The sequence below is a fragment of the Phytophthora cinnamomi genome (genome assembly GCF_018691715.1).
Source record: "Phytophthora cinnamomi strain GKB4 chromosome Unknown Contig44, whole genome shotgun sequence".
Classification (NCBI taxonomy): Eukaryota; Oomycota; class Peronosporomycetes; order Peronosporales; family Peronosporaceae; genus Phytophthora; species Phytophthora cinnamomi.
This window is the reverse complement of record NW_027150977.1, coordinates 527266-595113: the sequence shown is the minus strand read 5'-3', so window position 1 is coordinate 595113 and position 67848 is coordinate 527266. Positions and strand designations below refer to the sequence as shown.

General features: G+C 52.8%; 18 protein-coding genes across 18 annotated transcripts; 7 read left to right on the top strand and 11 right to left on the bottom strand.

The window, feature by feature from the left end:
- Positions 1-14731: 14731 nt before the first annotated feature.
- Positions 14732-18154, bottom strand: IUM83_13725 (Hydroxyacylglutathione hydrolase; the record flags this gene model as incomplete). The annotated part of the gene is made up of 2 exons (XM_067938419.1): positions 14732-14742; positions 17755-18154. 2 exons carry the CDS (start codon positions 18152-18154, stop codon positions 14732-14734), a joined length of 411 nt encoding a protein of 136 aa, XP_067790790.1.
- A 2461-nt stretch (positions 18155-20615) lies between these two features.
- IUM83_13724 (Ornithine decarboxylase) lies at positions 20616-21830 on the bottom strand (the record flags this gene model as incomplete). The annotated part of the gene is made up of 1 exon (XM_067938418.1): positions 20616-21830. The coding sequence occupies one exon, from the start codon at positions 21828-21830 to the stop codon at positions 20616-20618; it is 1215 nt and encodes a 404-aa protein (XP_067790704.1).
- Positions 21831-22843: 1013 nt separating this feature from the next.
- On the top strand, positions 22844-24521 carry IUM83_13723 (DNA/RNA-binding protein; the record flags this gene model as incomplete). The annotated part of the gene is made up of 2 exons (XM_067938417.1): positions 22844-24379; positions 24456-24521. The coding sequence occupies 2 exons, from the start codon at positions 22844-22846 to the stop codon at positions 24519-24521; spliced, it is 1602 nt and encodes a 533-aa protein (XP_067790701.1).
- Positions 24522-26081: 1560 nt separating this feature from the next.
- On the bottom strand, positions 26082-27136 carry IUM83_13722 (zinc finger protein; the record flags this gene model as incomplete). Its single annotated transcript, XM_067938416.1, has 3 exons — positions 26082-26165; positions 26250-26767; positions 26854-27136. 3 exons carry the CDS (start codon positions 27134-27136, stop codon positions 26082-26084), a joined length of 885 nt encoding a protein of 294 aa, XP_067790702.1.
- A 136-nt stretch (positions 27137-27272) lies between these two features.
- On the top strand, positions 27273-27806 carry IUM83_13721 (Phosphotyrosine protein phosphatase; the record flags this gene model as incomplete). Its single annotated transcript, XM_067938415.1, has 1 exon — positions 27273-27806. One exon carries the CDS (start codon positions 27273-27275, stop codon positions 27804-27806), a length of 534 nt encoding a protein of 177 aa, XP_067790703.1.
- A 216-nt stretch (positions 27807-28022) lies between these two features.
- IUM83_13720 (KRR1 small subunit processome component) lies at positions 28023-29901 on the bottom strand (the record flags this gene model as incomplete). Its single annotated transcript, XM_067938414.1, has 6 exons — positions 28023-28415; positions 28482-28535; positions 28624-28661; positions 29166-29589; positions 29678-29732; positions 29801-29901. 6 exons carry the CDS (start codon positions 29899-29901, stop codon positions 28023-28025), a joined length of 1065 nt encoding a protein of 354 aa, XP_067790844.1.
- Positions 29902-30563: 662 nt separating this feature from the next.
- On the bottom strand, positions 30564-31850 carry IUM83_13719 (Ribosomal RNA assembly protein mis3; the record flags this gene model as incomplete). Its single annotated transcript, XM_067938413.1, has 2 exons — positions 30564-30650; positions 30747-31850. The coding sequence occupies 2 exons, from the start codon at positions 31848-31850 to the stop codon at positions 30564-30566; spliced, it is 1191 nt and encodes a 396-aa protein (XP_067790786.1).
- Positions 31851-32780: 930 nt separating this feature from the next.
- Positions 32781-33646, top strand: IUM83_13718 (TRM112 protein; the record flags this gene model as incomplete). Its single annotated transcript, XM_067938412.1, has 2 exons — positions 32781-33349; positions 33448-33646. The coding sequence occupies 2 exons, from the start codon at positions 32781-32783 to the stop codon at positions 33644-33646; spliced, it is 768 nt and encodes a 255-aa protein (XP_067790785.1).
- A 513-nt stretch (positions 33647-34159) lies between these two features.
- Positions 34160-35224, bottom strand: IUM83_13717 (putative EndonucleaseReverse transcriptase; the record flags this gene model as incomplete). The annotated part of the gene is made up of 1 exon (XM_067938411.1): positions 34160-35224. One exon carries the CDS (start codon positions 35222-35224, stop codon positions 34160-34162), a length of 1065 nt encoding a protein of 354 aa, XP_067790782.1.
- A 1381-nt stretch (positions 35225-36605) lies between these two features.
- On the top strand, positions 36606-36983 carry IUM83_13716 (uncharacterized protein; the record flags this gene model as incomplete). The annotated part of the gene is made up of 1 exon (XM_067938410.1): positions 36606-36983. One exon carries the CDS (start codon positions 36606-36608, stop codon positions 36981-36983), a length of 378 nt encoding a protein of 125 aa, XP_067790781.1.
- Positions 36984-37191: 208 nt separating this feature from the next.
- On the bottom strand, positions 37192-38546 carry IUM83_13715 (Complex I intermediate-associated protein 30, mitochondrial precursor; the record flags this gene model as incomplete). The annotated part of the gene is made up of 8 exons (XM_067938409.1): positions 37192-37252; positions 37323-37450; positions 37527-37613; positions 37688-37729; positions 37801-38006; positions 38074-38193; positions 38296-38400; positions 38486-38546. The coding sequence occupies 8 exons, from the start codon at positions 38544-38546 to the stop codon at positions 37192-37194; spliced, it is 810 nt and encodes a 269-aa protein (XP_067790784.1).
- Positions 38547-38736: 190 nt separating this feature from the next.
- On the top strand, positions 38737-40399 carry IUM83_13714 (CMGC/CDK/CRK7 protein Kinase; the record flags this gene model as incomplete). Its single annotated transcript, XM_067938408.1, has 6 exons — positions 38737-38825; positions 38908-38989; positions 39066-39174; positions 39253-39361; positions 39428-39511; positions 39586-40399. 6 exons carry the CDS (start codon positions 38737-38739, stop codon positions 40397-40399), a joined length of 1287 nt encoding a protein of 428 aa, XP_067790783.1.
- Positions 40400-40573: 174 nt separating this feature from the next.
- Positions 40574-41662, bottom strand: IUM83_13713 (Spindle assembly protein; the record flags this gene model as incomplete). The annotated part of the gene is made up of 6 exons (XM_067938407.1): positions 40574-40630; positions 40711-40758; positions 40843-41229; positions 41291-41356; positions 41430-41485; positions 41554-41662. The coding sequence occupies 6 exons, from the start codon at positions 41660-41662 to the stop codon at positions 40574-40576; spliced, it is 723 nt and encodes a 240-aa protein (XP_067790778.1).
- A 291-nt stretch (positions 41663-41953) lies between these two features.
- IUM83_13712 (Reticulocyte-binding protein 2 a) lies at positions 41954-44306 on the top strand (the record flags this gene model as incomplete). Its single annotated transcript, XM_067938406.1, has 4 exons — positions 41954-42124; positions 42200-42311; positions 42516-42992; positions 43084-44306. 4 exons carry the CDS (start codon positions 41954-41956, stop codon positions 44304-44306), a joined length of 1983 nt encoding a protein of 660 aa, XP_067790777.1.
- Positions 44307-44554: 248 nt separating this feature from the next.
- IUM83_13711 (uncharacterized protein) lies at positions 44555-46222 on the top strand (the record flags this gene model as incomplete). Its single annotated transcript, XM_067938405.1, has 1 exon — positions 44555-46222. The coding sequence occupies one exon, from the start codon at positions 44555-44557 to the stop codon at positions 46220-46222; it is 1668 nt and encodes a 555-aa protein (XP_067790780.1).
- A 102-nt stretch (positions 46223-46324) lies between these two features.
- IUM83_13710 (cysteine protease family) lies at positions 46325-47660 on the bottom strand (the record flags this gene model as incomplete). The annotated part of the gene is made up of 6 exons (XM_067938404.1): positions 46325-46448; positions 46520-46701; positions 46779-46903; positions 46966-47086; positions 47163-47388; positions 47458-47660. 6 exons carry the CDS (start codon positions 47658-47660, stop codon positions 46325-46327), a joined length of 981 nt encoding a protein of 326 aa, XP_067790779.1.
- A 4605-nt stretch (positions 47661-52265) lies between these two features.
- Positions 52266-54602, bottom strand: IUM83_13709 (uncharacterized protein; the record flags this gene model as incomplete). The annotated part of the gene is made up of 8 exons (XM_067938403.1): positions 52266-52400; positions 52462-52876; positions 52943-53055; positions 53121-53224; positions 53293-53432; positions 53507-53970; positions 54413-54457; positions 54567-54602. The coding sequence occupies 8 exons, from the start codon at positions 54600-54602 to the stop codon at positions 52266-52268; spliced, it is 1452 nt and encodes a 483-aa protein (XP_067790706.1).
- Positions 54603-55324: 722 nt separating this feature from the next.
- On the bottom strand, positions 55325-58664 carry IUM83_13708 (Integrase catalytic core protein; the record flags this gene model as incomplete). The annotated part of the gene is made up of 4 exons (XM_067938402.1): positions 55325-55626; positions 55805-56300; positions 57616-58118; positions 58235-58664. The coding sequence occupies 4 exons, from the start codon at positions 58662-58664 to the stop codon at positions 55325-55327; spliced, it is 1731 nt and encodes a 576-aa protein (XP_067790707.1).
- Positions 58665-67848: the final 9184 nt, after the last annotated feature.

Here is a 67848-nt window from a genome sequence, read left to right as displayed (position 1 = left end):
TTGCTCCATGAATGCATACAAGTGTAGCATGGGTGCGTCTGAAAGCCATAGCTCCCGGATCTTTAACATTCCTGAGTTGCCCGGCTCTCGTCATAATCTTCGCGTTTTAGCGAGTATTAATTTGCAGCAGCGTAATCAATGGAACTGTCAGCTCGGTACATTTCTCGCAAAATTGTAGCATGTAACTAGTCGCACCAAGAATACTGTGGAGAGGTTCCTGTGTTTGTGGCACTGGTCAATACGGAATTGTTCTCACTATGGTTAGGTCGATACGAACGCTGTCCGCCCGGTCAAATCTCCAAGACAGGGGAACCATTTGGTGTAAACCACACACTGGTACAACCCGATGTACAATTTGCCCTAGCTCAGGATATCAAACACGTCGCGAGCACGTAAATATTTTCATAGAAGGCACGCGTATGTGGGAGATCATTAATAAGTGAAGATTTTCAGTCGATACATGAATACCAGTGCATTACTTACTTCCATCAGCACCACTAAGGTCTCGTACAACCTACTTGGGAATTGCCCCGATCCATAATCATTCTCCCTTTGTAGTACGCTGAGACCATACACGTGAAGTAATAGGAACCAGCCATGCTATCGAAGACATCCTCCTCTCGTGGCATCGGCACGCATTGCCGGATCGTGTCGCTGTTCAGGTACTGGTCGATACGCCCGTCGACAGGTTTAGGTACACAATAGCCTAATCCACTGATAGGTTAACCTAGTGATGCTATGTGTACACAATCATTAGGCAATAGAGAGGTTTCGTGTGAGGCATTCATCACCTTTATCCTCAAAGCGATGTTTAACTCTTTTGTTCCAAAACGCTGCATAATGCATCGTTTAGCGAAATTTGACCAATCAAGTTGGGGGCATTAAATTTAAGCCAATCAGTAGCGCCATCCAAAACAGCGTAAAATGAAGCATTATGCAGCGTTTTACAAAAAAACTAAAGTGGCATACTGTTTACATCTAGATAGCCATACATGGGTTACCGGGAAATCTCCTAAAACGTAGCGGAATGCCGTGTGTTGCGAAATATCTTGAATAAAGTATACACAATTTGCAATAGGAAATGTATCGCTAACGTAAGGGTTAAAATATGAAATTACCCTATCCGCCGTGTTGAATATCTGGTGGAAGTCGCAATTATAGTGTACCCTCACAAAGCATCCACGCACTGCCAACCCGCTGTCGATATCCTTGTGATTGCCGCGGCCATGTCGCTTTTGCTTAGCCAATCGCAGAACTAACCGAGCGCAAGTGCTTAACCGAAGAGGAAGTTGTCATGCTTCTAAAGCAGTCAATCGCGGATGAGTCCTACCAGCAGGAGCACGACAAGGTCATGGGGCACTGGGAGTAGTTGGTACGGCTCGTACCGACTTGTCGCCTAAGCATTTCACTGCGAAAATGGCTCCGAACCCACATAACGCGCTCATCAGTAAGCTGATTGTTTTATAACATATACTGCTACGAATTGGGAACGTCTTTATTATGTCATGTAGCTGCTGCTGACAAGAAGACGACTACCAAGAGCATTTCGGGCGTTGCAGAGTTACACAGCGAGTAGGACGAGCTCCTCGATAATCTAGTTCTAAGGTTGAATGAGTGCAAAGCAGAGAAGTACGCTAAGAGGCAGTTGAAGGTCGACAAGGATGCAGCGGATGAGAATGCAGGAGAAACTATCTGGCGTCGTGTTGTCGTGAGTCTGAAACGTTCTCGGGACGGTGGTAAAGGGGACGCAAGCAAGAGTCCTTCTAGAACGGGCAAATTCGCAAAGCTTGCGAACGTACTGCAAGGTCAAAAAGAACTGGAACTCGCGATGCGTAGAGATCAATGGGAGCAAGAGCTCCTAGATCGACGCGATCGTGAGAAACGCCGCATTCTTCTGCTTGAGCATTTCGTTAACACGAAGCAAATATAACTGCGGTTGGTTCAATAGACTAGTGCTCAGTCGTTGGTACACAAAGTAGTGAGCTCTTTCAACCATCATTGCATAAACAGGTGTGCCGACAGGAGGGAACACCCCTGTTGGGATTCTGATTGGCTAGTTATAAGACCAATCCGTACAAATAGACAGATCACAGGTAAATTAGCATGTACTAACCTGCGCTATTGTATCGGCCAATAGCGTTTGTACCGGAGACTCTAACATCTCCATATTTTTGCCTGTTACGTATCTAATAGTATGCGTACGAGATCATGTAGACCCTCAAAATAAGCCTGAAACTGTTCGCGAGATTGTACATACAGCCAGCTAGCGCCGTTGTCATTTCAGCAATGGCGAGAAGACGGAGGCTAAGTGATGCTCTGAGGGCCATGATAGTGAAGGCCTACGAATTCTTCCTCTAAGGGCGCGAAAAGTGCCCTGAGATCCAGGGACGCACGGGTGAGTTGGTCAACAAGTGCATTTGAGACTCCAGCAAGCACGGTCGCAGTCGTCTGGAAGGCCTACAACCAGAGCAAGAGCTCTCGTAGTACCGAGTTATGTGCTTCAGAGCCTTTAACGATATATATCAGGTACATGTCATATATAATACGGCTGTATTGCAGCCCTGCCCAGCGTCGAGGAGCGTCGAGACCGCCCCGGTAGCTACGAGGACGAAGCCGTCTCGCCTAGTGTCTCTGCATTGCGTTCATCAACAAGCCCAATAAAGCATGTCAGCCGATCACAGTCTAAATGATCAGCGACGAAGTGTGAAGGTGCACTTCGATTCCAATATATCGTCGAGCTATGGCCCGCCTCCTCCGCCGATTGGGTTACAGATACATCAAAGGTGAAAACCGTCATTATCTGTCCGACGCTGTTCAGAATGCAGCATGTTGAGCTAGTTACCTAAAGCAGAAGTATCCGACCGCAACAACAATCCCAACAAGCATGAAGTTTACCTGGACGAGGCGTCGAGGAAAATCTTGGCTAGGATCTGACCGAAACTGCTATACAGCCATTGCCTAGGGGGCATGGCAATAAAAAAATGCTATTTATTTTGGGGCGCTACTAAATAACTAACTGTATACCTGATTCTACAGAATTTGTAGGATTGCTACTGGAGTTCTGTACAGACAGGTAAACGCACTGCAAGGACACGTTGTGGAGTTGGCATGTAAATATTGGGTGACTTACCGAAAAGGCTGCGAAGGTGACTACCACTGTAATTTGGATGCCCCCCCCCTCCAGTTTGAGATGTGGTTTACCATAATTGTGCCAACAGCTCAGCACTTTGCATGGTCCTTGCCTAACATACATGGATGGAGCCGCTTACCATATGCGTGATATCATGCCGGCTCCTACTACTCGCACAAAGAAAGCTGAAATTGTGCAGTGGCTTCAGCATAATAGTATACTGTTAATTTTTGTATTAACCTCCATCCTTATCGGATGCGTGCAGGTGTGCCGCACAACTAAAGACGTTATGAAGCATAGTTGCTTGACATCAAACGCTCACACAGGCCTCTTTTTTTGACATGACTGTGGCAATTACCACAACATTCGGACGCCGTGTCCACTACACGCCTCCCTACCACCCTGAACTCCAGCCAATTGAGCTGATTTGGATAAATACGAAAGGGTGTATAGGGAGGAATCATGCACATATAAAGAGGTACAGAAAGACGAGAGTCAGTGCTTTCGAACCTTGGAAGCTGACGCGATCGAGTGCACAAACGCAAAAGAAACGGAAGTCCACAGTGAGGCTAGTGACAGCCAAGATGAGGGTCTTTAAAATATAATTCTGGTGCTTTTGCGTTGATTTGCAAGTTTGCAACCGACATTTGACCTGTGGCGGTACCTGCAAGCGGCCAACCAAAACACCATATGTTTTGACATGTTGAGCCAATCAAAACCTCCGATGACTGAACGTACAACCCTATTTAAGACCTTTCCCCAAAGTTTTGTCTAGCTGAGAGCGTTTTTTTCTAGCAGCTATATGTCAAAAACACGCGGAATTGGTCAAATCTGACCTCAAAATCGGAATTTACGGGCGTAGCTTGCCCTTATATCTAAATAACGCGCATGGAGGAAAGTCATCATCTTTTATGCGTAAGATGATCCGTCTACGCGGCACAAGCTTTATTGGCCGGTACAATACTGTTTACATCACTGCTTGTTCTACGCTATCAGCGAGCCCCACTGGGCAAGGTGGCTTGTACAGCTCGACACGGCGTACCGGGTTAGCTCAACCAAAGATAGATGTCGCCAATTTATCCACTTCAGACTGTAACATCAATTACTCCGGATTCTTCGCGACCCGTAAGCATACGCCACGATTGCGGGATGACCATGTGTGGAAGCCAGAGAGTACGTCCTCCGTCTTGCGACATTTAGTTACAAGAAATGAACGGAAAAAAGATCTTGTTGCGTTCTTTTAAAGGGGTACGTGAGCAGCCGTGATGGCAGCTGTCAGGTAAAGACGAAACATTTGATTACACGGTGCCCCCCGAAAATGGTTCACGTGGAGCTCAGTGCCCAAAAACCGCGCACTGCACACACAGCCACAGCACACAGCTGGGACGCACGGAGTTCGAAGGCACTTATCTCCATAGCAAGCGACCCAACAGAGCGCAGCAGTGCGCGGAACAGACCCCACGCTGCTCGGCCTCTCCACGTCCTTATGCGCGACCATAAGGCATTCTTTGCGTGGGTATCGCTGTTGCTACGGGGAGATGCGTCCTCCCAAGCAAGATTGTTCGCACAAGACAAACTGATTGGCATCATGGATACCACAACCACAGCATCTTTGCTGAAGAAACGCACCACCAAACGGCTGCTGCTACGCTGGCAAGCACTAGATGATAATAAGCGTAATAAACCTATCCGCAATAACCCAGGTGAGGGTTCCTCTCTGCCAGAAGCTCCTAGAGGCATTTTAGACGGGCGAAAGGGCCATTCAAACTACACTAAGGGTGGGGGCAGTGTAGATACACCTACAGTCATTCAGAGTAGAGAGTGCTCGCCAGCAGATGACGCAGCCGAGCAGCGTGGAGGGGTTTCTCAAAATGGATCGACTATACCAGCGGCAAGGGGGACGGATGTGAAACCCTGCAATATTGCTATCGAAGCGTGCTGTCCTCTGCAAGGGCGTGATCAGTTTTGCTCTGATCACAGAGCTAATAGCAATGAGTGCAGCTGTTCGGGATGGCAAAGCACAGCGAGCGAGAGAGCGAGAGAGAGAGAGTAGCTCTGCAAGCCGTTGCCGTCGTTTATTGTCTGCGCGCACGTGTGGCAAGCATGCTTGAAAGTGGCACGAGCCGAGATATTGTGGGAAATATCTGCGATACTGACGAGTATATCGCAGCTACCAGCACTCCGTTTAACTATATTCAGAGGCTGGGGTCAGGGACACTGTAACCGCCATTCATGTTGTTGTTACGGAGAGCAACGTCGTCCTAAGTTATATGATAGCGCATTGGAGTATAGTGAGCGATTGAAAGGGTTGTTTGGAGCCATGTGGAAATTTCGGGCAACGACTACTAAGTTTTTGGCAAATATTTCGGGGCCTGACTATGCAGGTATTTCTGCTGTGGTGAACGCGGGTTCGATTGGCAATGCTGATGATGCCGAAGCGGGGGTTACTACAAGTGGATCTACTGAGGCAGCAGATGAATTCGCTTCGACATTAATGGAATGTGTAGCTTTCGCTTTTCCCGCTACCAAGCAAAATAGGACTGAATCGATTACCGCTACTGTTGAACGACTACGAGAGCTAACTGACGGGGCCGAAAATATCAAGCCAAAGGTTTCCAGCTCAAAGAATACGGCTGGGATTGTCAAGGAAAAACCTCGCATCTGTGTGCAAATGTTTGGGGACCGACACTACTATTTCGGATGAGAGTCGGACAGTCTGCATTTATGCTTGAGATTTAGTCAACATTTTGCTAATACTTCGATATACTTCAAATGACCTAGTACATACTTCTAAGCAAATTTGCAATAAACTACCAAATTGCACTAGAAATTGGTAGGATTGCTACAATATCTTGCTAGCAATATTAAGTATGATTTGATATATTATTCTACCCTTTTCCTGCTTTGCCTGTTCAGGAGATATGAGTTTGATATGGCAAAGTTAAACATTTTTAGAATGTAAAGAAGCGTAAATCCGCGTTGTGCACTATATGAAACGTCTTTATACTATAAATGTGCATCATGCCCGCTGCTGTAACACCTCTGCCCAATGCAAAAGTGAAATATGCTGCGCCTTCTAAACACGTAATACATCTGCACTCTTCCGAATTGTAATATACTGGGGGAGCAACACCTCCGCGTATTGCAGAAGTGAAGTATGGCGCGCGCACTAAACAAATAACACATCTTCACATTGGGGAAGTGTAATATACTGGGGGAGTAACATCTTTGCATATTGTAGCATTAGTTGGCACAGCTGGAAGGATTCCCTACTTGATGTAGTGCGGTTCAAAAAGCAGAAATCTGCTGCCGGACGGAACGGAACCTACGAAAGTCACTAAATAGAAGACGTAATGTAACGGTTTAAAAGAATTCTTCAACGATGTATTCAATCTATCATGGATCAGCTGGACTCCACATCAATGAGGTTATCGCTGAGGAACTTCTATCTAAAAAATATACATAGCTTCATGAACCCGCCCGCTGACACAGTTAGCTGTAGCTCGAGCAAATATTATCTCGAAAAACGACCCCCCCCAGTTTTAGTTGTCCCACTGTGAAAGGTACTGAAACCTGTGTAATGATATTGTAATATTGTTATTCTGTCGTCACCCTGATCAGTCAGGACACTAGTCGTTTCATCCCTTGCTTCTGCCAAGCATGCGCTCCATAACATGCATTTCCTGATTCTTGCTTAAGATACTTTACCACGCGAAAGTGGCAAAGTAGAATGGTAACGCCGTCAAATGCTTCCTCTAGCTCAGGAAGTTCTGTGAAGTCTTTATCGATGAAGACGCAAGCCAGAGATGTCCAATTCGGACATGCATGTTTGAATTGGTAGTATGCTACAGACAAAGTCTCCTTCATCTCGTTTTCAACCAGGCAATGTCACGGATGCTGTTAATTTGCACCGGAAGTAATAAGCGTAACGTAACAGGGAACCTGGCGGAGTGAATTTTGGTTGTGTACCTGCACATGCTGCCCGTTATCCACGCAACATGAATCATAAAGCCGAATAACTTGGAATTTGATCTGTCGGCGCCATGAGAAGCGTCCACTAGAAGCATTTCACGAACGCGGACGGACATTACTCTCATAAGAGCTATCTGAATCGTTATTACTTGATAAACTTTCTACATCAATTCAACATAACACTGGTAAGTTACAGCACACTAATAAATACAGCCCACTTGATCACCCTCTTCCTGAGACAATACCCGAGCTACATTTCCCTTCGTAGCGCTGAAACCATGCAAGTACGCCTGAATTCTCTCTCTTGGATGGACTCGAAGTCGTAGCTCTGTGCATCTAGCATTGCCATAATATTGCGCACGTCTACAGACTCGGTTCCGAACTGGTGTGCTCCGATATGTATTCTAGAATGCGTTTGGGGTTCGCTCCTGCTCGACGGGAAGTATCCAGTTGCTGAAGCACCTCTGGTTCTTTTACCTTTCTTCGTTCATGATAAGTCTGGTAGAAGGCAGCACCTACCGCGTGGTTGTGATCTTGAACGCGTTCGTCACAAGTATCTCCCAAACGTTGGTGAACTTGAAACAGGCAGAAACAAAAACAAATTGTCAGTGTTGTTAATAGTTAACGAATTAAAACTCGTCGTACGCACGCGTGCATCACATCATATGCGGCGTGTGTGGTGAAACGGCCTTGCCCCTGTGTTGTCGCCTTGGACACGGCGTTTTCTGGCGTGTGTGCATCGGTAGGTTTTGTTGTAATACAGCAGCTCGTCGGGAAGAAGAGCTGATCGGATGCCAGCAAGTTGCAAACTTCATTGATTTCACAATTCTACTGTAGTCGACGACCGTACTGTGAAAGGCTACAAGTATCCGAAAACAATACAAATTTGAGGTCAACAATATTCTTCGCGAGATCCCCTTCATCGCTAGGGGATGGTGCTGGTTGCATGCAATCGTTCATCAACTGATTACGATTGTGAGGGGTATTCCACAGGCGTACATAATAACTACCTGGATCGCTGGAAGCGACGTCACAGTGCCGCACTTGGGCTAGGAGACCCAGTCTGGAACGCTTCCGCGCGTACTTCCGATCGTCTGCGTGCTCGCCGTTCGATGAAGCCCCTAGTGAAACGTGAAGGCTCCAAACAGGTGGTTCGACGTCCCGCGAGAAGTGAGCGCTTTCTAAAATGGGCTCTTGCGAACACATGAGTGACCGTGGGAATTTAGAGACACTAGTTCCAGCACCTCTGCCCTGTCTAAGACGGAGGACACAGCCATTCTCATGTGGGGAGTGATGTTCGCGAAATCATAGTCGATTACAGCTGCACTAACCTAACCTCTAGTTTGGCCTTGCTGCTCTGACTGGAATAGAAACGGCAGCGACAGGTAATTTTGACCTGCATAGTCGTAACGTAATGTCCATTCAGCTTAGTTCTACGTATCGCGTTTTGATCGTTGCCGTATGATCTTCGGAGGCAGAAGACGCTGAACCAGAGCGTGGACACTTACTAGACAACAGACTTAATACGAAGCTGGCAACATCGCAGTCCCGTGTTGTACCATTCGGCTCCGGCCAAGATGCCTCTGCTCGGTACAAGATTCACAGAAACTATCTGATCCGCTCGACCCGGCGGCAACTGCGTGCACGACGGCAACATGTCCATTAGTCTCTACATTCACAACCGCTGGTACGGTATCAATGTCATTGTTCTCGTAGCGAGAATAAACTATTTCGTAACTTCCACAAGTTCCAGCTTCCACAGTATCACAACGAACGACTGTATAACGGGGAACACGCTTACCAGCTCGATTTCGTCACATAATAGCATCACATGCGCTGGCGTGGTGGCCAGCGCGCTCACGGGCACCATAATATGTGGTAACAATAGCAGCATCTACACATTCATCGTGAAAGGATGTTCCACCAGTACCCAGAGCGACGCGTTTGCCACGTCCATGAGCGGGAGCTACTTCACCATTGTGATATCGAACTCCTCTTTTACCTCCACGTACGACGATGTTACCACGTTGCTGCGTACGTGCACGATCTTGTTCTCCTCTTGCACCACGACTTTCCTGCAGCGACCTCGGGTACAGTGGTGTTACGTCGCGCTGAAGCGCGTTCACATCTTTATGGCTAGTCTCGAGGAGGCAGCAGTCAGGAGACGCACATCCCGCGAAACAGCCATGGCTACGCTTATGACGCATTAGGAAAGGCCGCTGCCAAAATAGTCTGTTATTTGGTCGATGAGGTAGTCCACCGCGAATCGCCATGCACCTCGCTGAAGAGGTAAAAGCGGCGATAAAAAACCAGGGCCACAACGACCGCCACGATTATGCCACCAACGGGTGAGGATGAGGAAGAGGCGCACCTGTGTTGCAACCAACAACGAGGCTGGGTTGCAGCCTCGAGCTGCTTGAATGCTCGGCAACCACCACCGCCCGAGACGATCCTCGAGTCCGGAGCAACGCATCACTTGTGTATCGACAGGAAGCTCCAATTCGGCACAGAACCCTCATCTTCGGCACACAACCTACCCAATTGACTACCAGGGTCGCCAACTCCGATACCGTCGTCTCTTTCCTCAAGGATATATGCTTGCTCCAAACCACATTCGGCCGGACTAAACGGATCATTATACTAACCGGAATACATTGGTGGGAATTTTAATCCGTTTGTGTGAACAACTCGGCCGAACCTGCTCTCAGTTTCCCAGCTTCGTGATCTCCGCGGTTCGCGTTATCGGAGAGGTGCATATTCTACTCGCGAGACGGGACTGTCGTCGGTGAAGCCCTCGAACATGGCGGGTTGTGAGTTGTCAGTGCGACAGCGATGGGCGCAACAGGCTATGGCGCTCAAGCTCTGTTTGTCAACGTGAAAAATAGCCCACTACAATAATAGCACGAAAGGTTCGGTCATGTTAACTTCCAGGTCTTGCTTGGGTTGGTAAACGGCAATTTAGCGAATGGTGTTGTTGCTAGCCAATAAGAATAGCACCTTCAGAATAGGCTACGCAGAAGGCAAGCTGTCGCGCGACGCGCAACCCGCTCAAGACACCTCAGGAACGGCTCCCAACGATGAGCACGGCGTAGTGATATGCATGGATTAAAGACGGGTCTGAAGACCGATCGAAATGGGCATCGTCGTGTGTTTACAATTGCGGATCACTCCTCCAACTATAGCCAGAATTGCCTCCTCCATACAAAGGACGAGGCATTCGACAATACTTGTGTACTCAAGTAGCCTAAGCGAGTCTCTGTCGACGACGTGGCCGCCATTTCACAAACGCTTTTTACGCACCCCACACGCACCACACGCACCTGTGCACGCCACCACGACTACCAACCTGAACCATACGCCAGTCCAGTCTCTAGGAGGCCACTCGCCGGTAGAGCTTTTCATAGGGCTTCCAGCTTCATCGCCACTGGACACGGTCGTCAGTCACCGCGCAGATGCAGATCCACTGCTGGTTGTTGACTTCGCTTGCGTGGGTGACCAGCTTGAGTCGCTACGCAACTCGTTGCATGAGATGCACAAAGAAGTTTTGGACACCAAGGAGCGCAAGCGGCTTCAGGACATGGCGGCTCATAAGGGATCAGTGGTGAATTTCGATGTTGGAGATTTTGTGCTGTGGTCACGGATCGATCAACGCCTGCCCAATAACAAGCTGCTTGGGCAATGGGTTGGCTGGAGTTATATATCCGGTTCGTTTCACTGGACGTGTCCTGCTTGACCAAGAGCTCAAATATCCCCCGCTGAGAAGGAGGTGGTGGTACTGATCAGAGTTTTCAGTTTTCTATACCGTGCTGGCTGGGACGAATGCGCCTCAAGCACTGAGTAGAGATTGCACTGAAGCTCAGGAGCATAGCGTACTCCCCGCAATGTCAGCGAGCACCTCCCACCAGAGGTCTTAAGAATAGTTCTGACACAAACTCAACGGCATACAATGGTATCGCTGCTATATGCACTAGTAGCAATGTGACGGACCAGCACGTCAATATATTCGCGGGGTATACATTCGAATGTATTGTGGTACATCGGAAAAGGTGATTATCGTCTATTCCAGCATGGATTCTGACTTAGAGGCGTTCAGCCATAATCCTACAGATGGTAATTTGGCGGCACTAGCTTTTCAGCTAACCGCAGTTACCAATTATCTGAATCAACGGTTCCTCTCGTACAGGGTTGGTGGTGACAAATGGAGCAAAAACGTCATCCACAGTGATCGAGACACTCAAAGAGCGACATTCGACGAGTATGTGCGCTCCATCGGTTTTCGCAGGGCGGGGAGATTCGTGTGCTAGTGGATTGGGTGGACACGTACGAGCCGCGGATGCGCCTCGTATCCTATGTCGGTCGCTCCCAGCTGGATAAATAAATTAATGAGACATCCAGGCGGAGACTTCAGGGCGGCGCCCCGGTCACCTCATTTCGAGAACCCGAATCACACCAAGTTTTCCGAGCGCTGTAATGAGTTTGATCGAACCACGCATTGAGACTGCACCAATTCTCCTTCGGACACCCATATAGCTTCCGGCACAGATCTTCTTTTCTACCCGCAGAATGCGCCTCACGTAACGGTATTCGCCCGCAGAACGCGCAACAAGACACGATCGCGTCCATCGGGACAGCTGAGAGCATCCATAGGGATCCGATGGATTTAGCTCGTGCAATGCTATGGTCGTCATTGTTGTCACAGCGTTACTGGGGATATGCCGTACGCAATGCGTCCAACATCCGCAACAGAGTACCTATGAAAGCCAACGTCGACTTCAAGTCCACACTAAGTGTGCTCATCGGTAAATAGCCTCATCGCACACACTATCAAGTTCGGGTCCAAGTGCACAGTATTCCGGCATTGTCAGGCCGGCCGCCGTCTGTGAAAACGTGCTGAGAAAGCTGCTGTGCTCGGTATCGCGACTACTCAAAAATGTACAGGCTCTTTATCCCAAGAACGAGGATGTTCATTACCAGTCTGGACGTTCAGAATATTGATAAGTTGGACATACAGGATCCCCGTACAGTAGCGATGCTCCATGAGCTACATGAAGAAAATACTAAGTCAAATCCGGTCAGCGCCGGTACCGCTACCCGAGCTGGGCAGCAAGTACGAACGCCGACTGACACCAGTCCGAGTGAAGAAGACGATGACACTGGCGCTCCCGAAGATTTTGGGCGCCCAATCCCAACTGGCGTCCTCCACCGCGTTCTTCACAGTGTGCTGCGAAAGCACGCGCACCATCTTCATCGCCAGGTACAACGAAGTTATCCTTGTGGGGAAGGCGACGAGAGCCCCCTCGGACGCCATCAACGTTGCCGTCGTCATGACACTTAGATCGGACTTACAGGCCTTAAGCAGCGCGGTCTCGTCGTGGTCATGGTCATATCTTCGTGCCGCTGTATGCTTGAGTCTCTAAAAATGTTGGTCGCTCACCTTGCTTGGTGCAGGTTTTTGGTGACAAGGCGTCGCATCGGTTCGAAAAGGAACGTGACAAATGAATGGAACAGACGAGACCAAATCATTACCTAAGACCTGTACGTGTGACCTAAGTGAAAACATCCAATTGGCCTTGCTATGACCTGTTCTCCCTGTGACCTGGTATAGGCCCTTCGGGTTTAGCCGCTAATTCGAATAGCTCGACTAATGAAAAGGACCGTACGAACAGATCAGCGCCTATAAATCGATTCTCCTAGAAATACCCGAGAGATTACTTGTATATGCACCTGTGGTGGAAATGTCAATCTTTCCAGAAATCTGGCAGTAGTCGTCGTCATTCTGCACGTGATATATAGGCGGACAACGCGAGATTGATGCTGATGTCGCATAGCTGGATCGAAGCTCAGTCTTCAAAATAAGCCCGATGTCTGAATTATGTGCTCATTTCTTATTAAACCGATTTCCCGCTATATTAAAACGAGAAACTATTTATGGGGGACGGAATTTTTCGGTACAAAGCACAGTAATAACCAGCGCAGATTCCGCTAACTCAATGATCATAACTTTTTCTACCTGTGTGATCTAGCCTTCTCAATACAACCGGAGAAAAGTCATTAAAATCTACTTGATCTAGTCGTAGATACTTTGATATGCGGCTCTAGAGTGCATCTGTCAAGCAACTAGTTGTGTTCACATCGTATTGAGGCAGGATTGCGAATTGGGTTTCCGGATTGGGATTAAACCGTTTATTCTTCCTACCCACCCCATGGCGTACGGGGTCGAACGTACTGGGAATTTCCTTTTTAAAAACCATCCACTCATTGACGAAGCGCTAGTTATCAGTTTTTCGGTGCCAAATACTTGTAAAATTGAAATAATTCTAGGGAAAGTTAGACTTAGATGATTTTATGTGGTAGTTTATCAGCGTTCATTTGCTGTGACGGATCGTAACGTCTTTGAAACGTTCAACCTTAACATATTTCGCCAAAACACTAACATAGTTAGTCATTATCGGAAGCAGACAGGAAATGTCGTTTCCACCTCGTCCCTGCCTCATCTCCTCCCTATCCCTATGATAACTTGCCTATATTAAGTCAGAAATTGCAAATAAGCTCACATGTCTGGAAATTTCGAACTACTATTTGCCAACAGCAAAATTACTCAAAACCAAACCCTTAGCGAAGGGACGGCTGGACGGTTCTATGGCCTGGATGCGCCGCGGCCAAGTGCAGGAGGAAGATTAGGGCGGCCGCCGCGCCACGCTGAAGGGGTGGTGGCCTGGAGGGCGGCGCGGCCAGCGGCAGCAGGAGGACGACCGCGACAGCAGTGTCACGCTGAAGGGGGTAACGGCCTGGAGGGCGGTGGGGCGGCTGGAGCACAGTAAGTGTTTGGGTTGGATTTTTATGTATGTAATAAATGATTCGCCATGTTATTGTTATGACTAGAGACTACCCTTGATACTTTCACTTAGTGCGTTTAAGGTCAGCTTCCTGTCCGTACCAAAACTCTTCCAGAATTAATACGGCTTCTTCGTGACTTATATTTTCCTGTTTGGTGATTGTCAGGACACGTCCAATGATTCGCTTGCGTCTGAAGAAGTATCGCTTCACAAAAGCACTATTGCGCCAAGTCGAGCCGAAGCGTTCTTCGAGATTGCGAACTGGTGGCCCTCCACGCCCATTCCTGCCACACTTAGCTAAGACACATTCTGCACGAGGATCGAGGTCCAGAATGGCAGAGATGGCTGGAGCGACAGAGCCACAGATTCGACGCTTAGGTCGGTGGAATGCTGGTGTGTTACCTTACAGCTTTACCGCGAGATGCCATGCGCTCACTTGCCCGCTTTCCCCAGTATCGGCGTACTTTCATCTTAGAACGTGGAGTTCTCGTGCCGCCAGACTCGTTTGGAGCGAGAGGTATTTCGCTTCATCGAAGCCTTCATGGAAGCGTATACAATTAAGTTAGCTCCACACACCTCAACGGGGGTCTTAGAGTTGTTGTTGTACCTCCGTATTGTCGTTCTACAAGATGCAGTACGTTTACGTGAAGTACGTCTGGCGCACAAGCCGTGGGCGCACCCTCTTTTCAACATCAATGAATTCAGTTCATCCGCCGCTGTATTAACGACAAAGATGTTAACGTAACGGAAATATCACCACTGACAGTCCGTTTGGGCAACGTAGTTCCAGGCCTTATGGATCACCTGAAGCATCAACATCAGCAAACGTTAGGACACATCGACAGCAAAAATTAGCAAAGTCAGATCGGAGGAGGGGGGGGGGGGGGGGGGGCTGCCGTTCGCCTCACAGAGAACTGTAGTAGTGCCAAGGAAGCTTCGGCCTCGTTGGGTACATCTGCACAAGCCGCACTCGTGTCTCCTACATACCCAATGGTGAGATCATTCCAAACGCTACCTCTTGGAGTACAAGCCAAGAGCGTCGAATGCTTCACGGTAGCGTCATCATTTACACGATATGTCATCGGGGTTTTGGCCGCATTTTCTGACTTAACCCTTTCGCGATGAGAGCACCGTTTTCGCCCTTTAAGGCGTTTTGCAAAACAAGGTACAAATACCCCTACTAAAAGGGGGCATTTTTCGCCCTTTACCACACTTCAACTGCAAATCCACCATCGTTTTAAAAAAATCAGAAAAGGTCCGTCGCGTAAGCATCATGTAATCATATTTAATATAAATATCAAGATGTAGTTTCCCACACATATATCCGCCAAATCACAGTAAATGGCATGTCCCATGATACACCGAACCGCAGTACCGTGATTTCGTTAAAGGGCGAATTTTGCAACTTTTTACAATTAAATGTCTTAGATTTGTATAGTATAGTTAATTGAGGTGGCTCGCGAAAGGGTTAAGCACTGTAATGTCGTACCACTGCTCCGGCTCCAGAAAATTTTGTACAGGTTGCAGCTGAACACTCCATCAGAAAAAATAAGTACAATCCAAGAGCACGTATAGGACACCGCGTTGCTCCGTGATGGTCGTTCCTTCTGGAATCCGCAGGATAGCTGGTTGCTGTCGCGCCAGAAAGCGTTTTACAGCGCTCTTGTACACCGAAACACGTTAGGGTTTAGCATCTGAAAGTAAGGCCCGAACGTCAGCAACTCCGCCACCGCAAACTCCTCTTCTTCAAACACGTCCTTGGCCGAGCTGTGACACCGGGCGTTGTCGAGCACCAGGACAGCCTCATCCAGAGGTGGTGACGCCTGGATATGGCGCAGGAATCGCCGAATATGCTCGCTCGGCAGTTCCGACGTGAACTAGCCGAACTGAGAATCATGGTAGGCTACACCCGTGCTCGAGATAACAGCAATAATATGAATGTTATTACCTTTGCTTGCCACGCTTGTCTGAACTGCATACTGTTGGGGAAAACAAACCAAAATGGGCACCCAGAGTTTGGATCGTGTATTTGGCACCGCAATGTGGAGGTGTGTCCTATACGTGCTCTTGGATTGTACTTATTTTTCTGATGGAGTGTTCAGCTGCAACCTGTACAAACTTTTCTGGAGCCTGAGCAGTGGTACGACATTACAGTGCTTAACCCTTTCGCGAGCCACCTCAATTAACTATACTATACAAATCTAAGACATTTAATTGTAAAAAGTTGCAAAATTCGCCCTTTAACGAAATCACGGTACTGCGGTTCGGTGTATCATGGGACATGCCATTTACTGTGATTTGGCGGATATATGTGTGGGAAACTACATCTTGATATTTGTATTAAATATGATTACATGCTCGCAGCAGACCCTCTCATCGCTGAAGTAGTCACACCGGAGTTGTGCAACAGAGCGTTCTGTCACTCGTTGCCTCGCCACCCGCGTGTGCTTCTCTTCGAAGACATGCAAGTTGGGGCTTAGCTTTGCAATCGATTTGCGCAGATATATACATTTCGTAAGGCAATATATCCGACAGGATTCTGAATTTGAGCGCTCACGTTTTGAATTTGAGTGCTGACTGAGAATAACGCCGTGCAACGGTGTAATTGGTCATGAAAGTTGGTTATTGGTGAGGAGTCCAGTTTCTACGAATCTGAGAAAATGAGCAAAACCAAAACGAATACTGAAAGCATGGCTGACAGCAGCGACGGAGGCTGGATCGATGGCCTAGGAGGCAACAGCAGCTCGAGTGAAGAAGGAACCGCGCCTCCCGTGAGTGCAGTTGATGCCCTCCTTGTCGGGTTGTGTATTGGAGGCTCGCCAACGGCGAAGTTGAAGGTTGGGCCTTGGACCTGGACCAGTGGTAAGACATGCAACAGTAGGAGATCTCAGAGAACTAGGTCCCTGTATGAGAAAAGGGCAAAGTCCCGTAGGAGCTGGTAGTAGCTCAACCGTTAATCTATCTTATATTTCCTTAGGTGAAGAGCGTTCGGCCGTCGGGTTTGGTTTGACGTCCAACACTCCTGTCCCCGAGGGTGGTCCCCTTCTTGAGGAGCTGAAAGATGGCGCTGCTCACGTAGAGAAACTGGAAGCTGTTGATTGGTAGCAATTTCGTAAAGGAAATCTAGGACCCTCTAGGAATGTTTTTAGAATTTCCTAGCACGATTTAGAGGTCGCTCATTGGTCTATCGGATAGCCGAGGATTGTAGCTTTCTGAAACGACAAAACAAAATTAGGTTTTGGCCGTCGAGCTTTGTCGCCTCGGGCAATCTTCTCTATTTCTTCGAGTTTAGATGTGGTGAACGGTGCTAGAGGAAGCCAAGACGCCGCACATTCGCGACGCACTGGGTTTTCCAAAGATTTATATGCGTGGGCGATCCTCACCTGTAAGTTACTGATTGCGCTAGTGTGAACCTGGTGCCACACTGGGCCTTCCAAAGGGTTCATACGTAGATAGCAAGTGCGCCGTAAGCAGGACGCCGCCAATTCAGTATTATACTGGATTGCCTCCTCAGATTTGCTATCGTAATAAGGGCAATACAACCACAGACAATAATAAATACGGCCGCAAATACTGCAATGCTGTATTAAAGCTCAGTCTCACTACCAACCGCAACAAGCGTCGTCACATCCCACATGTTCCTGTTTGCACGAAGAAACATTATGTTCAAAATTCGCAGGCAGCATACTTGAACGTTGCACAAGCTTGCATTGCAAGAAACGTCTCTCGCTCTCGGAGGAAGTTGCTTTAGCATCGAACTGTAGGTAGTTCCATCGGAGCGCCCTCCCGCCTTGGTGCGCTTGCTTGGTCCCGTACGCAGAATGTGGGTCGCGTAATCTTCTTCGCGCTCTTTCCGCTTGGCGCCGCGCTTCTGCGCTTCGAATCGCTTGATGACAGCTTGTTCTGCACCGAAAAGAACACCCGCGCTGATAGCTTTGACCACAGCCGACTCGAACACAGGCGAGTGTATAATCTTGGTGGTGGGCTTAATCTGATCACGCATACAGTGATAATCGTTAACCACAGAGTTAAACAACAGGCGGATGTCCGGTAGGTCAACGCTGTCGCACTGCAGCTTCTCGGTCACACTGTCGAACTTCTCCATGTGCTTGAGCAGCTCGAGCAACTTGCAGTGCGACGCTCCGGTCGGCATTAGCCCCTCCACAGCATCCACAGTCTTGATCTGGGGGCGAATGCGTTCGTTGCGCTGGAGCATCTCGTAGCCTGAACTATATTTTGTAATATTCCGTTTGATAGGGCGAAGACTAGTGGCTTGGCGAGCTCGGCAAAGTTATTGATTTGAGATAATTTCGACATGAGGTTGTTAACCTGAGTTAATAACGGTTCGAATTTGACAAGAAACCGCTTAACCGCCAAGTTGAGGCGGTGACTGGCACAACCGACCAGAGGAGCCCCGAGCTTCGTGGCGACCGACTCGTTTGTGCTACAGTTGTCGTCAACGACGAAAGCGACTATGTCGATTGTCTTGTTGTACACCTCAAGCACAGCAGCGAAGAGGTTGACGTGTGCATCCGCATCTTGCGACCCCTCGTCGAGAGGTGACACCGCGAGAAGCTGTAGGCGGACTTCATCGTTTTCCTCAAACACCGTTCACGGCCACGTAGTGCATGCAGCCATGCGACCACCCGTCGAACATTATTCCAAAACAGCTGCCCAAAATCTCCTCGAGGTTCTTGCCTACCTTCTTTGCGACATGGTGCATGCTGTTGAGTAGCACGCAGGGCGACACTGCCTTCCACTTCGACATCTCGCGTGTGAGCTCGTTGTCGACTTTTGAAAGCATATTCCGCTCGACCACCCATCGCATCCACTGGAAACGATGGGACGTCTCCTCCGAGACGAACCCAAACGCCTGGAGGCGTGGGGTGGTCGACTGTGCCGCGGCGAATTGGTCCTTGAAGCCATCGTACTAGTGGGCGAGGTGGGCAATGAGGTTTGAGTAGCCGGTGCCAGCGAGCTGCTTGCGTTCACTATGTGGTGTCGAGAAATGCAGTTGAGACAGGGTGCGCAGAAGGCTCGAGGCGCCGGCGCCAACTGGCAAGTCACAACCCATCGCCAGTCATTGGACCAAACTCCCCGATCGCTGATTGGCCTAAATAGGCCGGTGACGATGACTCGTCGACGGTCCCAAGTCAAGCGCGGACGGTTGCAGCTCACTAAATTGTGCGAACCAACTGGCAAGATCCGAACTTATGAGTCGGCGGCGCCTGTCCCCAGTCGTTGGTGTCGTTTCAGCGGCCGTTTGAGTCGTCGGTAACGCCGCCACGTCGCAGAGAAAGCGCCGAAGAGTCGTGAGTTACAACTGGCGGTCCAAAAACGGACGCGTTTATACTTTATATTTGTATTGATCGATAGGAAACTTAAGAGAAGACAAGATAAGCCTTCGGGCAACAATAACAGAAGAGCTTTTCCTCCCAACCACGCAAGGGCGACACCGGTGCCTGCAGTGAACGACCTGGTAGGTAGGATTATGACTGTCGGTGGGCACATCTACTAGTGTAGCGTGTGTTCATCCCTGGCAGGACCAAGAGTGGCCGGTGTATTGGTAGCGACGAGTCGTCGCCAGGGACTGGAGGAGCGAGAGCGCACTCCATTTATTTCTTCCCGCCGGAGTATAGCTCCGGCACCCTCGTATCACGCCGTAACAGGCCGAGACCCTTCCTTCTGAGGGCCTGCGAGGTATATTTTGTGTGTGAGAGCGTGCTAGCCTTTGCTCATGGCTAGTGACGCTGAGTCTTCCGTCGGTCGACGAGCGGAAGTTCGGTGCACAGAGGAAACACCAACCCGGTGCAAGGGAAAATTCCTGGGCCTTCAGGTTCTAACCCTAACAAGCCCATTGAGTCTTCGGTGACATGGGGGGTGTTGTTAATGGGGAAAGTGTGCCAATATATAATTTAGCGCGTGTTCCTACACAACACTACCGCATTCTTGCAGCGGTACATCCGGTGATCTAGGGACTCGTCGAAGTAGGCGCAGATGTCCTTGTTGTTTGACGGCATCGTAGTGAGTTCGGAGGGCACTTTTGGAAGTGAGATACAGAGCCAGCGAGTTTGGGATGGCTTCTAACGCTCTTGGAGCTCTGTTAACCAGTGAAAAGTTACCTTGGACCAACTATGAAGCATAGTAATCGCAAGTTGTGGTGGTGAGTGGTGCTCTGACAGCCAGCAGTTTGGCCAACAACTTGGATTTCGTAAGGGGTTGCTTTTGTATAATATAATTCTTGCAATAAAATATTATTTTATTCCAAGAATTGGTACAATGTCATGTTGCATTTTTCTTAGAAGCTCCAACAATTCGTTTTTTTTTATTGAAAAATACTGATTGTAGTGATACTGAAATGTTTTATGCAAACCTCTGACCGTAAGGTATGCTTGTGTCTACACTTTCGAGGTGCGTTACCGTACAGATGCGGCGCCTGCTTCACAGCCGCAGGAGATGCCCGATATTTCTTACTACTTAAGTACATGAATAACCCGATCGCCTGGCCCTGTATTTGTTCGATCTAAAGAATAACAGAATTCTCCTATCCCAGCCTTCGTGGATCCCTAGGTTTTTTATTCAGTCCGTTAGAGTTAAAAACCAACAACATAGCTTGGACTTGCCAGGAAGCTGGCGCTTCCAACGACAGTCCTTCGATAGTCCTTTGTCTAGCCCAGCTACTCGTCGATGTAGATGCGGCTTGGTAGCGAGAACCCGTTAAACGTAGAGCCTGTGGCGAAGCTATAGGCCCCCATTCGCGGAAACGTGATCCAGTCGCCGACCTCCAGAACGGGCAGTGCAGTCTCTCGGGTGATCGCATCCTTGCCGTCCATCGTCGGGCCCCACACGCTACACGCAACCGACTTCGATACATTTGCGTTGGCTGTCTTCAGCACTAAGGGGTTCGACACCACGCACAAATGCGGTGTGCTAAAGGACCCGTGCTTGCCGTCGTTCACAATGTACATGTAGCGCGGCAGGTTCACTTCAGTTTCGTCGGCGGAGGTGCGTGCAAGCCCAGTAAGCTCCGGGTCAACCTTCCGCCCGATCACATTAACGGTGAGCGTGGCGCAAGCAGACACGAAGTACCGCCCGGGTTCCGAGATTATTTCCACCCCGCAGGCAGCGGGGAACAGCTCGTCCAGCACTTTACTGATCGCTATTGCAGCGTCCTCGAACGTGACAGGACCGAGGTCATCCCCGGCAAAGCCGCCTCCCAGATTCAGTAGCTTAAACTGGTAGCCGGCCTCGAGCCCCATTGTGAACGCCTGTTTGGCTCGCATAATGGCATCGACGAATGCGCTAGCTTCCAGAACGCCCACGCCGACGTGGAAGCAGACGCCAACAACGTTAAGCTTCAGGCGTTTTGCCGTCTCCAGCAGTGCCGGGACACCCGCCATGGGGGTACCGAATTTCGGGCCGAACTGGTGGCGTGCCTTGGAGTCGTCGACTTGCAGACGCAGCACGAGCTTCGCCTCGGGGAACTCGCTCTTGATTTTGTGCAGCTCATCGCCCGAGTCGAACACCATGAGCGGGACCTTGTGCTCGCGAGCGAAGCGCAGGTGCGAGCGCTGCTTCATGGTGTTGGCGAAGATGATCCGCTCGGGCGGCACGCCATGCTCCAGAGAGAGCGCCACCTCCGACTGACTGGCGCAGTCGACGCCAGCCCCGAGCTTTGCCAGCAGCGACAAAACACGCGTGTCCGGGTGGCACTTGACGGTGTAGAAGGGCACCACGCGCGGAAGCTGCGCCACCATGCGGCGGTATTGGTTGGCGACGTGCCGCAGGTCGATGGTGTAGAAGGCGTCCTCGGCTGCGTTGCCCATCGTTTCAATGTGTGCTCGAGACGCCATCAGCACGCGCTCGTCCACCGTAGCAGTAGCAGTCGCCATCTCGGAGATTGAAGTGATCCCTACGGTGCAGTTTCAATTGTGTGAAGACTTGGCAGTGCCATTTCTCCATCGTCGGGCGGAGGCGTCATCGGGGCGTTTGCGCCTCCGCGAGGGCAACACAATGCAACATGCGGTGGCGTCTGAGCATTGGTGGAAAACGAAGTCACGGACCTGGTCTTGCACTTGCTGACGCGGAGCAGGAAGTGGCGTCGGTCTTCCTGCAGGCACTTGGTCACAACACGCACAAACTACTCCACGTGTTAACGGTAGCAAGGGTTGTGGCGCTAGTGGGAGATGGGCAGCATTTCTACTCTTAACAGATACCAGTAAGTCGGTCGTGATATGAAGTTCAGCCTCGAAGGCTTCAACTTGCTTTCTCCTTCAGCTTGAGCTGCTCGATCTTGTGCGAGTACCTGCGTCGCCAGGCAGTAATGGCGAGCCCAGCTGGAACGTTGTTAAACCTGGACACGACACCCGCTGCAGGGTCGACTTGCGTGGTGCCACGAGCACAGTCGGTGGACTCGCCGCCGTCACCTCGAGCGCTTGAATCTATTCGGCAGGCTGTGTAAACGAGGCTGTCCTGCCTGCCGTGCCGGCGCATGCTGCCAGGAGCCATGCCCCGACATGCTTGGAACGGAACGGAACCTTCTCCCCATCTCGCACTCGAATCACGAGGCGAAAAAACTCGGTTGTGCGATTGCTAGCAGCAGCTTGCTGCATCTACCTCTGGATACTGCCACCAGACGATCACCATTCTTTTGTGTGGGCGCCAACGGCGACGTGCCGCTTCAAGCTGGCGCCGTGCGTCCAGCTGGTGACCGGCGTCATGGCGTTGAAAGCGCAGAGAATCGGGGCGAAACGAACTAGGCTTTCTTTGCTGATCGATGGTCTGCTTGGCGAAGCGCCGTACTAATGTCGTCCGCAACACCACTCTCGATTTGGACTCGCAGTGCGCACGCCAGCGGCGATCTTCGAATAGAGCTTGAAGCCGACAGCGCACCCACCAGCTTCCAATGACTATCGACGCGTTTCCCAGAACCCGGCGGCGGCGAGCTCGCCCGACTGGCTCGCGCCTGCCTGTCAAGTCCTCCGCGCTGCTCGCAGCGCTGCTCTTCAGTATGGACGGCCTCGATGGCATGACGTCCGTGGTTTCTGCTGCATCGCCGCTGCTTCGAGGACTCGAGGCGCCGCTGGACGACAACTGGGAGAGGATACTGGCTGAAGGAGGCGATGCAGAAGGGGGCAGCACGTACTGCCACAACTCGGCGTCGTTCCTGGGCGTGGGCAACACCCAGTGCCTGCACGAAAATCTTCGAACGGCCGTATTCCTGCTGGCAGTGATCGTCGCCGTGTCGATCGGCGTAGATCGGCTTATCCACTATATTCGCACCGCCATCAAGTGCCCGCAGCTCCGCAAGATCGTGAACCGCATCTTCGAGGAGGTGATGATCCTGGGCTTCCTGTCCATGGTAATCTTCACGCTCAACACCAGCGGAGCCATGAAGTCGCTCGCGTTGAACAATCTCACGGCCTCGGAGCAGCTCCACTTCTACGAGTTCTTCCACTACGTCGTGTTCCTCACGATGATCTACTTCATCGTTATTGTGCTGCTGCTGCTTTTCATCGGTACAGTCGTGCCCAAGCTGGTCTGGGAGATCAAGAAGCACCCGGACGAGCGACGAGAGAGCATTAGTGACATCCATGACGACACCTACGACCCTCGATTCCCTAGCATCGCTGGAAGTACGAGTGATCGTGACGACTGTGGTAGCAGCCGCCGCATGCGGCACTCCTTCATCCGAGATGCTTCCTCGTTGGCTCGCGACCTCAACCCGCACAGCTCGGGCAGCAGCTTCATGGACGATGGAGAACGCACTCTCGACACGCCATCCGACGACTACTACGTTGCGATGCGCGCCCGCCAACGCTCTGACGGAGATGGTGTCTACCGCACAATGGCCATGAGGACAAGGGCGCTGTCCGGTATGGACCTCGTCTTGGGATCACGAGCCTACAGTCTGCTGCTCCAGAGATACCAACGCGAAGGCTGTGGGTTCCGCTTCAACATCCGCAAGCAATGGAACCTGTGGAAGAGCTTCGAGATCCTCGCGTACAACATCTGCCAGAACAGGAGCGGCTACATCTACAAGAACCCCTTCGAGATGGAGCGGCTATTTGGCGTCCGACCGACATCACCTGCTCGTCCGTGGGTTTCGTCAGAAAATGGTGGCGCTCATGAAGAGGATGGCGTTGAGCACGAAGATGACGAGAACCGGATGAGTTACGCTAAGTACCACGTGCTGTGCATGCGCAACTTACTGTTCCACATGACGAACATCCATCCCAGCGCATTCCTCATTCTCCTGGTAATCTGCCTGCTGCCGTCTATCTTCCCTGAGCAAGATCACTGGATCTTCATTGGTGTGGGAGGTTTGCTGTTGCTCGTGAACGTCGTCATCTTCTTCAAAGTGCTGAAGATATTGCGAGGCATCGTAGACGACCGTCTGCGCATCATTACGATGCGAGACATTCAGACGCGACTCGACAAGGTAGTCAAAGCCTCGGGAAACCGTAGTCGACGCAAACGGTGGCAAAACAATGCATCCGTTTCCGAGTCTGCGCCAGCATCAGCTGAGGAATCTACCGAGGAAGACTCGAATTCCCCTGGCGATGACCTCCAAAGTATCGTGAAAGCTCGTCGCAAAAAGGGACCAATGAAGTTCAAAGTCGCCGCTCTTGCCGTTCGTGCCATGATCCGAATGCAGATGTCTGCGCTTTGCCATCGCCAGCTTCATCACCACGACGACCGGTTCTGGTTTAATAGTCCGAAGCTACTGCTGCGGCTCTTTCAATTTGCCACCATTGGACAAGCGTTCTACTTGGTATGGCTCTCGCTGGTTGAAATTGCCAGCGTCACACACTCGTCCCCATCAAGCGGTGGATCAGCACTTCTGGTTGTTATGGTAATTTTTCCAGCGCTGTCACTCATCGTAATCACCCCACTCACGATGCCAAGCCTCGTGTTGGTCATGAGTCTCACAGGCATTTTTGTGGATCTCAACGTTAGCAACGGCGAAGAGGGAATGAGCCACCACAATGTGACCCAAGAAGAGGTGAAGACGCACATGCGAATCATGCGGCGTTCGTTCCTGAAGAGCCACTATACTGATGGAGCAGGTTACCAACCGCCGCCTGTGACTCCGCCGCTTGGTCCTGCCGCCCCAACAGATTTGCCCGACCCGATTGGCGATCAACGAGACGCGGTGGCATCACCGTCTAACGTATTCCTCCGCATCTACGACTCCCCAGCACCTTCTGTCAATGCTAGACGCAGCGGTTCCCTTTACTTTCCTGGAAACACCAACTCCATCGGCCACAACAACTCCCTTGGTCGCAATAACTCACTTGGTCGCAACAATCCTCTCAGTCGATGGAGAGGCCACAGCAGGTCTGTTGGGAGCATCGGAAGTGCTTCGAGTTATCAGGATGACGGTGGATACGGCAGCTCTAGGCGGGCCTTCAATCTCGCAGCTTTCCAATCCATGGGTGGAGCCATTCCTGCGAGTGCGAGTGCAACAAGTGATAAAACTGACAATGTCGACAACCAAGCAGCTCAATCGGTGTCATCGTTCGCCAGCAGCACGAGCAGCTTGTGCAGGAGTCCTCGGCCGTCTCGGATGGAGATCAATGTTCCTGGACCCACGATGAATTGGAGCCAGGCTAACGTAGATCCAGATTTGGATATCGGCAACAACAACGCTGATGGGAACAACGAGCAGGAAAACGACCAGGACCAGATTCCTAGCCCAGTGTCGGCAACCTTCAAGAGCTACTGCTCTAAATACGGCGGTTACCCTGACTTGTAAACGCCATGGACGTCTAGCTGGATTTTGCATGTTGCCTTTTGGATTAAGCGAGCAACACATCAAAAGCATAAATAAGAACCACGAAAGCGAGGTACACAATACTAGCAATGCAAAACTCACATAGCCAACGCTTCCGGACTCAAAACACACTAGCTTCGGCTGGTGCAGCAGCAGCCGGAACCAACCAGGAACAACCCGTAAGTGAGGAAAATCAATGTTTCTTTAAACCCTTGATCAGGCGCCAACCAAAAGCGAAAGCAGACCGTACCATCCATGATCACACTCTCAAGCGAAGAAGACAGTCTTGCTCGAGCGGGTGAATATGTCTTTTTCCCAAATCCAACGAGGTTCTTGAGCTGCTTTGTTTCTGGTAGTACACCATGCCTCATGCCGCTCCTTCTACGCTGGCTGAGGCAGCCGCCCCAAGTGGCTTGTAGGCGTACTTCGGTCGGAGTGCGCGCTTCTCCTCCTGCAACATTAGAATCAAACAGAGCGACACATCCGTCAGCTTTGCTCAACAAATGCACATCTTACCGTAGTCAGGCCTACGTACCATCGATGTTTTTTCGTCGGCATACACCAGTCCGAGGTCGTTTTTCACCGCCTTCTGTGCTGCACCGTCGAACACGTTCGTATTGCTCACCGTCACGCCCTGAGGAGGCGCCACAGCTGTGACTCCAGGCGGCGGCACACCCACCGGCATCGGTTGACCCGCGTATGGAAGACCAACCTGCGGTGGCTGCACCACGGTCCCCGGTGGCGGCGGACCTCTTGCCCACGGCTGCGGCACGCCACCATACGCCGGGTAGCCCTGTGGAGCCACCACTCGAGGGGGCGGCATGCCACCGCCAGGAAATCCTCTGGGTGGAGGTGGCGGAATCGCCCCTCCAATCCCTGGGGGCGGGGGCCGCATCGGCATTCCGACGCCAGGCGCGCCTGGGTACTGCATCGGGGGAGGCGGTCGGCCGCCAATGAACGGCGGAGGCGGCATGCCTCGACCAGGGTAGTTGCCCATCATGGGCGGGCCATGTGCATCCAACCTCGGCTTCTTGGTGACTCCTCCGTCCGCGTCTGTAATAAAAAAAATATAAGAGTAAATGAAAAAAAAAACTTGTCAGACGTTGCCTACAGCGACGTATGTGGATATTGAGACTCACCCGGCACGCCTTCCATGCCGTAGACCTCGACGCTCACGCTCTCCTTGCCGGGCTTGGCGTTCGGGATGCTCTTGAGGCTCTCCTTGTGCACCTGCTGCGTGTGAATGAGCATGCCGCTGACGGTGCTGAGCTTCTTGTAGCACGTGGGGCACTTGAAGTGGCGCGCCTTCTGGTGCAGGATCAGCACCTTCTCGTCGTCGAAGTTGCGGTCGCAGTAGTAGCAGAAGATGCGTCGCTGCTGCGAGGCCTCGGCGCCCTCGTCGCGCCGCTTCTTCTTGCCCATGTCGCCCGACCTTCTGCGCCACGACGATCCGTTATTGCCCCGAGATTCGTGTAACACACACCAGATTTGAAAGCGATGTGGTGCACACAAGGTATCCATTTTTGCGCACTTCCAGCAGCTCATTTGACTTTGGACGATGGTGGCCGTGCTGTTCGTGTGCCTGGGCAACATCTGCCGCAGTCCCGCGGGCGAGGCCGTGCTCAAGGGCATCGTGGCCGAGAAGGCGGGTGCCGACGCGTCCTCGTTCCACATCGACTCGTGCGGCACCGGCGGCGGCAACCCCAACTGGTACGGCGCCGGCGGCTGGTCGTACCACGAGGGCGACGCGGCCGACTCGCGCATGACCAAGGAGGCCAAGAAGCGCGGCTACGTCATGACGTCGCGCTCGCGGCCGCTCAACCGGCAGGACATCGACGAGTTCGACTACATTATCTGCATGGAGGACAAGAACAAGGCGGCTGTGCTCGAGGCCGCCGAGGCGTGGGGCGGCGCTCCGTGCCGCGACCAAGCCAAGCAGAAGATCTCCATGATGACCAGCTACTGCAAAACCTTCAAGGACGCCACGCGCGTGCCCGACCCGTGGTACGAAGGCGGCTTCGACCACGTGCTCGACCTGCTGGAGGACGCCTGCGACGGACTCTACGACCACATTGTGGCCAGCAAGCAGTAGAGCAGGGAAGCCGGTAACAACGAAGACAGCTATTGGACGGCAGCTTCGAGTTTGATAAGCGACATGGCTTTAGAATACGATGAAATCGTCCTCGGTGAATATATATGAGCTGCTGGGGGAGTTCGTTAATTAATTATGCTGCTTTGATCACGACTGGAATTCCTTCAAGTGCAGGGTGTACATACCAATACACAAATGCAGGAAGTGTAGGCGTTGCTAAGTGGATTGGAGCTGGAGGTTGCCGTCGTCGTCGAAAGCGTTGAAGTGAGGCGCTGCTGCTGTTGGTTGGTAATCCTTGATCAGACTGGTTGGATCGGTTGTGAGCTCGAAGAAGCTCCTTTGCAGAGTGTCCCCGTCGTTGTCGATACGTTGCAGGTGCAATGTAGGCTCACTACCAGGGGTGACGAAAGCGACTGCGCTCGCGGTGGAATCCCCCACTGGTAATGATGGCCTTCGCTCGTCATTATCCAACCAGTCTGGCTCAGGAAGTTCGCGCCCTTCATCTTCGGCGATTTTCAACTCGCGGGCGCCTGATACTGCAATCACGTCGCTGGGCCGTGTCAAATCACCAAGCTGCCGAGCAAGATAACGCATACTTCCTGCTACGTGCTAAGGATACACTCGGCATGTTATACTACGACATCAGCAGTTCGAGAAAGAAGATGCACCGCCTACCTCGGTCTCCTGAGGAGGGGTCTTCTCTGCTTGCATCAATCGCTGTGCATTTGTCTTTGTGAAAGAAAATAAAAACGTGAGCTTACATCAATTACGCTGCAAATTCAGGAATGCCGCAAAAGCCGAAGTCTTGCGTACTGACATGAAGAAATCTGGAGTGTTCACGTTCCAAACGTGTAGCTGCCCGAAAAAACCTCCCCACATGAGCAATTGTCACCCACGCAGGCTTGCCATAAAGCAATTCGTTTTCTGGCCTCCGCCTCTTTCCTTTCAGTTTTGATAGGAAGAGTTGTGTTGCTGGTAGTGGAGTGACCGATGCTGCGTCCTCGGCCAGAAGATCACTGTACGATCGACGGGGCTGTTGCGGACAAGGATACCTAGGCAAACCGCATATTTCCGTGCCTTGATCTTCAGAAACCTCATAATCGGAATTCACTGCCTTAGTTGCGCTTTCAACTTTGAGGCTGACATTTTCTTTGTCGGGCTTGCGACTCTCTTTCTGCTCACGAGATTTCGTCTCAATTTGCCACTTGAACCGCTTGGATGAAACATCTTCTTGCTCGTTTAGGTTTAACCGCGCGCTCTTCCGCTCAATAGGTGAGAGTAATGACGCTGGTGAGGAAACATCTAGTCCGTGATGCAACCGTGAACGAGTTGTTGGTGTTGTCGTCGTCAATCCTGCACCTTCATCGCCGTTGGATTTTGCTGGGAAAAAGCCGAATCCACGTGAGTCTTCTCTCGGCGACGAAGACTCCGTGGATGAAGATGAGAGCAGCACGTCTTCCTCTTGAAGAAGCTGCCGCTTAGCATCCATCGCTAGCGTCTCTAACTCGCTAGGCGCGACATCCGGAAAATGATCAAACATTGACTGTAGCGTTGGAGGCTCGAAAAGGGGAGAGACCTGGGCGTGAATCGGTAGTGGACTCTTGCCTGGCTCGAGCAATGTCTGCCAAACTCGGAAGTTTGGATCAAGCTCGTCGTCACTTGCCTGGGGCATCGCAGATGCCGTCGGCAGGAACGCGGACGAGACTGGACACAGAACATTCCGCATTTCCCTGTAGTCTTGGATCTCGGTCAGCACGCTGCCGTTGTAGTGCGCACATGCGATCTACCATAAAATAAAGAAGCAAGTGTTATCGCCTCGAGCGGAGCGCAGAAGGGAGCAGATCCAGGGGATCCGAAGGAGGTTTGCAAACCATGTCGGGGAGTCCTTCAGGGACGCGTCCGTTATCGATACAGGCGAGAAAATAACTGAAGCATCCAAATGGATACCTTTAGTTCTGAAGCTCTCTAATTAAGTGACTAGCGAGTGCACGCACCTGGATTCGGCGTCGTAAGGCTGGGCGAAGCCCTCGACCCCCTCGTTCTCCTTGTTAATGTGGCGGCAAACAAAGCCATCGTGAAAGAGCGCCACCACCAGTCCAATAGGCGGGTCAGAGTCCACCAGGCTCACACTCCCAGCCGAACGTTTTTGATCCCCATCAGTGTTAAATTTTCGAGCTCTTTGTCGCGGAGTGGTTGGACTAGCTGCTCCACCACGACGGCCCTCAGTCCTGACATTGCCTGTAGTATTAAGCCTCGACTTGTCCTCCATCGCTGCATCTGTTGCTGTTATCCGGGTCATCGCCTGGAATCGAATCGGCAGAGCTGCTACTTGCGTGTCAAATTTGGCGGAGGGCTGGGAAGCGTTCGACAGCGGCGACCGTTTGGCGTCTGGATTGCGAGTGGCTCGGGGGATTTCGACGTCGGTGGCGCGTGAAGAAGTCGAGTGCGGGCGCTCCAGAGTCATAATAGTGCTTCGATGTGGATGTCCCGACATGGAGCTCGTTTTTGATTTGCGAGGTGATGCGGATCCTGTGCTTGCTTGACTTTCTGTAATATCCAAGTATCCACGCCCTTTCAAGACCTCTTCAACGCGGATATGAGCGGTACCGTGAAATGTGAAATGATAGCACCAGGTGCTGGTTGCTTCTGGCTGTTGGCATCGAAAGCATTGAAACCATTAGGACAGAGAAATCACGAAACTGGGAAAATGTGGAAGTCGTTTGAAGAAAACAAGCGCCATGGATGGATTGAGTCTAGTTACGCGTCGGCCTTCTTTGCTTTCTTCTTGGCCGGCATCGCCACGTAGTCGCTGACCGAAGCAGCAGCCTTGGAGTCTGTTGTCGTCTTCGCATTCTGAAGGTAATGGGCAAGATATAAAGAAGCAAGTTAGAGGCGAATTCGTACTAGATACATCACAGCATATAATACAAGAGTGCGTACCTTTTGACTGAGGAATTTTTGCTTGAGCGCCTCGACGGACGTGGCGCGCTTGGTCTCCTCTTGGGCCTCGGCCTTCTGTTTCTTGCGCTTTTTGCTCGTTTCCTTCTCGCTGGGGGCGACGTACTCGGCCATCTTGTCGGCCTTGCGCTTCTGCAGCACCTGTACCTTTTCCTCGTGCTTCTTCTGCTTCTTCATCGCCTTGCGCTCATGTTCCTTCATGAAGTACTCACCGCTCTCGATCTCCTTGTCCACCTTGCTGGCGGTCGGCGCCGGCGGGAACGGCGTGTAGTCCTTCTTCTCGCGCACCTTCTTGGGCTTCTTGGTCTGCACGTTCTGCTTCTTAAAGTTTGGCAAGAACCGCTCCCAGTTCTCGTCTTTGAGCTTGGGGTCCTTGGCCAGCTCGCGCTTGATCATTAGGCGTTTCACGTTGTAGATGGGATGGATGTTGGCAAAGCAGTCCTCCACAATCTTGCGCACGTTGCGCAGTCCGTGGTAGCTGCCCATAGCGGACACAGTGTTACCCTGGACCAGCACGTAGCAGTTGGTGAGCAGCTCAATGGCCTTGAGCGTGGCTCCATCGGGGCCCACCAGCCGCTGGCGGCGCTTGACGAAGCGTTCCTTGTTGCGCACGAGGCCGCCGATCTTGATGATGTCGCACTGCACGTCGTCATCCAGGATCTTGACGGCCTGATTCACGGGGATGCTGCGCGCCAGCAGCTTGATCAGGTCGCGCGCCTTGAGCACGATGTACGGGTCCGAGGTCTTGCGCGTGGTGCGCACCGTCATGCTGCCCTCCACGAGGTTGAGCTCGCACGAGATTTTGTGCGCGTCCAGCGCCTTGGTGACGATGGGCCAGACCTCACGCAGGTACTTCTCGCGGTACTTGGGGAAGAGCGTGGCGAACGAGCTCTCCTCCAGCAGGTTGGGCATCTTGATCTTCTTGCCGGCGTTCTTGTCGTCGTCGACCTCGTCCTGCCATGGGTCGATCTTCCAGTGGTCGATGTCCTCGCTGTCCCAAGGCTTGTCCTTGCGGTGGTTCTTCTTGGCGTCGCGGGCCTCCGCCTCCACGTGGTTGCGCGGCGCGTCGCCGTCGAACTGCTCCATCGCTGAAGTTGCTGCTGGTGTTGTGGCCGTGTGTGCTGCGGTGGTCTCGCCCGCCAGCCAATTCGAAGCCGACTTAACTGATACGATATCTGATATGTGTTACATAGAAACATGCGACTGGAAAGTTCTCACTAACTTTTCACAAATGATGCAGCATTTTTACAGTTTTCGCCTGGATCGAGCTCACCTTGCCGTCTGGACTCGAACTCCTGCGGCTGGACAGTTCACATCGGGATGCCGAGCGGTCATCAATTTTAGTCAGTTTCCGCCGTTAACTACGTCGTTTCGCCAGCATGCCTTGTCCGACTTAGCAAGCAATCCTCCACCAGCAGTTCGCCCGATCTTGTGAAGCATAAAGTTGTGATCATGGCCCTATGAAGCTTCTATTGCATGCCGCATGCCAACTCGAGTCCAGCGTTGCTTGAGCCGCTACCTGTGTGGCCATAAGCTTGTGGTCTGAGCTGGTGAGTTGGTGTGGCAGCTTTCAATGAAAGTCGCAATGCACGCCGTGACTGGCAATATGATACAGTAACCTAATGCCAGTCGATCCTACCCCTACATTCTCTAGGTTTGTGCACGTTCTCAATTGAATAGCGCTCTCGACGGACTCAATGCGGTGCCGCATGCTGCAAACACAAAACTACAAATACAGTACTAGTAGCCCCGAAGGTTGGAAGGTTCCAGTGCGGTCACTGCTCCATCAAATCCAAGACGAAGCGGTGATCCTATTAGTCGCCGACGGAGCTGTCCCTCGCGGAGCAGTGTATTGCATGGGATGGAGATCCCTTCCTGTTGACGCAGTTGAAGTGCCCGGTGCAAAGAACCCGCCCGTCGTGTGGCGCACACCGCGGCGGCAAGGAAACGGCGGAATCCATTCCACGGGCGCCAAACAGTCTTCACTCGCCCCCTCACTCTCGAGATCCCTCGGCGATGGCAGACCTGCAGGCGGCGCTCCCAGTGTGTGATCTCCGCCCCGACGACGACGAGCCAGAGGAGGAGGACCCGCGCCGGAGCAGCCTCGCCAGCGGCGAAAGCAGCGCCCTGATCGTCAAGCCACCGCCGCTTCAACTGGCCGTGGCGGCCGAAGCGTCCATGCAGCACCCAGCCAATGCCGAGCTCGTGTACCCGTGGGTGGCCTCGGACCCGGGCGCGGTGAGCGTTATCACCGAGTCCTCCATGATGACGCCAACCACGCTGTACGCTACGGCGGTGCGCTCGGAGCCCGGTCCGCGCCGCGAGGGCGTCACGACGGCGCTCCTGGCCAGCAGCCCGCATACCTCGAAGAACGACGGTAGCTGCGGCGCGGAGAGGCCGCTGGGATACGGCACCAACGTCTCGATGCAGCGGAGGCATTCGATCCTGCGCATGAGCGCCAGCAAGACTGCCAGCGGCCAGGGGTTGAGGAAAAGCGCGTCTGTGGAGTTCGTTCTCGACCACGCACATCAGCAGGCGGCGCAGAGCATCCACGCGAGCACGTCGTCTATCGGACGAGAGCCACGGTGCGTGCTTTTAGATATTGTCTTGTGCGGGATACCGGTAGACGGAGTTCTGATTGCCGTGTGTGATTGTGCTGTGCTGTGGAATGCCGACCTTGCAGCCGCCTGACGTTCGAAGAGAAAGCGGAGCTGTACCGAGTTCGACCTGACCTCGAAATCGGCCCAGTTCCCTATTATAACGAAAAGGTTGAAGAGCTCAACCGCAGGAATCAACGCCGCATCATCTTTGCCATGTTCGGCGGCATGATCTCCATCGTCTTGTTGCTCGTCTTCTTCTCCATGTGGGAGCAGAACAAGTGAGTCGGCATAGATCCGCTTGACTCACGCTGCAACGGCCGGTGGAGAAAGCGACCGCCCAATCGGTTTGTCACCTGCGCGATCTACTGGGATCAGCAGCTATTCAACTACCAACTCGACACACACACCGCAGATCGAGAGCGAGCGTCGCGTGTGGATATCCTTATGTAAACTTGTTTGTACCGTGCGCGTACAGCGCACCCGCTGAAAAACTACGAGCAGCTGATGGCGATGCCGTCGTGCGTGGCGAGAAGGAAGAGGCGCCCGTGCCACGCAATCAAAGCCAGGCACGGTGCGCCAACGCCCCACCGCTGCGCCGCCGTAGTATATCTATATCACCATATAACATACTTGTAGGTAGTTATACTTCACTGCATTTTGGGCTAGTTGTTGTTGTTGTTGTGTTACGTCTTCGCGTCAATCTGTCTTACTGGGAGCCTAGGTGTAAAGTAGCTAGTCTCCGGCATAGGGTAGTATCCGCATACGTCAAGTCGTCCTCACATGGCATCCATGCGATTATGTCTCCCACGAGTTTCTTCCACTCGGTCGTGTTTTGTGCTTGGGTACGAAGCGTGAGAAGGTCAGTTTTGGTGCGGAGCCGGCGTCCTCGCTTGGTATTGCGAAGGTCTTGATCCAAGATCGTTGGTAGCGTCGTGCGGGGGCGTCCTCGCCAGCCACCTTCAGTAGAGCTGTCGAAGTAGCGAGCCATTTGCATGAACGCTGGGTTGCGATCCGAGCCGCGAAGAACCTGTCCAAAGAGTACCTTCGTGCCTTGGTGATGCGGTAGCGCAGAGGTCGAGCGTTACAGCGCTTGTAGAGCGCTGCGTTGGAGATCCGCCGAGGGTAGCGGACGCCGAGTACCTGTCGAAGTTGTCGGCGATGAAAGCTCTCAAGACCGAGCACGTCCCCCTTCGTAAGCGCCCACGTACCGCAGTTGTGTAGCAAAATCGGCAAAACGTAGCTGTTGTACAGGCGAACTCTGGTGCGCTCGGAAGTCTGTGAGGTTCGCAGCCATAATGTCCACATTCGGTTGAGGGCAACACGGGCGAGCTGTTTACGGCGCGAGACGTCTTCGGCATCACCCAGAAGCGAACCGAGTTTCTTGGTGTTGCGCCATGCTTCCTCTTGGGCGCGGACGTGACGAGTAGGAGTACTGGTTGATGCGCGAGCAACCGTCGTCAGCTCGGTCTTCGACGAGTTCATGGCCAGCGACCAGCGAGCCAAGATCGCTGGGGCTTGGTCTTGGATGAAGGCGGTGGCTTCGACGGTGCGGCACACGAAGTTGGCGTCGTCTGCGTAGACGATCATATCGTCGAGGAATGCACGGCCAACGTCGAGGGAGTCGGCGAGATCGCGTAGAGCAGCTTCTAGGTAGACAATGAACAGAACAGGAGAAAGTGAGTCGCCCTGGGGCGTACCGAGGTTGCTTGTGAACGGGTTCAGCGTGGTCGATCCAGATCGGAGCGACAGCGTTGTGTCCGCGAGCAGGAGCTGGATTAGGCGCGCTTCGTCGTCGTCGAGGAAACTGCGGAGCACGTCCATGAGCTTGGCCCGGTCGATGGTGTCGAAGGCCCGCGACAGGTCGATGTCGAGGATATGATATACCTCGCGATAGCGTTGGACACGTGCTTCTTCTTCTTCTTCTCTGGATGAATCAACAAAGAGAGCGAAAGTGCTCTCGCACTAGCTCGGTTAGTAGATAGAACTAGTTTACCTTGTTTGTCTCGGATGTGTTGACAGGGGCTCGGCTTGCGAAAAAGTGCACGTGTAGCTTCGTAGACGCGACTCGATGTACTGAGTGACTCGATCACTTCTGCTTGGTGGTCGAGGGCTTGGTTCGCTAGTTCGAGGCAGCGGGTTCTGATGGCATGGAGGATTTCGTTCCGAGTCTTGCGCAGCTGACGAACGTCGGCAGATTTCAAGGCGTAGCTGCTGCTGGAGGTAGGAAAGTGTTTTTAACTGCGGGTCGGCGAAGCGACCTTTGCTGATAGCCGGTTGGTAGCCGACGGAATCTTCGGTGGACGTGTAGGCGTGGCGGAGAATGCGGTCCCAGCGGTCTTGGGGCGAAGCGGTGTTAGAGTGCAGCGGCGAGGCGGCGTTGGTAATCGGTGCGGGCGTCTTCGTCGTAGTAGAGTCGGCTGCGCGCGAGGCGTGTTTCCTCGTCGCGGGCGACGTGGTCTGAAGCGGCGTCGGGGACGTCGCGAAGATTGAAGTCAGCAGTCACTAGCTTGTGATCGGAGATAGTGAGGGTACCGCCCCATGCGTGGGCATTCGTGCAGAGCTTGAGGATGGACGCCGGACTTAGCACGTAGTCGATTTGATTGTAGATGCAGTGTCCGACGCGTCGTTGCGTCCACGTTGTAAGATTCTTGGCACGCTTGCGAGTTAGTCCATGCAATTCACAGAAAGCAGCGAGTAAGTGCCCGTATCCGCGGGTCCAGTTGTCTACGAAGTGCTCGCCGTCGCGAGGTTGGCCCGCGTTGAAGTCGCCGAGAACAAAGGTGAGGTCGCGCCGGGGAGCTTGTTGTGTGTCGTAGCGAGGTCAGCGTAGAAGCGGTCGGCTTCCTCAAAGCTGCGGCTCATGCGTCCGCTTCGCCTGTAGTGGGGTTAGTGCATTTCAGGGTGATCAGTAGTTACCGATGGACTGCGTGGCGTCGGTGCGTGTCGAGCTTCTTGCGTGAACCAATAGTTCACCTAAGCGAAGGAGGGGGAGACAGATCTCGGGAGGTGTTGTGGAAGTAGATGTTAGCATCACAAGCCAAATACAATGCCAATGATCTTGCCATGCGTTCCTTTCTCACCATTGCCAGCCGATCGCCATGCAACTTCAAATCCCACGAAACCCGATATCGTATTCAACAGGCATATAAGCTCGTGTGCACCACACCACACACCGCTTCCACCCGCTTCGACATGCACACCACCAAGTCTGCTGCCTGATCCGCGTACTTACCCGCCAGCCATGCGCCTCATCACCCACAACCTGCTCATGTGCAACAAGAAGGGCGTCGAGAACGGCTACCCGCTGGCCATCGAGGCCGAGGAGGTGGAGGTGGTGGCCTGCGACTTCCAGGCCGCCTTCGTGCGCAAGATGCTGACCAAGCTGGACTGGAACGCCTTCCTCGCTGGCGCCAAGGTGCTCAAGCTCGCGGACGGTCTGCCGGAGACGCTGCCGAGCGCCGAGGAAGGCGCGACGGACGAAGAGACGCTGCGCAAGATCCACCATGCACTGCTGGAGGTGCACGTGAAGCAGGGCAAGCTCGTGTGTCCGGAGTCCGGCCGCGTGTTCCCCATCCTCGACGGCATCCCCAACATGCTCCTGAACGAGGACGAGGTCTAAGCAGAGCGAGAACTGAGGGCGCGCTGCCCTCTTGATAGATAGATATTCACAAACATGCTCGTTTTCGCCTTGTACGCTGAGCTTGAGCTTGAGCTGTGGTGCCAAAACTAGGTTGATTATTTCCAGTGAGCAGTCTTGAAAGCTCTCTTTCTCTATCGGCCTTACATGTGCCGACGAAGACAGAGGCATTGCAGGTACAAGCCGCGCTTTAAATGACTAAATCTGCAGGCTTCCGGAAGTAATCCGTGCTGTTCTTGGAGTTGTCGTAGCTGGAATCAAGCAGAAGAAATATTGGATTATGATATGAAACCACAACTCCACGGGTATGTGCATGCATACCGGTCATCATCATCGTCGCTGTCGTTGCGATCGTCCTTGTCCGACGGATCTAGCTGTGCTAATGCCTTAATCCACTGGATACGCAACTCGAAGTCGCCTTCCTTTTGATCGGCGATGGCAAAGCCAACCTGTTAAGATAAAGACAAACAGCAACGATTCGGGTTAGCGACGATGCTGGAGGGCATCATGCGAATGAAGTCTTACGCTTTTTAGCTTCGAGGGATCGAGTTCCGTCTCGTCATCAAGCTTGACGAAACCCTTTGCCGTCAGCAAGAAGTCCCGGAATGGTAGCTATTGCCACAGATGCAATACATAGTCGCTACATTAGGCCAAACAATACAGGACCAAGACGCGCAACTACGTACAGTAACGTCCACCCACTCGTTGGGAGGGGTCCGGATAAAACCCTACAGTGGCAAACAGCTCGATAGTTAGTCATAAGGCCATGAAACCAAAACGAATCGACGTTCTAGCTTACCATGTACAAGTTGAAGGGGTTCCAGCTTTCCATTTGCACATTCATGCGGTACTGACGTCCGTCCGTCATAATTCGCATGGTGATTCCTTCGTAGCCATGCAAGAGAAGATCGGACGGCACCGACGCCCGCACAGCGCAGTAGCCACTCCGTACGACGCCCACTTCTGTCGGCTGGCAGTCCATGCTCAATCGCCCAGCAAACACAGCTACTCAACACAATTTAGTCATGCAACCTGTACACACTACGGACGGCAATGTTTCACTCGAACGCACCGGAGGGGACATTGTCTTGGTTCTTGACCGCGTGGATCAACCGCTTCGACTTCACCTCCTCTTCATTTAGATCCTTCTCTTCTGCGCCCTTGTAAAAGCCCCACTTGCACTCCGACAGTCCTACCGAGCACAACAATTGAAAATGGAATCAGTGCTCATCTGCACCACCAGAAGCAGCAATGTCCCCCGCCAGCCAGCTCTACCCAGACAATTGCCTCGCACCTCCAATGGATCTGTCGCTGGACGCCGTCCAGTTGGCCACCGACTCCTTGGCGTTGAACAGGAAAATGTCCTTCTCCGGCTGCAGCTTAAGCTGAAATCCGAGCGCTGCAGCGAGCGACAAGCAACCACAGAGCACCACCGCAGTCAGTACCGATAGAGAAACAGACGTAGTACAGGAGTAAAGCCGCACATTGCTTGGAGCTGAGGATCGTGGCGTTCATAGACGTCAACGCCCTGCGCCACAAGCCCATAGTGATCGCCTGGTTCGCACTTCCCAACCGATACAGTAGCCAAGTGTGCGGTCACCTGACAGTCGTACTTAGTGGTATATCGATGTACACCACACAACGTACATTTTAAGACTCCTTTTTACGCCCGTGCTGTTTTTCGCCTCGTTTTGCCACTTTTCGATTGGAATTGCCGCTCGCGCATCGGGTCGCCATGAGCCTCCACCTGCCCAAGCACCACTGGGGCACCCGGGGCATGGATGCCTACGAGAAGCTGGAATGCATCGGTGCCGGCACCTACGGGTGCGTGTCTGCAGTTTCCGTCGGCGCTTGCTGTCCACCAGCCGTCTTTTAGCCTAATAATGGGGCGTTGTATGTCGAGCAGCCAAGTGTACATGGCCAAGGACAAGGCGACGGGCGAAGTGGTGGCCATCAAGAAGATCCGCAGTCTCAACGAAGTGCAGGGCGTGAGTTTGCACACATTGTTAGGCTAGTTACGGTCTGGGGAGGGCTCTAAATGTTGTGAGCTTTTGTATTCCGTAGCTCCCAGTGACGACCATTCGCGAGATCAAAGTGCTCAAGTGTCTGAACCACCCGAACCTCGTGGAGCTCAGGGAAGTGGTGGTCTCGTCCGAGAACGACGACGACGACGGTGAGGGAGGGATACTGTCGGGCTTTGAAGGTCGTGGACATGAGAGCTGACTTGCGTTTGTGGTGCTGTGCTGTGCAGCGGAGTTCACGGACAAGGATGAGCCGCTGGACTACTGCCATGGCTCCATCTACTTGGTGCTAGAGTACCTCGAGCACGACTTGACGGGCCTCATTGACCGCCAGCACCCGTGAGTAGCTTCAGTTTTGGTAGAAGGAAAGGTGCATTATTTTTACAGAGGTTCTTGATGTCACAGCTTCGACGACACGGAGATCAAGTGCCTGATGAAGCAGTTGCTGGACGTCATGCAGTACATGCACTCCATTGACATCATTCACCGGTAAGTTATACTGAGGGTTTATGGCACGGTGCTGTTACCGACGGACAACGCTGACCGTCATTGTTTGTGGACAGCGATATCAAGTGCTCGAATCTGCTGATGACGAGAGATCACTTGCTCAAGGTGGCGGATTTCGGTTTGGCCCGTTCCTTGCGTGGCGATCAGCTTTTCACCAACAAGGTGGTCACGCTGTGGTACCGCCCTCCCGAGCTTCTCCTTGGCGCCACGAGCTATGACGCCAGCATCGACATGTGGAGCATTGGTTGTGTGTTTGCCGAGCTGTACATTGGCCATCCTATCTTCCAGGGCAAGACGGAGTTGGAGCAAATCACGAAAATCTTTGACATTTGCGGCACACCGACTACGGAATCCTGGCCTGATTACAAGTTCCTGACGCACAGCAGTACCTTTGTCCCCGATAAGCCCAAGCCGAAGCGCTTGCGTGAATATTTGATGCGCGAAACTACAGCACGCAAGAGGATATTGCCCAAGGGTGCACTCGAGCTGATCGAAGCTCTCCTTGTTTTGGACCCGGAGCAGCGCTTGACGGCGTCGGATTGCCTCAACGCGCATTACTTCAAGGCTCGACCCTTGCCTCCGAACGACCCAAAGAAGCTCCCTCCCATCACAAACCTCCCACCGTCCCATGAATATCAGACGAAGAAGATCCGTCGCGAACAGGCAAAACAGCTGAATGGTGGTGGTAACAATAGCAATTCGGCAGCCGCCGGTGGTGGTGGTGGCCGTGCCTCACGCCCGAGCAGCCCACCCGGTGCGAGTAGTGGGGGTCGCTCGAGACAGAATGCCGCAAAGGATGGTGAAGTGTCTGTGAAAACTGAGATCAAGAGAGAAGAGGATCCTAGTAAAAAGAGACGACGCGTGGCATAAGGGCATCGTGCAAGCGGTCGTGGGCACGTTAGGCGAAATCAGCATTTCGTGCGGTGTTTCGCTCTCTATCGTGACTCATCAAATTGCTAGGTCTTTTGAATATACGCGTTAAAGGTCAGAACGGAGATATAGCAAACGCAGATTTGATTGCGCCGTTAAAGAAACGGATTGCTGTCAATGAGTGAGGTAGCGGTTCCGGGACGAAGATGGCGACGGGACGGTCTTTTGAAGCTGAGGTGCAGCACGTCCATCGAACAAGTCAGCAATACGCAGCCGCCAAGAGAGATGCAGGTATTCATGAACGTATTTACCTGCAGAAGTAACGATGGATTCTTGGTTTTGACAATGCTGTTGACCTCCTGAAATCAAGCAAACGGCAAATACCCGCGAGTTAGCAACAGCCAGTTGTTGCTGAGAGGATTGAAAGCACAAAGGCGGCATACATGAAGACGCGTCTGCAGCACTTGAAGACGTGACTTCATGGAGGAGTAGCGGAACGTAATGTGCTGGCGGATCGTATCCTCCGAAGCGCGCATAAAGTCTACGGAAAGGAGCTCAATGAACTTGTACTCCATGTTCTGGATGAAGTCCAACCGCGCTCGGCCATCCGCCTGCATGAGGTACACTGCGAGATGATTGTGCGGCTCCTTGATGCAGTTGTTGAGCATACGAATCAACACGTTGGCGTAATCAGCGAAGTCCACCATGAGCTTTTGCTGCTCCTGCATGGCGTGGAAGCTCTCCAGATCGCAAGTGTGTGTATACAGGAAGAACAGGTCACTTTCGGTCGATAGCTCCAGACGAACCACGTGAATGTCGGTGTCACTTCCCTGCAGAGAAAGAAATCGTGTCAACTCGTGTTGAGCTGGAAAAATGCTCTGGCAAACTCACCAGAATCAAGATCTTAACCTTGATCGCCTCAAGTGTCCCAATTTGCTGCGGAGTATTGTCGGCATCCTATCAATGAGAAAGTGAGCGCGCATGTGTTATTACTTTCGTTTCGGATGAAATTCGGAAGCTTGAACTTTACCTGAATTCGAAGCTCGAACGGTGTTTCTCGGTCGTAGATCACCCGGAACCCGCCAGCTGAAGAAGTATCACCACGCCACTTCAGCAATAACTCGACGCTAGTAGCTCCAGACCTGTGGACGTACCTAAACTCGGATCCAGCTCGTCCGTAGAGCTCACCGGAACATGCGCGTCGCCGTCGGCGCCCACATCAACATACCTCGACGATCCGAGCGAAGAAGAACTCATAGCCATGGTCGTTGCCTGAACGGATGCTGCGAAGACCCCGGACGTCTATTTATCTGTGCTGGCTGCCGAACAAGGCTGACTTCAACCGTTTTGGTTTTGCTACGACAGACACGAAGGGTCGTTGCAGCATGTAGCCCATGCTTGTCATGAACTCGCTAAAAATACGGGTACAGGTTGACCGAATTGGACTTGATGCGCTTCACAAGACTGGGGCATCTCTGCATTGCCGACGCGTGTGGACTTCAAGAAGTTGCGTGCAAGAATTATCGCTCTTAACGTGACATTTTGGAGCTCGTGATGGTATCTCCGGGCAGTGGAGGTAGAAATGGAGAGCTTACATTGTCGACCACTGATCCGGAAAAGCTTCCTATCGGTAATGTTGAGGAGGGTGAGGCTATCACGTTGGACAACTTCGATGAGACCGACGCAATGGCCGATCCCATTCTGGATAGCCCACGCTCCATCGAGGTACGAAGATCGCATGCCAGGATAGCGCGATGCTTATAGACCATTCGCACTCATTTCGTTTTGTATGTTCTCTAGGCATGTCGAATGCTTGGCATCGAGCCTGAGGAGCTCATACAGAGGCCGTTTGAGTATTTTATTCGCTCAGCGAAAAAAGGGAGAGCTGAGGATCGAGAGTTTATTGCTAAACGTGCGGCACGATACGAGAAAAATCGCGAAATACAGCTCCGCAATGTGCGAGCACAACGTCGCGAGCTAATCGAAGCCCAACTGGGAGGAGTTCACAGCAGTATGTCGCTGAGGACACGCAGCTACTGTCGATCGCCTGTGGGAGCTGCTAGACTTAGCTTTGCAGGGTCAAATAACTGTTCCAGTTCACAACACGAATTTACAGTGATTGAACGGGAGAAAAAGGAGCTACGGCGAATTCAGCAACGTCAAGCGCTCGAGATGCAGCAGATGCTGAACTTTGAACTCAAAATGACTGAGCTTCACCAAGAACGCGAGAAAAAGGAGCGCGAACAAAAGCGTCAAGAAGAACTCTTCGCGAAGGAGCGAATACGAAGACAACGAGAAGCAGACGAGCTGCGTCGTCAAAAAGAGATCGAGAGGGCGGAGCAGTATCGATTAGAGCTTGAGTTGGCTCGCAAACAGGCTCAACAGCAACAAGTGGAGACCATGCGTCGCGAGCAGCGCGCCAAACAAGAAGAGGCCCGCAGACATCGTGATGCCCAGCTCAGCGAGAAAGAGCGTCTGCGCCACCAAAAAGAGGCACGAATGCAACACGAGCTTTACCAGCTTGCACAGGAGCGCGAAGCAACTCTAAAGTTACGGGGAATGCAAGAAAGGGAAGAAAAGCTCTTGGAGGACCGTGAGCGCCAACGGCAGGCCAAATCGCAAGAGATGGCCGAAAAGCAGGCACGAAATACCGCACGCATCGCTAATGTATTGCACGAAAAAAGACCTGCAACGAAAGACTCAGCTGAGGGAGGCAGCACGTAAACAACAGGAAAGTGAGAACCGTCGTCGTGTATTTGAGGAGGAGCGGAGGGCAAAGGAGGAAGAAGTACGACTTCAGGCACTACGGAAAAAAGAAGAGATCGAAACAGTGCAAAACCAGTTGGCGCTAATAGAGGAGCAGCGGCGAGAACGTCTACGAGAGCAAGAGCAGCAGGCTAAACAACGTTTACTGCAGCGCGAGTGCGAGAAACAGCAACAGCTTGAAGCCCAACAACGCGAGGAAAGACGTTTGGAACGTGAGCGACGTCATGCTTATGAGCGTATGGAAGCCCAGCTACACCAGAAGCGATCCGCAATCCTTCAAAAAACAGAGGAGAAGGCTAAGGTAGCACAGATCGTGCAACGCCAAAAGAATGCTTCCGTACGCGCTCGATTGCAAGAGGCAAAACTGCGTGAAGAAGAGATCCAGACTGCGCTTATGCGCAAGAATAAGCAGGACGAGTATCGCACGAACTTGCTGCTATCGCGCATTGAGAACGACAATCAGCGCACGCAGCAGCTTAAGGAGCAGCGAGCGAACCTTATTCGCCGTCGGCAGCAGATCAAGCAAACTGCAAGTCGCCAGAAGCACGAGATCCTTGAAACCTTCTACAAGATGAAAGTCACGAAGAAATTCGAGCTCCCCAAACACATTGCATCAAGTATTGAGCGCCCGCGGTCGGCCTCAGCGACCATGCTGCATACTCAGTCGTTTACTACAGTTGAAGATCTATCGACGGCGAAATCACGAGATCGAGCGCCAAGAACCAGCAGAAGGCCTACAAGCGCTACGGCTCGGCGTCCACGCAGTGCGGCGTCAACCTCCAGCCGTCGACCTGTCACGAGCCGCGATCACCGCAGCCCGATAGATGATGGGCCTGAACCTCCTCACAGCGCGGACGACATCAAGCAGCCTCACGACGAAACAGACGAGGAGCACCGAACTGCAGCGATCAACGATCTTCGCCGGCAGCAGAACGAGGAGCTGCTGAAGGTTCTTGAGGAAGAGCACCACGCCGAAGAGCAGCGCGAGCATCTGCTGCAGCAAGCAAGCAACGACCGGCGCGAGCGCGTGCGCCTGGAGAAACTGTTCGACAACGAGCGAGCTCTCGCCAGCGAGCGCATCATGCAGCTCACGGACCGCCACGAACGCGCCCTGGCGGCCAAGATGGACGCGCTGACCTAGCACCTACCGACATGGCTACACTCAACTTCAACTTGTACCTCACGTATAAAGTCCCGCAGGTATATGATGTAACGCACACATACAACCTACCGTCCGTCATGGAACCGTCTCTCCTCCCTTCGTCTTTCATTCGCGTTCCGCCCTAGCATAAGGAACCCATCCCATCCACGACGGCGACTTCCGACGGCGACACCACCAGCGGCGGCGCGCGCGGACGCAGCAGCAGCAGCAGCAGCAGCAGCAGCGGCATGTGGCGGCTGCTGGAGCAGGCGGCCAAGAGCGCGTCGGCCAACGCGTCGGGCTACGTGAGCTCCGTGCAGGAGAAGGCGCAGAGTCTGGCGGCCGCCGTGCAGGACGAGGCCGCGACGCTGCTGCACAGCGCCATGGGCGCGGCGCGCGTCGGGCCCGTGGACGATATTCTGTACGAGGAGCTGGCGGACTTCGAGCGGTTCTCGAGCTTCTTCTCGGCCGAGGAGCACACGCACGAGATCGCGCGCGCCATGGCCGAGCACGCCGACGTGCGCGCGCTGCACGACGCCCTGGTGCCGCTGGAGCTGAGCTACGACGAGTTCTGGCGCCGCTACTTCTTCCGCCAGCAGCAGGCGGAGCGGCTGGAGCAACAGCGGCAGCAGCAGCAGCAGCGCGCGCTCGCGGAGACCAAGCGCCCGCCCGAGGAGAACAACGGCGAGGAAGACGAGGACGAGGACACGGACTCGGTGGACGGCGACTTGGAGCAGCAGCCGGAGCTCAAGCAGCCGCCGCTGTCCCCTCCCATGGGCCAGAAGAGGGAGAAGAGCGGCGGCGAGGACCAGGAGGGCGTGTGGCTGCTGCGCGCCGCGAGGGACGCGGAGCGGCGCGCGGCGACCCAGTGGCGCCAAAAGGCCCGGGACCTTCACCACCAGCTGCAGGAAGCTAAGCAGAGCCACGATGAGAAGGAACAGAAGGCGCTGAAGGAGTGGGAGGAGCAGCTACAGGCGCTCTGTGATACGTACGAGACCAAGATGACTGCGGCCACGATGCAGATCGACGAGGCCCGCGCGGCGGGATATGATGAGGGCGTGAGGGAGAGTCAGGCGATCGTGGAGAGCGTGCAGCAGAAGGCGGAGGAGGACATGACGCGGCTGAGGATGGAGATCACAGTAGGACGAGGAGCGGCGTCGGAGGACGAGAGAGTGGCGGCATTGACGAAGGAGAAGGAGGAGCTGCAGAAGGCTCTTCAAGCGGCTCGTGAACGCCTCGCTGAGATCGAGAAGCGCGAAGCAGCGCCGGCAGCAGATAAGGCGGGGGCTGGAGCTCTTGCTGAACTGACAAAGGAGAAGGACCTTTGGCGTATGCGTGCTTTGAAGATGAAGAAACTGAAAGACCTAGTGCAGGCCGAGCTCACAACCTTGCGGCAACAGCGTGACGCGGATGCTGCGGCCGCATCAACAGGCACTGATAGTGCTCAAGCTGCCACTGGGTCTGACGACCACAGCAAACTCCAAGCCCGCATGAATGAGCTACAAACGCAGCTAGCAAATGCTTTAGCCGGCGCAGAGTCACGTGCACGCGAAGCGTATGAAAAGGGTATTGAGGCGGGCAAGGCGGACGCTGAGCAACGCACGAAGCAGGAGCGTGACCAGGCATTCCAAGAGGGCTATAAGAAGGGTCAAGCCGAAGCCAAAAGCGAGATGGGCGTGCTCAAGGCCGAACTTGGTATGTTCCGGGCGTTCCACGAAAGTGCGGCCCATTGCGCTGACCACGTTGGTGGTGACACAGAAGGCCTGCTGGATGATTCGCTAGACGATATCTCGCTGGCAGATGGCCAACCTCTCTGTTCACCAACCTCGTCCGTCTCCATATTTACTGACAACGGCAAAACCGACTTCTCCACCCCTGAAGTTCCCAAGTCAACGGATGACTGGGGTGAGTGGTAAATGCGTTGTTGACTCGCGTTTTTGCATGTAGCTAGCTCAAAACGATCCTCTATGAGATCAACGTTTTCTGTATTCCAGAATGAACCCGTCCTTTGTGAACTTTCAGTGTTTTTGTTTAGACGCGCGCGCAGATGTAGACTTTCTGTTGAAAAATGCACCGTTTTCCTGGACCCACTCGCTGAAGATCGTCTCAATCTCCGGGCGCGGGTGTTTCCATTGCGTAGATCTGTTAACGACATTGCCCAAGTCAGCACAGTAGACGCAGCTAGTATTTTGCTAACATAAAATTGAATATACCGGTTGGCATGATTGCAAAAGTAGGGTCTCCCTTTTTCAGTGAACCGCGTTTCCCAACCTTCCGGGAGATTTAGCACAAGGAATTTTTTCATGTCTTGCCAGTTCATCTTTGACCGGGTACCCAAGGTTCGTATGGGAGACGCAATAGGAGATACTGGCCTTTGAATGGGAGGTGGAGATGGCTAAATGCCCAACAGCATAATAAATAGCGATGAGCAATGCGTTTGAGTGGATGAGTAGAACCGAAAGCAAAGGTTACCGTGAATACGATCGGCTCTGGATTTTCAGCTGGACCTGGGCTAGGTTCCGGCGCCGGTGATTGGGGCCGTGGCGTTCTGACCTGTTCGTACGCTTCGGCGTCGCCGCAAAGTTTAATGAAAAAGTCTACACAGAAGTATTGCACTATTAGCATGGTAAGGGTAGGTTTGACAGGAGAAAACAAATACCTTCGATGCTGATGCGGCCGACCATTTCAGGGTCGAAGAGATTCGAGAGAGTTGACCGATGATCCAACGAAAGAGCAAGTCCAAAGTCTCGGAGCACGTCGTTGAATACAGCAAACGTTACCTAGCAAACATAGATACATACATACAGCGAGTGAGTCGAATACAGCTAGTGCGGTGACAGGGGCATCATACTCTACCTTCCCCGGAACTTCGGCTTCAGCTGCTAATGCCTTTTTCAGACCATTGTATGGCCGCTCAGGGCATCGACTGGTCAAAATCCCCCTCATAGCTGACAAGATATCATGCGCTGACGCCTCAGCTGACAGTCGACAATCTTTCAAGTTCGATGCTTCACGAGGAGCATTTTTCTGCTTTTCGTTTTCCTCTATCAGGTGTCGAATCTCTTCTTGGAGAGCTGCTAATCTGGATATCATTTGACACAACATGAACCAACCCAAAAGGCAATAAATAAATGCTTACCAGGAGGCTCACCTTGCTGCATGTTGACCCTCAGCTGCAAACTGTTCTTGCCGCGCTTGCTCGAGCCTTCGTTTCCATCTCTCGGCTGTGTCTTCTGACGACTTGTTCGACGCAAACGACAATTGTTGAATTTGTGCCTTGAGTTGTCTGGCTTGCTCTTGAGCTTCGAGCTTTGACTGTTCAATGGAAGCAATCGAGGCTTGTAGCTGCTTCAACCTCTCGTCGTTGTCATCTATCGCAGGTTCTAGACGAGGAATTGTAATCTCTCCTGCCAAATATTGTGCTCCAAGTTTTATTGATACTGGTGCCCCAGTCTCCTGATGCGAATGTGATTTTTTCTCTGTAATTGCCAAGTCATCGGCGAGCACTGGCGTCTTCTTCACATCAAAGCGGAAGGTCAACGCGGTCACACCAACAGTTGTAGCTGTAGTACTTGTTGACGAAGATTGTGGCGGGTGTAGCGCGATACGTTCCTCAAATATATGGCCCTCCAAAACGATCGCAGATCCGACGGAGACTTCGCATTCTCCAACAAGCTTGTCCGTTTTAGGCTTCTTAGTGAAAACAGTGACAGAAAGCTTTGGAGTAATAGCTGCACCAAGCCGCATAGTCTCAAGCATTGCTTGCCACTTCTCCTCAAACGAAGGGTTTACTGTAACATCAAAGAAATCGACAGACCAATCTGGTGGGTATCCTTCCACAGTATAATCGCACGAGGTCAATGGGTCATACGCAGTACAATATAGCCTGGGGTTTGGAGACTCGGGTCCGGAGGGAAGTGCCCTACGCACACTAACCACCACAAAGTGCCCCGGACTTTCGCCACTATCTGTGACAACGAAGTTGATACTCTCCGTCGTTGGGGTGCTATCTGGGGTACGCGAAACCTTTACCGTATCAGTAAATATTACGGGGCGGTCGATACGATGATCACAAACCTTCGGTTCTTCCAGCTTGATTTGAGTTTTGAAGTTCCATTGCACTGCACCAGATCCACTTGCACGAGCCACACTCGTCGTAAACAATGAACCTTGTGGATGTAGCTCCAAGACAGCATATGCGTTTTGGTGTCCTGCAATAAAATTTTGGAATTCTTGCCAGCTTGTCTCGACGTTGGTGTGCTTACCAACAACTTCGTACCGAACCAACAATGATGATGCTGTATGAGATACAAAGGTAGCTAGCGCACGTAGCGGTGGAGGCAGTTGCGACCCTTGCTGAGAAAGTGTATCAGCGACTAGTTGCTGAAAACTGGTTTTGCCTGTCTGGTCTAAGTACCCGCTGTCAATAGATAGCACCAAACTGCGAGGTGACACCAACCAGAAAAACGGCAACTCGACTTGGGAGAGCAAATTACGTAGCGTAGCTACAAATGAGTCGCTTTCCACTAGCGAAAGCTTGAGTGATTGTAACCTTGAAGACTGTGAGGTAGCTGCAGCATTCCGGCGTCGATAGTCAACGCGAATTCGCCCAAGAAGTGCCAACATTGAGTTGTTCAGTTCTGGGTAGAATTCACTCGTAATGAGACCATGCGGCGATTTGGCAAATGTAAGCTCACGAGAGATTTCATGAGTTTCTTCGACCCGACGTAGGAAGTCATTGAAGCCAAACTGGGCAAGCAAGTTTTGGTAGTCGTATTCATCTTCATGGAATATAAAGTCAGCACAAAACTTGAATACGGGATCTCGGGCTCGAACGACAAGGTTTCGTTCCGAGTCAAGCGCCACAGTCACGAGGTGTTGCTGTTCACCATGGCATAGTTGCAAAATGTTGGCGAGTGCATGGTCGAATCTGAGCTCAATTTCTTGAATCTTTTGGAGTCGCATAATTAGCCTGAACAAGTTGAATCCAATCACGGGGTCGATCGATACAAAGGTTGTCTGCGGCACCTGGCAATTTACACGCACCGCATCCACCGCAAGTGATAGCAGTAGCTGAGTAATAAGGCGTTCATTATGATCAATCCCAGCTTTTGTGGATCCATTTTCAGGGGAAAGCTCGAAGCCTGTCCTTAAAACACCTGCGACGAAGTCGCTCAAGTGAATTACATCAGCGGTATCGACGCCAAAGACACTTCTCCAGATAGTTTTGGTGCTAATTGTTCCACTGCGCGTCTGTAAATGAATCGCGAGTGCATCACAAAAAGAAGCAACATCGAATTCTTTTAAATGTTTCATCAAACCGCTCGATTCTTGAAGTAGCAGCCTAGCTAGAACGTCACCACTTGACTTAATGTTATCCACCTGATCGGTATTTTCACCCACTTGTTGTGTCGACAGTGGTACTTCATTGTCAAAAGATAAATTCATGGCCAATGATCGCAGATCATCAACAGCAACGGCGATAGCCGCCTTCTCCTCTAGATTTTTGCATACTGTAAGCAACTCTTTGTGGCTTACATTTTCATGTAGCTGCTGCAGTTCACATTGGACAATTTCGCGTATATTGGGTCCGGTGCCAGCAAGCGCATCCAGGTGAATCACAATATCTCTGATACTGGTACTGCATCCACCACCAGCGGTGTTGTTAGTCACGTGCTCAGCATACATTATGAAGGCGGATCGCTCAATTGTAATCCTTCCACCCTTCGATATTGCGCCAAGGCGGTTCATCAATAATGTTGCATCTTCAAAATTGAGATGCATTCCCAACGCAGATAGTAACTCCACGAACTCAAACTGATCAATGCTCCCACTCCTGTCACCATCCACCTGCTCAAACACATCCTCAATAGCGTTTGCCGGGGCCCCAGAAGCGATGTTTAAGCTTACAACTCGTTGGAAAATGATATCGCCGGTTTCAGAAACGAATGGTGGTTGACTATCAGTTGTCGAATTCGTTGAACGTGACCAAGACCCGACAGTTAAACTAAACATATAAGCGTCGAAAGCTTTATCCACAAGCTCGTTGCAGATCGGAACAATAACACCATCGAAAACTTCGGACGCACTCTGAATCTTTGCTTCTCGGGCTGTCGACAGTACCGGGGGAGGTTCTTCCCATACTCGGTCTCGCAATATCCAGTGCCTGAATTCTGTCATACTGATTTCGCCGTCCCCATTCGCATCAAACTGGTCAACAAGGCATGTTTTCTGTCCTTGGGTGAGGGCCGGTTCAATATTTAAACGCTCAAGCATTTTCTCAAACTCGAGTGGGCTCAACGACCCTGATCCATCCGCATCAAATGAGCGAAATACTTCATCCAAGTGCCCTCGTTGTTCGTCTGAGCCGCCAATTTTCTCGATTAACACAAGTCGCAGATGCTCACCGAAGGCTTCTCCAGAAGATATTTCATGTTGGAAGCACTCTTCGCATAATTTGCTTTTGGTTGGAAGTAAAGAATAGCAGGATAAACAGAACACGTTCACACAATTCACACCGTTGCACGGACAACTGGTGTTTTCATCCAATTGTCGGTCTCCCCGACCTCCAACAAGAACGCGCCCCCCACAATCTATACAATTAACGTGACTGGAACCACTCTTCCTCCCACCAATTAACCTCGGTAGTGCTGATGTCTTTTCCGCATCGCCCAGCGCCATTTGCTTGTGTTGAAGCAATAACGCTAATTTTGCTGACCGCTTAGCCTCGAGATCTCGGATGCGATTGTTCTTGTGCAACTCTACCGCGTTGGTAGACGGCAGACTCATTATTACACTAGGTGCCCCTTTCGGAGATAGGGCAGGGAAATACGGAGTTCCATCTCGTCTAGAATAGGTAGGTGTTCGGCTGACGGGAATATCAAATTCAACTTCATCTTGTGTGTTTGTACGAGAGAGTAGTCGGGTGGCATACTCTTTTTCGAGTATGTCATAGAAGTTTGCAACACAGGCTGAGTTTAGTAGTGGTGGTGCACGCGTAATAATGTCTCGACTCTTTTCCGGCAAAGCATAGCGAGTTCTTGCCAGCAGAGTAGACTTCCGTGCAAAGTGGCGAAGATGCCAAGCCAGTGATGAATCCTGCTCAACAATTTCAAGTGCTATTCTTCGGCGAAGAGCACTTTGCGATGCAGAAAACTCTGGAGCTAGGATCTGAACCTTTCTTTGAATCAGCGTTCGCCGTGCTTCACAGACGGCGAGACCACTGGCACCATGGACCTCGATCTCAAGAATCCCTTCTCGATGGATATTGTCAGGGTCGTCTCCATCTTCTTCCATATCTGGTGAATATCGGGCGTGCATCAGTGTGAATCACCCCGCTAACTACACCATCTTCTCGCGTCATCCCAAGTTGCAACGCTAAAACCAAGCTTCTGTAGTTTCATCCGGCACTCTGTCTTCTGAATTTTAGGCGTCTTGCCAAATTCCGACCTCAGCTCTCATATCGTTTACCTGAAAGCCGCAAGCGCATTTCCCGTAGCTGTAATTTTATCTGAGAGACCCTCACCAGCATTTTGGGATTCTTCATCTCCCTCCTCTTCCTCGACAATTGTAAGCTTTGTCGCGTACCATGAAAATCAAGCGTACCGTTCTCATGAGTAAACCGATGAAAGCATGTTCACCCATGTATACGCTGGTTGTACGCCAATCAGGTATACAGGTGGGAGGGTTCCGGCCGCTTGCCCCTGAAAACCGCGAACTTCTTCGAGTTCTCTAATCTCCAATTCCCTCGCTGAGTGAACATGAAAGCCAACAGGAACAATCTTGAGGTTCTCGCTACCTCGAGAAACAAAAATACTTGCAACGCTATCCAAACCAATTTGCTTCATTCCAGCTGCCTTCGGAACGCCGACCATGCCATGCATCAGGAAAATCTACGACAATTGTACGGCATCGATGTAGTACAAACTTTGTACATTCATAGTGAAAAGTCAGACAAGTCTATGCCTGCAAAATTACGACGAAAACATCATTGGCATTTCGCTTCTCGGAGCCCGATTCCATATCGTTTAAGAATTTTTCGATTGCATCCTCATTTTGTGCGCGTTCCTCACTGGAATCTGACCATGGACCAGTCTACAGATTTTTTTTTATTAACACAAGATCGGCACGTAGCATCCACAATTGAATAACTTACCCATTCTCCCATCCCCCACGGATTCCGTAGCTTCACTAACCGCACCAGTTCACCTCTAACAGTTTTAATCTCGCCTGCGTCGACAAGTGCATACGCATGCTTGAAATACAGACCGTTCCCAGCGCTGGATTCCACAGCGACATCCTTTGCAGTTACTGGTGGCTGAATAGAGCACCCCATAAGTGTCCCTGACTCCTTGTATCGCGTAAGCTTCTCCCAGAACGGATCTCCGTATTTTTGCTGGGGTTTTGCCGGGATATATGGATTTTCGCCAAACCCAGGAAACCCCTCTTTCAAGATTACCTGCTCGGAGCACATTCCGGTCAGATCATTCAAAGCACAGTCAACGAAGCCGCCGATTAGCGCTTCGTAGTTTCCGTGAAGCTTCGCATACGCTTTTTCGAGCAGCGATACCCTGTTAGCACGGGCGGATAATCATTAGCTTCTTGTAGCGCCATCGGCTGTATAGGATGTGGATTACCAGAGCTCGTTCGGATTTCGGCAGCGAGCAAAATATGGTTTCCCCGCTTTCTTGTCAGTAAACCCGAAAACTGGGAAGCGATCGTCAATTAAGACGTAATTCCAGACAAAATTCTAAGAGTTCAAGCGGCCAGGGTCAATGAAACAGCGAACATAACATAGCATTTTCAAGGACGAACCTTCATGAACTTGCAGACAAATAATCCTTTTGACTTGTGCTGATCCCTGCGCCAGAACGTTTGCTCCAGGAAGTCTGATCTCGTAGCAACCACGCTCAGCGCGCCTGAAACATTAAACGAGTTAGGCCTAGTTCGCTTATACTGTAGGTCGTCGCAAATACCTCGGACTTACTCAAAAACCAGCAATCACCCAGATTTCCTTGGATAACATCTCCTGAAGACACCCCGTCCGCGAAGAGAGTCGCATTTGAAGCAAAAACTTGATCGGTTGATGACATGGAGTAAATATCGTCTTCTTCTTCCTCCTGCGGGCTACGCGTTAACCAGAGCAACCCATTCACAGTGAGCATCAGCGCACCAAAACAACTCCTCCAGCAACGTCTCACCCGCTATCACCCTCCTCATTTTCCTTAGCGTAAATGGGTCGCTCCCATCGGATTTTTCCACGCTGAAGTAAACCGAGAATCTTGGCCTGGTGTTGCGAGCCACCCTTGGCAGAAATTACAGCGCCGGCTTTACAGATTGCTGCAGCTCCGTCTGGGTCGCTGCTACTAGGCCCGAATGTCGGATCTGTGAAGAGCTTCGTCGCTGGATCAGTGTAGGTTTGTAGAGCATGCTTGATCTTCTCCTGCAGCAGCTGGTCGGCCAATCGAAGTCCCCGAATCAGTGCCCGGCCTGCCAGCCCCTTGATCTTCACGGAGATGACGGTGTCTTGGCGACCCGAGACGACACTAATGCCGAGCTTTTTCAGCTCCTCCTGCAACGTGTGAAGGTCTTCCGCCCCGCTCTCCTTCATCACGACAAGCGTGCCGAATAGCGAGTGACGAGTCACGATAGATTCGGCCAGCGACTCTTGGAAAATGACCCAAGTAATAATAAATAAAAAGAGAAGTACATCATTTCTCCATAATTTAACACCACAAAGCTGTGCTTCGCCCGGAACAGCTCTGGATTTTAACTTGCGGACCTCACAGCACAACAATAGATATATTCTTGTTGTGGTATAGTACTGCTCTCACTTTTTCTTTAATAATAACAGGAAATAGGTGTCCCAAGCGGATATATTACTGTAATAGGTGCACGATAGCAGCGCATTCTGCGCCTGGTGGAAGGATTCTGGGCGATGAGCGCGATAACAGCAGTCAGGCAGCCACCAGCGCGAGCGCGTGGAACGCGAAAATCGCGCGGCGGCGAGCAGTCTATGGATGACGGGTGACAATTGGCGTTCGATGAGCACGGACGTGCTGCAGGAGCACGAGCGAGCAGGAGAGATGATGAGCATCTTGAGGTACCTCGGCACGACACAGGTCCAAGGATCCAGACGTGGGGTCCGCGGCCTGAGAACGAAGAAGCAAGCAGTCAGTGGAGAATTTGCGGGGACGAACGCCAGGCGGTAGAGAATTTGCCAAGCGAGTGGCAAGTGAGCGGAGCTTGGCGTCGACGTACCGGCGGGGCGAAATTGAGCGAGGTCGCGCGTGACAACGCGACACGAGCGAGTCGGTGGGGTTGTTGAGCCCCACGATCACGAAGAACAAGACGAGCGGGAGTCAAGAGGACGAGGCCCGAGTGATTACTGAGAAGGCGAACTGCGGTTGGGCGATAGTGTGACGAGGCTCGCTCAGATCTTTCCGGCGAATCCGTCAATAGCCTGCCGCCAACGCACTCTATGTCCCACGCACGACCCTTAGTGGATGTGAGAGGGCAGCTGGCTTCAAGGAACCACCGTTTCAACAAGAACGGGCTCGGAGACCATGGACACACTCTCGGCCGAAGCCCCAGGTCTCAGCTGGGAGGCTCAGCTATTTCGCTGAGACTATTGCGACTCTGAAACCACGATGACTGAAGTTGACTATGGATTGGCTTGACTCCTGTGAAGTTTGGATTGCGGTCACCCCGCTGAGCTACGCTGAGCTCAGACGTCCCGGATAGACACCTGTTGATGGCTGGATGCGTGGAAGATTGAGCCGACCTGGATTGAACTCGTTGCGGCTCGGCTGAGCTTTGGTTATGAAGGCACTGAAGTCTCCAAGTCTCAGCTGGAAGAACTGAAGTCCCCGGGTCTCAGCTTGGATCACTGAGACTAGCTGGTCTCAGCTGAAACCAGTTGGTTTCAGATCTCACAACTCTGAGCTTGGGTGGTCTCAGCCGGAACAGCTGGAATCTGTATGTGTCGGCTCAGATGTTTCAGCGGGATGTGCTTGGGTTCAGCGGACGCTCCGGAGTCTCAGTTTGGCGACCCAGGGCTCAGATGATGCGGACACCATCGTGACATCTTCCATGTCGCTTCCTTCAGACGCGTCCTTGAGAGACTCATCCGAGTGGTTGGATTCGGACGGGGCATAGTCCGAGTCGTTGTCGACGTCCATGGTAGCATTACCGTTCGGGGCTGCTATGGGCGGAGAATCTTCCTGCTTCGAGCGCGACTTGGCAGCTGGCTGCTTCGCCGAGCGGGCCTTACGTTCCACTTGGAGCGCTTGGAGGAAAGGTGGCTTGGTTCGGTTGAAGGCTGGGATGCGATGGTTGACCACAACATAACCGTGTCCACCAAAATCAACCTGGCGCAGTGGCGTCGTTGGGTCGATCATTAGCGAAGCCGGAGCGGTCTTTTGGTTGAAGTACACCCGGCGGTTGCGTGAACGAAGACCTTGGACCGTACGGCTCGGGAGATGTACACCGGGGCGTACCATGCTCCGCGAACCAGTCGTAGATCTCACCGTCGGTTGTCTCATCCGGTAGACGCTGGAGGTCCACGTAGTACCAGTTCGAGTACTTGGAGTACGGCTGGATGCGAAACTTCTTACCGCAGATGGTAAGTTGTTGCCCTCCGAGTTTGGAACACACGTCACGGTTGGTACAGACGAAGCTAATACCAGCGTTACGAACGGTCTTGAAATCACGAAGGTGCAGGGTATTAGCCGATAAAATGGCCGGCTGCGGGCCGGACCCGAGCGAGGTCATGATCTCCGTGTCCGTGAACGTGGAGGTCAGGTCCTTGGCGGGGATCCACATGGAGAAGGTCACCTCACTAGCAACCTGTTGCGGGACGCCAGCGAGCGCAGCGAACTTCTTGTCTTGCGCGGTGCGATCCGGATCAAGCATGGCCTTCTCGGCCTTCTCGAGCGTGTCGTCAGTGGGTTGCGAGAACCCGGCCCTAGGGGCGTTGTTGCGCCACTCGACGAGCTATGCATGGTCGCGATGACCGGCCACCATGGTGATCGATGAGGTCTTGCCAGTACTGTACAGGCGGAGCTTGTCCTCAAGTAGCTCTCTTTTCAGTCGTCACTTACCCTCCTTTACGGTAGGGCTAGGTCGCACTCCTATGATATCCCAGGACCACAGGCGCAAACTCGGTAACAACGTCAAGGGACCGGCTCAATTCAAAGTTGCGGGTGACTGGGGTCTTGTCGGCAGGTGGGGTGGACTTCAAGCAACGAGGTCGGGTGAGGGCACGGCACGAGTCGAGAGTACGAGGGGCAGCGGCGGCACGACGGATTAGAGTCGAGGTGGAGTCGATGCACGGAGGCGAGGAAGCGTGAAGACCAGTGGGCCAAAGGCGACAGCAGCACGACGGCTAGAAGCTGAGGTGGTGTCGGGGCGGATGGCGGGGGTGTTGGGGTCGCGGAAGATGAGCGGTGGCTGCGCGACAGTGGGGCTGAGGTGTAGATGACACACGGACTCGACTTGGGGGACCGAAGCTTGAAAGCGCTTAGCAGGTGTGGACCTGTCTTGGGCACTTGTGGGGTAGCCGGCAAATTGCAAACTACGGCATGACTTCTACAAAGCATACGGCAGTGACAGCGACCACTAATGTAATGGGCTCCAGTTACATAAGTAGGTAGGTTGAATTTACATAAGTAAGTGAGTCAGCACACGGTTAGCGTGTGCTGATACGGCATCGCCTGATTGGGTGATATAGGGGGAGCCAGACCCCATTTCACCCAATTAGGTACTGACCTGTATTTGAGTGGTCACAAGAGACCAGGGGCAGTCTAAAATAAAACAGAGGCAGGACACTCGCGCGCTGGCTCTCGTCTGCGGACTAGCGACGGGGGGGCCCGCCCCTCTCTCGCTGCGCTCGGGGGGGGGGGGCGCTGCTACACGGCCTGTTGGAACCCCCTCTCGGCGGGAGGTTCCGTAGCGCACTTTGGCGGTAGAATGCAAACGGGAAAGTGAGATTGAGAATCTGTGGCCCTACGCTAGTCCTGCAAAGTGGATACACAAAGCTGATCGCAGCTGCCCGGTGTCCCCAGATCTCTGGTCGGAGATCAATCTTCAACACCCCTCCTCATCGGCAGCGTCGAACAGCAAAAGATTCTCCGTCATTCTCGTTTCCGTTCGGTGCACCTCAGTGTAACCCGACAATTCCCCGCAGGGTGACCAGTCTTGGGGCCTCGACCACCTTGGTCATCAAATCCGCCGGCATGTCTTCGCTTTCGTGATACTCCGGCTTCAGGACTCCTCTCTACGTGTAGTCTCCTACGAACTTGATACGCACATCGATGTGCTTCGCCTTCGCGGACGCACCCTCGCCCTCCAGCTGCTTGAGAGCAGCCTGATTGTCGACGCGCACTGTCATGGGCACCTTGTGCTTCACACCCAACTCCCCGAGCAGTTCGCGCACACCCAAGAGCTCCGTGGCCATCACTGACGCGGCCGTATACGCCGCCTCCATCGTCGACAAAGACACCCCTCCTTGCTTCTTGCAAGTCCAGCTGACGGCCATTCCGTCCATCGTGACCAGTCCGCCCATGACGGACTTCCGGTCCTCTTTGTCAGCCGCGAAGTCCGCGTCGCTGTACGCGACCACTTCCAGCAGCTCGTCCGTTCCTCTGTCTCCTCGCATTCGGAGCCGCAGCTCCTTCGTCCCGCTCAGGTACCTCAGTACTCTCTTGGCCAGCTTCCAATCTGCCACAGTGGGGTCGTGCGTGCGTCTTGATGCCTTGTGCACTGCGAACGCGATGTCGGGCCGCGTGCAACGCGCGACCCACATCAAACTCCCTACCAGCGATTGGAACTGCTTCACAGTGACCACGTTATCTCTTCCCAAGATAGGCAGCTTCTCATCACTAACTTCTTGACGCTCGTTGCACTCCACTCCAATTGGGTGCGGACACCGTGTGCGAACTCCATCCCGTGCTCCTTCAGCATGTCCAGGATCGCTACTTCCTGGTCCAGATCGTACCCTTCCTCTTCACTGTAGCTCACGCGCATCCCGAGGAACTTGCTCGCTGGCCCCAAGTCCTTAATAGATAGCACCGTCAGCTCTGAGAAGAACGCGTCCACTGCCTCCTGCTGCGTACCCGTGACCAGCAAGTCGTCCACGTAGACGCCCACGACCAACAGAACGCCTTCCTGACGCCTGAAGTAGACACACATATCGGTGAGGCTTTGCACAAAGCCGATCTCAACTATCTTCGAGTACAGCAACTTTTTCCACAGGTGTCCAGCTTGCTTTAGCCCATAGAGGGCTTTCTCAAGCTCCAGCACCAGCTCTTCGTCGCTCGTGACGCCCAGCTGCTTCAAAATTTCCTCTGGAATTACCATGCCCTGGGGATCCGGATGTAGATGGCGAGTTCAGCCTCCTTCTTCGCCTTCACATAGGCATTAGGTACATCACCATGCTTAGCGGGCACCCGCACTTCCGCGCCAACGCTAGTATCAGCTTGACGCTGCTCATCTCAATTACGGCGGCGAACGTGACGCTGTAATTCACGCCGAACTCCTGCTCATTCCCGCAAGCAACGAGCTGCGCCTTCAGACGCTCGATCGCCCCCTCCGCATTTGTCTTCGTTATGAAGACCCACTTTGTGTGCAGTACGCGGACACCTCGAGGCCTCCGCACAACCATCCACACTCCATTCTCATCTAGCGCCCTCAGCTCGTCGTGTATGGCTTCCAACCACCGAGCCTTGAGGCGACTACGCATAGCCTCCCCATAGTTCTTCGGATCCATCTCAGTCACGGTGTTCACTACGTTATTGCTCGACTCCTCCTGCTGGGTGGCCTCGGTCGCCTTCTCCTTGGCTTGTCGAGCTACTGAGCGCGTCACATGGTAGTGGGTCTAACTTGACGCACTACTTTAGCTTACACGTCGCGCTACGTGTATGAGGAAGCGTAAGTACTTAGTAATCACTTAGGTTAATTATATTTGAATACACAAATATAAGTTAAGTAACAAAAGGATTCCAAGTGACTTAGATTAGGTAAAATGAGAACTGTATTGTTTGTAAATTGATCTTCCTCTAAAATCTGCTAAAAACTGTTTATCATCTATAAAAGGGTTGGCAGCGGCTGGCTGTCAGAGCCCCGCTAATATGCATGTCTCTGATTGGTAGAAAGATGCTGCTTTCTACCAATAGGATCTTTTGGGTATGTGTGGACCACTCACTGTGGTGGTCCACTTCAATGTATCCATCGGTGTGTCTTACACCAATGTGAGGAAGTATCCATAACGTTTAACAGATAACCTATCTGTTAAATTCACAAGTGGCTGCAAGCCACTTGTACGTGTAACCCCGTTACACCATCCCCCCCTTAAGGTTAGACGCGCGGGGTCTCCGCACGTCAATCTTCGGAATTGACCATTCGTCAATTCTCCGCGTTTGGAGAAGAAATCCGCGCTCATTAAACTATGAGCGCGCCTCAGAAGAAGACTTCAAAGTCGGTGGGGAGTCATCTCTCCATCGACGACTACTTCGAACGCCAGAAGGCGAAGTACGGCGACGTCGTCGACTTCGACGACGACGATGAAGATATGGAAGGCGAGTAGGACTCGCCCTCAAAGCGTAAAGACTCAGTGTCGAGCGAATCGCTCGACCCTCACGCCAAGAACGTTCGCCCGCGTGAAGGGGACGAATCGGACGCTTCGATCTCGAAGCGTTCGCGTACTGAGAGTGATACCCCACTCGCTTCGGCTGGGGCTCTCAGTACTCCGCGCGCTGCTGCTGCAGCGCGTGATGTTAAAGCTCAAGGCTCTCCGCGCGCTGCGCCTGCAGCGCGCGATCCGTGGATGCCGTCCGCATCCGAGATTGCGGACCGGTTTGGGAACTCGGTACCTCCGAATGAGGTACCGCTGTACGTATGCAGCGCCATCAAAGATGACGCTGTGGCTGCCGAGCTGCACTTTGATGCGGAAACGCATCAAAGGCGCGATTACTACATCGGACTCTTTCATGAGCTCCGATGGTTTCAAAGCAAGAAGACCTCTTCTCGCAGCAAAGTGCCCGAATGGCAGGCACTTTGTCAAAGCTGGAACGCCTTTGTTGAAAACTTCAACAAGAGGCCGAGTGCTTACCGTGATCGGATTAAGCAAGCGCGTGATCGCTTCGAGACGTACTCGAAGCGTGGAAAGCTGGAGCAACTTCATGTTGCTGCTGAGGAGGCAAATGTGCCGTGCGCTGTGCCCGAGGGCTTTCAGTGCACGAAGTGCTTCCCAGGTGCGGTCCGCTTGAGCGACCGCGACCTGAACGGGTACACGTCGTTCCGTGTGCCCGAAAGTCTCAAAGAGCTCCGTGCTAAGTTCTTAGCACGTGAGGGTTCGGGCGCTGGCGATGATCGCAGCGCTCGCTCTACTTCCGCTGTGCCAGTGCGTACTGCTCCTCGTACGCCCTCACCATTTCCGGAACGCCCTCCAGCAAGACGTTCCGCGGCTCCCATGTATCTCGATGGGGAGGAAATCCTCTCCAACGAATACGAAAACGAGCCCCTAGAGGGTTCGTTTTCGGGATACTATGGTCAACAATCCGCTCAACAATCCAGCGGGTTGAGCCGCGGGCGTCACGGATCGGCGGTGGCGGGGGTGGGAACACGCCCCGGGTATGATCAGCCCCGGGCTGATCAGTATGCGCCTCTCCACGACCGGGTGACCGTCGTGGAGCGTCTGCAGGGCGCTGAGTTCGCCGCCCTGAAGCAGGAGCTGGCGAACCAGAAGGCCCAAGTCGCGGCGGTCTCGCAGACCGCCTCGAATATCCAGGTCGAGTTGGGGACCCAGATGAAGGGGTTGCTCCAGCGCGTCCGCGCGCTGGAGGAGAGGCTGCTCGTCGCCGAGGCCAAGGATTCCGCTTCTGCCTTGGCTCCTGCCGAGGCTTCGGGTCAGCCGAGCTAGATGGCTCGTGCTGCAGGTATGGCTTCAGCCGTCCGACGTAAAAGGTCGGATGGAGGCGCATGCTAGACGGTATGTCTAGCGTGTATGCGTTGCCGTGCCGTGTCAACACAGTGAACGGCCCGATGAAGCGCGGAGCAAGCTTGCTTGCTCCGAAATCCGAAACTGCATGTCTAGGCAGGTTTTGTGTAGCTAACAAAACTAATGAACCAACTTTAAATTCATTTGTGTTGCCTCTGCCCGCATTGTCTGCGTTCAGCTTCTGTTGATCAACAGAAGCTGCTATAGTGTCTTGGACAAACCGAATCACGGCTTGTCTTTTGGTGATGAAACTGATTGCATCCGAGCTGAAGTCATTCAGCTCGCTCTCCGCTAGAGGCCCGGCCTCTGCGTGGTTCTTTGCGGTGTCTGCGCCCTGCGCAGACCCGTGGTCTTTGTCCTTGTTGTTGGGGGAGTCTGCGCCCTGCGCAGACTCATGTGGTTTGTTCATCGTTGCAGCTGACACTGTGCAAGTGTCAGCGGTTTTCTGCGGCTGCTGTATTGCAGTCGTAGATCCTCCCCCACTTAAAGTGGGAGCCATCACTCCGAGTAAACTCGGTAGACGTGGGTGCCGCATGGCATTCACGTAGAACGGTGTATGCCCGGTCGAGGCATGCACTGAGTTATTGATGACAAACTCTGCCATCGATAAACACTCGCTCCAGTATTGAAACGAGTGAGCGTAGCTCTTCAACATATCGACGAGCACGCGATTCACGCGCTCGGTTTGACCGTCCGTCTGCGGATGATCCGCAGTCGACATGGAAAGCTGGCTCCCAAGAAGTGTAAACACTTCTTGCCACAAGTGCGCTGTGAAGCGCGGGTCTCTGTCCGACACAATGTCGGTCAGCATGCCATGGTGTTTGAACACCATGTCGACGAGCAGACGGGCCGTCTGTTTCGAAGTCACATCTGCCGGTACCGCAGCGAGATGGTACATCTTGCTGAAGCGGTTGTCGAAGACCACAACACCGGTGTTCCCTCCGCTATCCGGGGGAAGACCAAAGATGAAGTCCAAAGACATGGACTTCCAACACTCCGACGGAGTCGGTAGTGGTTGCAAAGGAGCCTGCGCGAATGACGCAGGCTTTACGCGTTGGCATACCTCGCAAGCACGGATGTACTTGCGCACCCACTTATACTGGTGGTGCCAGTAGAAGTCGCGCGTGAGAAGGACGTATGTCTTCTCACGTCCGAGATGTCCCGCAGTCGGGGCATCATGATACTCGTACATGATCCTGAGTCGCAGATCATGGTCATTCGGCACGACAACGCGATCCGCGTTGTCGTCGACTGCATTGTAAAGCAGTAGTCCGTCGTGCACACGAAAGCGGTGTGCACGCGCTCGAAGGTGCTGGGGCAGCTTCTGACGGGACTTGTCAGAAGGCGCTGTGCCATAGGCCAGCAAGAGTTTCGCGTCCGCGTCGTGCGCGTACGCGGCCTTCACATCATCCAACAGAGATGATGTGGGTTTGCTCGATCGCATGGCGTCAATGGCATTGACGTCAACAGCTTCTGCGTAGTTTGCCCGACGTGATAACGCGTCGGCCACTACATTCAATCTTCCGGGTTTGTATTCTACCCGGAAGTTATACTCCGCAAAGAATGAGAGCCATCTCGCCATTCTTTGTGAAATGTGTGGCGACTTCACTGCGTACCGCAGTGAAGCGTGGTCGGTGTAGACCACAACTGGTCTACTTCCAAGCAAATACACTCGGAACTTTGCGAGTGCGTACTTCATGGCAAGGAGTTCCTTGTCATGCACCGGATAGTTACGCTCAGCTGGCTTCAGCTGACGCGATTGGTAGTAGACGACACGATCACGGCTCTCGTGATCGTGCTGCATTAACGCGCATCCGATCGCGAAATCGGATGCGTCACACACTACGTGAAATGGGCGATCTTGGTCAGCCACTGCCAAGATCGGCGCCTCAGTCAAGCCCCGCTTGACTGTATCGAATGCCTTTTGGCAATCGGGTGTCCAATTCCACACAGCTTCTTTCTTGAGAGGCTGTGACAGCGGGCGGATCTTGCCCGCATAGTCCTCCACGTACTTGTGCAAGTACGTGGTCAAGCCAAGGAACTGCCTCAGTTCCTTGACACTTGAAGGCGTTGGCCATTCGTTGATCACTCTGACCTTTTCCGGGTCAGGGCGAACACCATTCTTCCCTACGAGACACCCGAGGACGGGTATCTCGCTCGCCCCGAAGATACACTTCTTCAGGTTCGCGTAGAGCTTATGTGTTCTCATAAGCTCAAGTAGTTTCCGGAGATGCACCCTGTGCATCTCTACGTCGGTCTTTCCGTCCACAGCTTGGCTGTGGATGAATACATCATCGAAGTAGCTCGGTGCGAAGTCGCGCACCGAGCGCAACAAGTGCGTCACGCACCTGTTGAAAGTCGCAGGGGCGTTCTTAAGCCCCTGTGGCATTACTAGCCATTCCCAGAGCATGCCGCTTGGCGTGCTCACTGCCGTGAGAGGGATATCGCTCTCACGCATTAGGATTTGATAAAATCCATCTCGCAAGTCGAGAGCACTGTAAACGGTGCTCCCGGCCATCGAATCGATGATAACATCTTTTCGTGGTATCGGCGTCTGCGCCGGTACCGTCGCATCGTTCAGCTTGTTGTAGGCATGAACGATGCGCCATCCGCCCTGTGGCTTTTTGACACAGAACGTCGGAGCACTGTGCGGGGACTTTGACTCCCGCACTTGTCCTGCTTTGCGACGACTTTCAAAGAAGTCGTCGATCGCCTTGACTTGCTCTCGCGGCAGTGGCCACTGCCGCGTGACACAGTACTTCGTGCCCGGCACGAGATCAATCTCGTGCTGAATGCCCTTATCCTGCGGAAGCTCCGCAGGAATCTCTTCCGGGAGTACGTCTTTGCACTCCCTCAACAGTTCGTAATAGGGACTCGACTTCAGCGAGTCCCAACCTTGTTCCTCGAAGCGCTCTCGCTTCGTCTTCGCATTGAGAGTGTCTTCACTCTCAGTGGTACTTCCCATGAAGAGCTGTCTCAGCTCTTCGCTCTTGCTCTTCGTTCTTTCGCTGTCCGAAAAAAACGCAGACCTGCTCGATGCGTCCATCGTGCAAGTCGCGCGTGAAGCGCTTCCAGCTCATGGCTGGAAGCGAAGTCAACTCCGACGCCATCGTCGGAGGACTAGCGAGTTCAATCTCACGATACTGGAATCCAGTATCGGTGCGCGTCAAGACGCTTAGCGTCTTGACATTCGGCGTCACCGCCGCAGTCTGCCCAGCAGACTGCTCTTGTCGCGTCTCGGTCCCGGACCGAGACTTGCGCAGCGTTTTCCGCTTGCGCCGTCTTCTTGTTGTGCGGAGCCCGGCTCCACACTGTTGTTCTTCTTGTCCAGGCCCGGCCGTGGACAGTCGTTCGCCGGCGGACCCTGTCCGCGGGCGCGCGGTATCAAGCCCGGCTTGACCGCATTTTCCGTCGTGCAGCCCGGCTGCACGGTAATGTGTCCCTTCACCGGCAGACCCTGTCTGCGGGCGCGCGATATCAAGCCCGGCTTGATCGCATGGCGCTTCGTCGTGCAGCCCGGCTGCACGACAGCATGCAAATTGCGTCAGTGCGGTACGTTTGCAACCGTCCGCACTGTTTACAGCGTCAACTCCCGGAGTTGACACGCCTTCGTCACCTCGACGCCATTCATTGGCGGAGCCCCTCATGACCGAGGGTGCGTCGGCTCCCGGAGCCGACGCGTCGCTGTCGACCTGACCTCTTCGGGTGAGGGACTGTCCCTTACACGCTTGAACGTGGGTGTTGGTTCCCGGAACCAACATATCTTTTTCTTCCGACGTCGGCAGCATTGCCGACGTGGGTCTCACTTGTGCGCGCCCTCGCGCACTTCCTGGGCACTCCGGGACAGCAGCATGAAGCGCTGTCTCGACTGGTGAGCCGCGCGCACCTGCTGGTGCGCGCGCTGCGGTAACAGGGCCATCGCTCTCTGTTCCGCTGTCGCGTCCGAAGCGCACGAGCGTGCGCTTCTTCCAGTCTATCACCGGATCATGCCGTGCAAGCCACGGCATGCCCATTACCACGTCGAACTTATCGTCCAGGTCCAGGACGATAAAGTGTTCGACAAACACTCGTTGTTTGTACGAGAAGCGCACGTTCACGACGCGCTTCTCAGTCTTCACGATGGCACCTGTTGCCAGTCGTACCTCCAGAAGACTTCGAGGTGTATCTACCTCCTCGAAGTCAAGTCTTGACAGGCTTCGTAGTCGAACAAAGTTGTTCGACGCGCCTGAGTCTACCAATGCTCGAAGAGAGTCACTCGCTCGCTTCGAGTAAACCTTCAAGATGACTAGGTTCGGCCTGTCATCTTGTTTCTTGCAGCGAGAGCTAGTCTCACTGGGGGCTGCAGTCCTCAGTGTCGCGTGCCCGATGTCGGCACGCGTGACTGCATTACCAGTAGGGCGCCCCGCGCCTACTGGATTTTCGCGGTTTTTGTTGGTCCGCGACGATGCCTAGCATCGCCACGACGGCCATCATTGTAGTGCATGGGAGCTGTGCACTCCCGTGCAAAGTGACCGATCCTTCCGCAACGGAAGCATCGCACGTTACCTCCCTGCTGCTGGTAACCAGCAGTTGTTGCATTCGAGAGGTCCATTGGTTCCGGACCTCCCGTCCTCGCTACCGGGCGTGGTTGCGGCCTCGGCACGTTCACATGCAGTTTAGCCTGCCGCAGGCTAAACTCTTCTTGCATGGCAAGAGTGATCGCAGCTTCGAGAGTACTCGGGTACTCTCGGAAGAGATAGGTCTTCACAGGCCCATCTCTAAGTCCTTTCATGAACGTGACGACCTTGGTCGCCTCGTCAATCGGGTTAGTCACGATATTTGATACCAAATATCGTGCGCGCTGCGCGTAAGCATGGACATCATGCTTACCCTGTTGAAGGTCGAGGAACTCCGCCCTCGACCGGAATTCGTTTTGCGGGGGCTCAAACGCTTGTTTGAGCTCCTCTTTGAACACTTCGTACGTGCTGAAGCACGTAGGATCGGAGAGTCGGCGTCCATGCGCCCAACTCCTTGCGCGTCTGCCAAGGCAGGACATGGCGAACGCGACCTTCGACAGCGGGTCGACGATGCGTCGAGCCGCTATGGCTGTGTCGAGCCGCTATGGCTGTGTCGAGCTCGACAAGCCATCGGAGGAGAGGCTCGCCCTCTCTTCCCACGTAATTGCTTACGCTCAACTTTAATGGTTGAGCACGCGGTGTCGTCCCTGACGACGCCGTCACTGAGGAAGCAGCGTCACGCTGCTCCTTCATGATGAACCCCAGAGCAACACCATGTTGCTCCGTCGGCGATAGCGTACGCAGCATTGTAGCTATCGCCGCTTCTCCAATGACTGTTGACAGTCGTTGGAGGCTTCCCACTCTGGGTCAGACAGGTGGGGGCAGTCAGCGCGTGCAACATGCGTTGCAGGCGTGTTGGAGCTCTCCATGGGCACCACCGTGCTCATGTGGTTCTCGGCTCCGCGTTCGTACACCGCGTACGAACGTCAAGCAGTCGGTCGTTGGACGGACTACAAAGTGCTACCAGGTGTAGTGGGTCTAACTTGACTCACTACTTTAGCTTACACGTTGCGCAACGTGTATGAGGAAGCGTAAGTACTTAGTAATTACTTAGGTTAATTATATTTGAATACACAAATATAAGTTAAGTAACAAAAGGATTCCAAGTGACTTAGATTAGGTAAAATGAGAACTGTATTGTTTGTAAATTGATCTTCCTCTAAAATCTGCTAAAAACTGTTTATCATCTATAAAAGGGTTGGCAGCGGCTGGCTGTCAGAGCCCCGCTAATATGCATGTCTCTGATTGGTAGAAAGATGCTGCTTTCTACCAATAGGATCTTTGGGTATGTGTGGACCACTCACTGTGGTGGTCCACTTCAATGTATCCATCGGTGTGTCTTACACCAATGTGAGGAAGTATCCATAACGTTTAACAGATAACCTATCTGTTAAATTCACAAGTGGCTTGCAGCCACTTGTACGTGTAACCCCGTTACACGATGTTTCTAACGTGTTGTGTGGTCACCACCACCTTGTCCTTCGGGAGGTACACTCGGTACCCCTTCGTTTCTTCGCCGATCCCCACGATCATGCCCTGCTGCGCACTTTGGGCGAAGTTCTTCTTCATTGGATCCCTGTACACCATGCAAGGCGACCCGAACACCACGATCTCGCCCAGCGGTGGTGTCTGCTTCGTCAAGATCTTGATCGGAGACGCACGCCCAGGGTTCGAGTTAGTCGGCGCCCTATTGAGTATTTACGCGGCGTACTGCACCGCGTCCCCCCAGAAATTGAGCGGCAGCCCGCAGGCAAATATCATACACCGGGCCATGTTCATAATGGTTCTGTGCATACGCTCAGCCTTTCCGTTGCTCGACTGGTTGCGTGCCTCGCTGGGCTGTCTCGCTACCCCCGTCTTCTTGCAGAATGGATCTACGTTCTGGTACTCTCCACCTGAGTCCGTACGCAGAACATGAACCCGACAATTAAACTGCTACTCAAAGAACACTATAAAGTGCTCGAACTGGTTGGCGGCCGCGTCGTTCGTG